Source organism: Lissotriton vulgaris, chromosome 3_1, assembly GCF_964263255.1.
Source record: "Lissotriton vulgaris chromosome 3_1, aLisVul1.2, whole genome shotgun sequence".
In the NCBI taxonomy this organism is placed as follows: domain Eukaryota; kingdom Metazoa; phylum Chordata; class Amphibia; order Caudata; family Salamandridae; genus Lissotriton; species Lissotriton vulgaris.
In genome coordinates, this window is record NC_141689.1 from 1169489543 (window position 1) to 1169561631 (window position 72089).

Sequence of the window (72089 nt, forward strand, 5' to 3'; positions counted from 1 at the left end):
GGGTTTCGGCTTGTTGTAGGTGAAGTGGACGCAGCTGTGGTCAGTCCAGAGGAGCTCCGTAGTGTGGTTGAAAGAGACATGGTTGCTAGAGGTGAAGATGGGGTCGAGTGTGTGACCTGCGATGTGGGTGGGGGAAGTGACCAGTTGTTTAAGTCCGAGGTTGGCGAGGTTGTCTAAGAGGGTGGCGGTGTTGCGGTCGTTGATCTTCTCAAGGTGGAAGTTGAGGTCTCCCAGGAGGATGTAGTCTTTGGAGGGGAGCGCGTGTGGGGTGATGAAGTCCGTGATGTCTTCACTGAATTTTGCGCGGGGTCCTGGTGGTCTGTAGAGGAGGGTGCCTCTGAGAGTGGTCTTGGGGTCGATGTGGATCTGGAAGTGAAGGTGTTCGGAGTTGGCGAGGTTGGCGTCAGAGCTGGTTGAGATGCGGATTGATTTCTTGTGGACGATAGCGATTCCTCCTCCTGTTTGGTCGGTGCGGTCTTTGCGTGTAATCTTATAGTCGTCAGGGATAGCGATGGCGATGTCAGGGGCGGAGGAGGCGTTCATCCATGTTTCCGTTAGGAAGGCGACGTCTGGAGAGATGGTGTCTAGTAGGTTCCAAAGGTCAATGGCGTGCCTGTGGACCGAGCGGGTGTTGAGAAGGATGCATTCTAGGTGGTTGGGGTCGGGAATCTGTGGTGTGGTCGGAGCGGAGATGTTGACGGTGCCGCTGAATTTGCAGGAGTAGCAAGAGAAAGGTCCATGGGTGTGGCCAGGGGCGGCTTGGACGCAGTTGGGGGCGCGGCCGGGGTTAAGGGCTAGGAGGGTGGCTACATCGTAGGTAATGCGGGGGTGGGCAGAGCGAGGGGCAGGGGGTCTGGCGCTGGGCGCGGTCCAGGCGCGGACGGGCGTAGACGGGCTTACCTTTGGCGCACCTTCGGCGTGGCCGAAGCGCGTGGACGCTGCGCGTGGAGGCATTGGCCATAAATGGAGGGTGGAGGGGGCGGAGCGTGGGAAGGTCAGCAGCTGGGAGGCGGTAGCGGGGAGGAGGGGCAGGGAAAACAACAACAGCAGACAAGATGGAGGTCAGAGGGGAGGCGAGGCAGGGGCAGTAGGTCGCCAGCGAATAAAATTACTTTAATAATGCACGTTGCTGCCAGGTGAAATGCAGTGCAGGGCGGGCGGCGCTATAGTCACAAGCGCTGATAGCAATGAGATTACACAAAACACTGCGCAAATGTGATAAAAGCAGGCGAGCCGATTTTAAAGATAGCAGCACAGGTCACAAGCGCTGATAGCAATGAGATTACACAAAACACTGCGCAAATGTGATAAAAGCAGGCGAGCCGATTTTAAACACGGCGCTATTTACTCTAATGCAGGCGATACCACTGAGATAAATAAATAATGCAGGCGATACCGTGCAAGTAGCAGTGCGATCCCCAGCAAGATAGCAGCACAGGGAGAGGAGCAAGGAAGGAGCAACCGGTCAGGAGCGAGTCCGGGCGGTCACAGGGGCTGTGAGGACGAGGTAGGCTCTGTGAACGTGGGTGGGAGGGTCAGCAGCTGGGAGGCGGTAGCGGGGAGGAGGGGCAGGGAAAACAACAACAGCAGACAAGATGGAGGTCAGAGGGGAGGCGAGGCAGGGGCAGTAGGTCGCCAGCGAATAAAATTACTTTAATAATGCACGTTGCTGCCAGGTGAAATGCAGTGCAGGGCGGGCGGCGCTATAGTCACAAGCGCTGATAGCAATGAGATTACACAAAACACTGCGCAAATGTGATAAAAGCAGGCGAGCCGATTTTAAAGATAGCAGCACAGGTCACAAGCGCTGATAGCAATGAGATTACACAAAACACTGCGCAAATGTGATAAAAGCAGGCGAGCCGATTTTAAACACGGCGCTATTTACTCTAATGCAGGCGATACCACTGAGATAAATAAATAATGCAGGCGATACCGTGCAAGTAGCAGTGCGATCCCCAGCAAGATAGCAGCACAGGGAGAGGAGCAAGGAAGGAGCAACCGGTCAGGAGCGAGTCCGGGCGGTCACAGGGGCTGTGAGGACGAGGTAGGCTCTGTGAACGTGGGTGGGAGGGTCAGCAGCTGGGAGGCGGTAGCGGGGAGGAGGGGCAGGGAAAACAACAACAGCAGACAAGATGGAGGTCAGAGGGGAGGCGAGGCAGGGGCAGTAGGTCGCCAGCGAATAAAATTACTTTAATAATGCACGTTGCTGCCAGGTGAAATGCAGTGCAGGGCGGGCGGCGCTATAGTCACAAGCGCTGATAGCAATGAGATTACACAAAACACTGCGCAAATGTGATAAAAGCAGGCGAGCCGATTTTAAAGATAGCAGCACAGGTCACAAGCGCTGATAGCAATGAGATTACACAAAACACTGCGCAAATGTGATAAAAGCAGGCGAGCCGATTTTAAACACGGCGCTATTTACTCTAATGCAGGCGATACCACTGAGATAAATAAATAATGCAGGCGATACCGTGCAAGTAGCAGTGCGATCCCCAGCAAGATAGCAGCACAGGGAGAGGAGCAAGGAAGGAGCAACCGGTCAGGAGCGAGTCCGGGCGGTCACAGGGGCTGTGAGGACGAGGTAGGCTCTGTGAACGTGGGTGGGAGGGTCAGCAGCTGGGAGGCGGTAGCGGGGAGGAGGGGCAGGGAAAACAACAACAGCAGACAAGATGGAGGTCAGAGGGGAGGCGAGGCAGGGGCAGTAGGTCGCCAGCGAATAAAATTACTTTAATAATGCACGTTGCTGCCAGGTGAAATGCAGTGCAGGGCGGGCGGCGCTATAGTCACAAGCGCTGATAGCAATGAGATTACACAAAACACTGCGCAAATGTGATAAAAGCAGGCGAGCCGATTTTAAAGATAGCAGCACAGGTCACAAGCGCTGATAGCAATGAGATTACACAAAACACTGCGCAAATGTGATAAAAGCAGGCGAGCCGATTTTAAACACGGCGCTATTTACTCTAATGCAGGCGATACCACTGAGATAAATAAATAATGCAGGCGATACCGTGCAAGTAGCAGTGCGATCCCCAGCAAGATAGCAGCACAGGGAGAGGAGCAAGGAAGGAGCAACCGGTCAGGAGCGAGTCCGGGCGGTCACAGGGGCTGTGAGGACGAGGTAGGCTCTGTGAACGTGGGTGGGAGGGTCAGCAGCTGGGAGGCGGTAGCGGGGAGGAGGGGCAGGGAAAACAACAACAGCAGACAAGATGGAGGTCAGAGGGGAGGCGAGGCAGGGGCAGTAGGTCGCCAGCGAATAAAATTACTTTAATAATGCACGTTGCTGCCAGGTGAAATGCAGTGCAGGGCGGGCGGCGCTATAGTCACAAGCGCTGATAGCAATGAGATTACACAAAACACTGCGCAAATGTGATAAAAGCAGGCGAGCCGATTTTAAAGATAGCAGCACAGGTCACAAGCGCTGATAGCAATGAGATTACACAAAACACTGCACAAATGTGATAAAAGCAGGCGAGCCGATTTTAAACACGGCGCTATTTACTCTAATGCAGGCGATACCACTGAGATAAATAAATAATGCAGGCGATACCGTGCAAGTAGCAGTGCGATCCCCAGTAAGATAGCAGCACAGGGAGAGGAGCAAGGAAGGAGCAACCGGTCAGGAGCGAGTCCGGGCGGTCACAGGGGCTGTGAGGACGAGGTAGGCTCTGTGAACGTGGGTGGGAGGGTCAGCAGCTGGGAGGCGGTAGCGGGGAGGAGGGGCAGGGAAAACAACAACAGCAGACAAGATGGAGGTCAGAGGGGAGGCGAGGCAGGGGCAGTAGGTCGCCAGCGAATAAAATTACTTTAATAATGCACGTTGCTGCCAGGTGAAATGCAGTGCAGGGCGGGCGGCGCTATAGTCACAAGCGCTGATAGCAATGAGATTACACAAAACACTGCGCAAATGTGATAAAAGCAGGCGAGCCGATTTTAAAGATAGCAGCACAGGTCACAAGCGCTGATAGCAATGAGATTACACAAAACACTGCGCAAATGTGATAAAAGCAGGCGAGCCGATTTTAAACACGGCGCTATTTACTCTAATGCAGGCGATACCACTGAGATAAATAAATAATGCAGGCGATACCGTGCAAGTAGCAGTGCGATCCCCAGCAAGATAGCAGCACAGGGAGAGGAGCAAGGAAGGAGCAACCGGTCAGGAGCGAGTCCGGGCGGTCACAGGGGCTGTGAGGACGAGGTAGGCTCTGTGAACGTGGGTGGGAGGGTCAGCAGCTGGGAGGCGGTAGCGGGGAGGAGGGGCAGGGAAAACAACAACAGCAGACAAGATGGAGGTCAGAGGGGAGGCGAGGTAGGGGCAGTAGGTCGCCAGCGAATAAAATTACTTTAATAATGCACGTTGCTGCCAGGTGAAATGCAGTGCAGGGCGGGCGGCGCTATAGTCACAAGCGCTGATAGCAATGAGATTACACAAAACACTGCGCAAATGTGATAAAAGCAGGCGAGCCGATTTTAAAGATAGCAGCACAGGTCACAAGCGCTGATAGCAATGAGATTACACAAAACACTGCGCAAATGTGATAAAAGCAGGCGAGCCGATTTTAAACACGGCGCTATTTACTCTAATGCAGGCGATACCACTGAGATAAATAAATAATGCAGGCGATACCGTGCAAGTAGCAGTGCGATCCCCAGCAAGATAGCAGCACAGGGAGAGGAGCAAGGAAGGAGCAACCGGTCAGGAGCGAGTCCGGGCGGTCACAGGGGCTGTGAGGACGAGGTAGGCTCTGTGAACGTGGGTGGGAGGGTCAGCAGCTGGGAGGCGGTAGCGGGGAGGAGGGGCAGGGAAAACAACAACAGCAGACAAGATGGAGGTCAGAGGGGAGGCGAGGCAGGGGCAGTAGGTCGCCAGCGAATAAAATTACTTTAATAATGCACGTTGCTGGCAGCCCTGCAGGCCGTGTTCTCTTTTCAATTGCTGCTGCTCCCGCGCGAGGAACCTGCTGATCCGAGACCTTCCTTCTCATGGTATTGTCAGTGCTCCCACAGGACATACTTGCAAGGTAACTTACCTGAATGGACCGTCCAGGGTGGTGGGGGTCCCAAGGAGTCTGCATAACAGTTTGAATACTGGAGAGAGTCAGTGAATGTAAACAATGGCCTCATGGTTGGGCAGAATCTCCTAGTCATTGACATAATCCATCATGTTTGCCATCTTATTTGATTTTACAGGAATCTTACCTAACCAATATGGAGGAAGTGCTTACTTTGGGTCTAATTCTATTTCCAGGTCATGTTTTACTTTATAAGCCTCCTAAGGTTTTTATGCTATGTGCCACAACGCTCCTGAATTAAGATCTGGTTATTGTCAACCAGTTTTCCTGCTGAGCCCTATCATTAATTCTGTGCTATTGCTGTTGACCTTTCTTCAATCCAAGAACTTACAAGCCAAAACAACGTTTTAAGCATTGATTGCTTGAAACAAGAATGAAGTCCTCAAGAACTATCAGTGAAATGTTTTAGAGCATAGTCAAGGCTAGTATTAAGGATGTCAATGTGGTATAGTGGTAATGTGTTTCATAGTTGGTCGACACAACTCAGAAGGTGGTTGGGGAATGAAGAAATGTTTTATAGAGAATTTCGTGAAGAAGAACAGGAGTGAAACCCATAGACCAAACTGGGACTGGGTATAAGGTATATGTAGAACACAGTGTCCCAATAGGTACCAGTAAATAAGGCAATTTAAAATATGCATGCACCAAGCATTACAGACGAAGGACAACAAGGAGGCTCAATTCAATTAGTGTAAGGTTTGTTATTCACCGTTTTTTCATATGGGAATAGTTGTAAAGCAGCACTGTACATGAAAGCATTCATGTGACAACCCAAATGGCACTTGGTGACAAGGTGATAAAAACAAGTGAAAGTGACGACGCAAGTGAACAGGGTGAACAGCGTGGATGGTGCAGAGTGACAAAAATATATACAGAGTAGGCTCAAGAATAAGTTCAAACTATTTCAAATTTCAAATAGGACACAGTTATGAGCCAAAAGTAGTGCGCCAGAGAATTGCGCTGCAGTGTCAAATAGAGAATTTCTGCCTTTTGGACGCAGTGAGCGCTGCCTGCCTGTTGCCCAGCCTCTCATCCCTGTTTCCAGCGCCTGTTAAAAACTCCACGCCTCGCGGCCCCCGCTCCGCGGGAGCCGCTCGAAGGCAAGACTTTTGCTGTCCAATCTGCTTAAAGGTCACCTCGGAGTGCACAGGAGCACCAAAGCGACTTCAGAAGAGTGAACATCAATCCTTCTCCTCGAGGCGGGACTGCGAGGACCAGCGTGCAGCGCGGCGCTGATCGGCCGCAGCTGGTCCTCTTCCCGCTCCCTCCACCGATAAAGATCAAGCGGTGTGTCAGGAGTGTGGGTTCTGCCTTTTGGACGCCGTGAGCGCTGCCTGCCTGTTGCCCAGCCTCTCATCCCTGTTTCCAGCGCCTGTTAAAAACTCCACGCCTCGCGGCCCCCGCTCCGCGGGTGCCGCTCGAAGGCAAGACTTTTGCTGTCCAATCTGCTTAAAGGTCACCTCGGAGTGCACAGGAGCACCAAAGCGACTTCAGAAGAGTGAACATCAATCCTTCTCCTCGAGGCGGGACTGCGAGGACCAGCGTGCAGTGCGGCGCTGATCGGCCGCAGCTGGTCCTCTACTCGCCCCCTCCACCTCACTTGCTCCTCCTATAAACTTTGTGCAGTCCTAACGCGCACGCGGGACGCGCGCGGGGCGGCCACCGGGGCGAAGACCGGGCAAAGAGCGGGCCGTTTAAGGCCGTTCAAGGACGGCAGAGGACGGCCCAGGCCTTGAATCCCTGTCCCATCGCCCTGAGACCACCAACCAGGTAGGCCGATTGTTACTTAGCCCTCCTTGAGGCCATAGCCACCCAATACCTGGTATAGCCTGTTCATTGTTAATGCCAATCATGCGGCACAAAACAAGAAGCTGTACCAAAAAAGCTGCGGAGGTAGCCCAAGTGACTGGCCCAATTGATCTTTTTATTTCACGGGTAACTGAGACAATCGACAAAAGCATTGTACTTCTAGAGAAAAGAGTCTCCCTGGACCTTATGAATGCCAAGCGCTCTTCCCTGGGCTCCCTTGCAAATGTAAATTCACCCTCCCTGCAAGTTTCGAACAATTGCTCCTTGCCCTTGCCCATGACCACTATGGGCACTGTTACAGTACCGAGTGCCGTCGACCTGTCAGTCACCTGTTCAGAATCGGACCCGTCCTTTGTGGATCTGGAGGCGACCCCAGATCTAGAAGCCTGTCGGACACCCGGAGAGACGGAGCCGGGCCTGGATGGGCTAACTGCCAAGTCGACCCCCTATGTGCCCAGTGATTCCAGGGGAAAGGCTACTTGTATCCCTACAAAAGTAGTAACTAGGCCCAAAACCAAGGAGTCTAAATGTAAGGAGAAGACTAAAGCCAAAGCTAGCAATCACAATCTGGTGACACCTACTCCACACACAACGCCTGGCATCCCATGCTGGGTTGAAAACATGGTCACGGACCTTAAGCATGATCTTGAAACTACAATAGTGGCCCAAATTAAACCCTTGATTTCCAAATTGGATAGACTAACATCGCTCATTAACACTAAATGGCCCAATAAGATCAATGAGCTTGGGCCTGTACAGAAACAAGGGTACAGAGAACCGCCAGTTAAGGTCACTAAATCTACAACTGACAAAGCAAAAATCTTTCAGCCTTCCAAAGAAATATCTGCATCACATCCTCCCCACTCAGCGAATAACCCTTCTCAACCACCACCAAAAGCGGCGAGCAATCCCTCACCCGTCCAGCAACCAGCTGCCGGATCAAAACCTACCACTTCTCAAGCCACGGACCCCAAAGGGAAACCTACGACCATCCCAGCCCCTCACTCTACCAATAACTCTGAAGCCCCCAAGCCAAGGCAGACTCGTTTTAAATCTATTAGTCTGCCACCAGAAGTTTCTCCTTTTGTGGTTGTGTTGACTGCTGTCCCCCCACTGAAGGAAGGAGCTAGAGAGACTTATGTAGAGTTAAGAAATAAATGTGCCCAGTGGCTTCAACTACATAGACCATTACCCAGTAGTATGAGTGGGGAAATTCTCACTGTGCGTAGAGGGGATTGGGTGGGTAGGAGTAAGAAAACAATATCAGGGGATGTAATTACTGTCAATTTTAGGGACGTGGGGGCTGCGACTTTTATTTGTAATGCACCAAATAGCGGTCCTGCCACCCAGATTAAACCCCTCCCCTTATCTTACTTCCTCCCCAATTCATCAAGACCCAACTTCCATCGGCCAAGTAATCAAGGGCCTGTACACACCCCTCATTATGCCTCTAACCATTGTCAGCAACCGCCTAACTTTCCATCTTTTGTACCGCATCATGCTGGTCCTCAGTGGCAACAACCTTTCCGCCCCTTACCTCCTTTTTTCCAACCTACCCAGCAGTGGCAACAACTTCCTCAGCCACCACTTATCAATCAGCAATGGCAGCAGCCATGGCAGGATCCGTCTCCATCTTTGTCCTTCAACCCTTCCTATACACAGTTTGCCCATCCAAATAGGTACTGTGTATTGGATGAGGTTGATTGACTTTCTCCTAAGGGAGGTTTAGATACTAACCTCCCTAGTGCTAACATCAGTACGATGGATCCAGTGCTGGGCACATCTCCCCCTACAAACTCAGAGGTGTTATCACCCACACTAATTAGGGACAGTGGTGACCCATCTAACCCCCAATGCACTGTGATCTCAGACGGAAACTTAGCACATGGCAAGCTAAAAATCCTTAGTTGGAACCTTGCTGGGATCTCAAGGAAATTATGCCTCCCGGAGTGGAATGCCCTGGTCGATGACCATACAATTTGTATATTCCAAGAGACATGGGCCATTGAACCATTACACCGGGTGGGGTTTGTCACCATCTTTACACCAGCAGTAAAATCTAAGGCAGGGAAGGGGCGGCCATCGGGGGGGCTTATTATTTGGATAAGTATCCTCCTTAATTGCAGGATAATCACTAAGAAGCCAAGAACCCCGGATATTCTTAGTGTCTCTTTATTGGGCCTACGGGGAAGCATGATTGTTGACCTCTATAATGTTTATATCAGGGGAACAAAAAACGGGTGTATTTCACCTACAATGATGGAGCTTGAGGCTAAGTTAGGAGAGCAGAGTGGACTTGGGCATATCCTAGTAGCAGGGGATTTTAACTGCACATATGAACCACTTCCCCTGGAAGGAGTACCAGACCTAGGAGAAGAGGATAACAGATGGGGTATCCCCACCCTCTCTATCCCACCCATCAAACGCTGGACTCGTAGTGCAATCCACCTAAATGCACTCACATTGGAGTTTGGCCTAAGAGCCGCAAACGGCCGCACTCGATCTGATCTCCAGGGTGCTCCCACATTCAACAGAGTTGGTCAATGCACACGGATTGACTATATTCTGCTGGATAGGGGCCTCTGGAGCCATGTTAACGACATGGTTATCACCAATACTATAGAGAGCGACCATAATCCACTCTCCCTATCGTTAAAAAATCCTTGGCCCACTGAAGTATTCCCAGTCTCTTTAAGCCGCCAACAGGGGATTACTGTTGCCACTTGTGGCAGGCGTCTAAAGTGGAGTAAGATTATGCTCAATACCGACAAACTATCTGCAATAGATGAAGTGGCCAAGGGCATGCAAGCCGAAATTGGCTCGATTGATCTAACTATAGCAGCAGACAAGGCCACTGCTACATTTGAAGCTGCTGTAAAAATCATAGGGGACCTCTTTTGGGTTCAATTGCCCTCAGGGAAACAAAAATCTCTATTAAAAACCAAAGGTAAACATGATTGGTACTCGGCAACGTGCAGGAAGGCCAAATCCCGCCTAATAGAGGCAGTTAAAGGGAAGTCCCCTCCACTAATCCAAATTGCTAGAAGAGACCATAAAAAGGCCCTACAGGTAGCTAAAAGGGAGTGGGAGGATGCCTACTGGCTAACCCTTAAGGAAGCCAGCACGAAAAAAGACTCTAAATCCTTCTGGAACACCATAAGGGCACGAAACAGACCGGATAGCGACCTCGTAACCTGCAATATTTCGGGGCAGGTATGGGAGGCCCATTTTGCAAAACTTTATTCCTGCCATAATGATTTGAACGGGAGAGGGTCTGTTCAATCCTCTCCTCACATTAATTATATTCTTCTCCCCAGTAATCCTGAATTCACCCAGAAGGAAGTAGAATATGCCATTAATTCCATCATTCCACAAAAAGCTGCAGGACCTGATGGTATCCCGGGGGACCTGTTAAAATCTGATGGTGTTACTTGGGGCAAATTAATCCACTCTCTCCTTCTTGCCATTTGTAGGGGTGCTCCCATTCCCGCATCATGGAAGGGGGCAGAGGTGGTTCCCATCCACAAGAAAGGCCCAAGGGATGATCCGTCCAATTATAGGCCGATCAGCCTGCTAGATGTAAGCCAAAAAGCCGTTGGTAAAGTTATTCTACTCAGGATACTTAACTGGGTAGATGAAAATAAAATACTTACCGATTTCCAGGCCGGTTTTAGGGTAGGCACTGGAACGATAGAACAGGCCTTTAGGCTTATGATGATCTACTGGAAGGTGGTAGTGATAGGCAAGGGCAGTCTTTATCTCGCATTTATCGACTTAAAGACTGCCTTTGACCTTGTCCCCCGGGACTTGTTATGGAAGGTCCTGGCCAACATGGGGCTCCCACAGTATCTACTATCCCTACTAGTTAGGCTCCATCAGGACAGCTTTGCCCAAATTAGGTGGGGCTCTGGAGGGGAGAAAACGGGCTGTATTCCGGTCGAGAGAGGGGTCCGCCAGGGATGTGCTCTGGCTCCCACCCTTTTCTCTTTGTACATCAATGGGGTGGTTGAGCACTTACTTAAATTTCCATCTGATGAACCATCCCTGGCGGGGGTTCGTATACCGACCCTCCTCTTCGCGGACGACACGCTCCTAATCTCTAAAACCCCTATGGGACTACAGAAACTCTTGGACAATTTCCAATCCTTTTGCACTGATCGGGGTTTGGTTATAAATACCAATAAAACAAAATACCTTGTCCTTAACCCCCCCAAACAGCAAGTGCGTCCCCCTATTTTAAACACTGAGTCCCTGGAAAGGGTGAAAGTATTTGACTATCTAGGGATATGCATTTCAGACAAAATGGATTGGTCTCCCCATTTAGATAAGATGCTGCTGAATCATAAAAGGATCACAGGTGCCCTATTGAGGGAGCAACGTTCCAGTTCGTTCAAACCAATAGGAACAGTCCTAGAGATCTATGCCGCCAAGGGCGTCAGCTCTGCACTATATGGAGCTGAACTTTGGGGCTTCGCATCTTCACAAGCTCTTCAAAAATCCGAGAATAACTTCTGCAGACAAATAATGTCCCTCCCTCAAAGTACCCCACTTCTACCTTTATTTATGGACTTTGGCTGTACTCAGATTGGCGAAATTGCGAAATTTCGTCCTCTCTTATTATGGGCCCGTATTTGGCGGGTAGAGGAACTTAGTGCCTACGCTAGAGGCCTGGAAGAAATAATGGCGTCACCACATTGGGCCAGAGTCAAATGGCTAACAGACATGAAATCCTTATTGTCGAACCTGGGCTTATTGGACTTTTGGTCAAGCAGAACCTCTCCACCAAAACAAGTACTTAAAAACCTTTATCGGGATTGGATTTGCTCCCAAAGGCATTCTAGCGCATCCATTGGCAGGCTTACTGAGGACTTTCTGAAGTTTAAAGACATTCCTAGGCGAGAACCCTACCTAGATATAATCGGGAAACCGTTTGCCCGGTCCTTGTATTTTAAATTCAGAACGGGTACCTTGCCATTGAACACTTTTACTAAAACATGGAAATCCTGTCCATACAAAACTGACCTGTGTCCTTCATGTCTAGTCCAACCATAGACATTAGCCCATTTCCTATTTGTCTGTAAAGAATATGCCAATCCAAGAAGGGCATGGCTGAAGAACTTGTGCCGACAACTGGGAACCAGGAGCCATGATGTGGCAATTAGGATACTTGTTTCGGACAGCTATGTACCCTATGTCTGTGCCTTAGCTAAATTTTTATTCTGGGCTTGGGCTATTCGAGCCAGAAAGCTTAAAAATTCTGTTTAATTTTTTCTTAAATTATATTAATTCTAGCAAATGTCATATTTGTTGCTATCAACTGGATATGTGTTATTAATTTTATCAACTACCAATTCTTTTTAACTTGCTTTTATGATAATGAAATTTTATCGAAATAAAGCTTTTTGACTGACTGACTGAATTTCAGCACCATTACAAGACTTTCTTAGAGCACAGTGGAAGGAGTGGTCTATGTAGAGTGGTGAAGGTATGTTCGTATCTTTTGACCAATTTAGATTTCAGAATTAGCTAATTCCAGAGGTAAGCCACACAACTATCTATGTGTACTGGAAATTACATCAGTGATTTTTGCCGGATTTACCACTTTCTACAGAACTCCTTGGATTTGCCATTTGCGCCCTGTCCCCAACCCTAAATCAGCAACTAATGCTCTCTGCAGCCAGTGAAGCAGGAGTTAATACCAGTATCTGAAACCCCTACTTTGTTGGTAATATTCTGCCCAGTTTATCTTACCAGTTGCTTAGTAAAGTGTCCTGAATTCTTGAGTCTGTTTTAAATGTTGACTTTCATCTAACAACCACTATGTGCAAAGACAAAAGAAGAGCTTAAGTTTGACTTCTCTGGTCTGAGTATTTTACCTTTTTCCATTAAGTGGCCATTGTCTGCATGGGAGGAGCTGCATTAGGGAACATATAGCCACTGCAGCATGGTGGAAATGGCATCACAAATGTGAGTACTGGGAATGATATCCCCCAAAAACTTCTGATGTTTCCACTCCATTTGTTATAAATATTTTGAGGATTTTTCACTTCAAGACTTCTACAGTTTACATTGTAGTCATGTATGGGAGGGATGCCACTAGGAATAGTAATGGAACAGCCACATAGACTGGGCAGAAGGCTCGGCACAATTGCTGATAAAATCATGGCCACAACAAGACAGTTCCATTCAGCAGAGCTAGTGGCATGTCTGCTATATGGAGCAAAATCTTCATCCATTATCCAAACGAGGAACGAGGATGACAGGTAGAATGTTCGCACCTATGTTCTTTTAAACTGTTTTACTAGGACAAAGCCATTTACATTGTCTCTAATCCAAGATATCAGAGACACTGTGCATTGAGTCCACAGAATAGAAAATCTGCAAGGCAAACAAAGCCTACAGGTACCAATGACATGGAGGTGATGCCCTGTGAGACCATTGTGGGAAAAGGGACATTTTGTGAAACTATCTGAAATTTGATTTAAAAAAATCGGGGAATGCGTTATTGTGACACTGAAACTTCAACTTTGGCAGCTTTACCGGCATTACCAGCACCTTTAGGGCATCAGCAGGAGGCACCTCCGTTTTACCGGCGGTAGCTTGGGGACTCCTAACAACCATCATCCCATGCACTGTGAGAGCACAAACACGTGCAGCCAGCACCAGGCGGCGCATAACAGCTGCTGATTGCTCCTGTGGGGCGGGAGCATGTTATTGTGACACTGACACTTGAACTTTGGCAGCTTTACCGGCATTACCAGCAAATTTAGGGCATCAGCGCGAGGCACCTATGTTTCACCGGCAGTGGCTGGGGGACTTCCAAAAACCATCGTCCCATGCGCTGTGAGAGCACCAACGCGTGCAGCCAGCGCCAGGCGGCGGATAAAAGCTGCTGTGGACTCCCGCAGCGTAGGACGTGTGCGGGCATGCCCGTGCCGTGCCCGGATAAAGCCCGAGCCAATGGTGGGCCCATCTGCACCCAAAGGAGGCCTGGCTGGGCCACACTATTTGGTTTGTGCACTGGGCAGGATTCATCCCTTTCACGTCATTGGCCCTTGCTGTGGAGACTAACACTCTGACAGAAACTTGAACTTTGGCAGCTTTACCGGCATTACCAGCACCTTAGGGCGGCAGCAGGAGGTACCTACATTTCACCGGCAGCGGCTTGGCGACTCCAACAACCATCGTCTCTTGCGCTGTGAGAGCGCCAACGCGTGCAGCCAGCGCCAGGTGGCGCAAAAAAGCTGCTGATTGCTTCTCTGGGGCGGGAGCGTGTTATTGTGACACTGATACTCGAATTTTGGCAGCTTTACCGGCATTACTAGCACCTTTAGGGCATCAGCAGGAGGAACCTACGTTTCACCGGCAGTGGCTTGGGGACTTCCAACAACTATCGTCCCATGCGCTGTGAGAGCACCAACGCGTGCAGCCAGCGCCAGGCGGCGCATAAAAGCGGCTGTGGACTCCCGAAGCGCAGGACGTGCACGGGCAAAGCCCGAGCCAATGGCGGGCCCATCTGCACCCGTCAGAGCCTGAAGGAGGCCTGGCTGGGCCACACTATTTGGTTTGTGCACTGGGCAGGATTCATCCATTTCATGTCATTGGCCCTTGCTGTGGAAACTAACACTCTGACTGAGACTTGCCATATAAAGTATTGAACGATCATGGATTTGTTTTGGGTGTAAAATTAGAAAAAGTAATATCACCTACATTATTATGGTGCAAAAATAATTAATCAAGAAGAAACCGCTAGTAGGCCAAGGGGTGGTAGGCACACTTGATTCTTTTCTTCAGAGGGCCGAATCAGTCCTCATCCATAAGAACACCCTCACAGAGTGCAGACTCTCTCTTGGGTCACAACAACCCCAACCGCAACTACCACATTTACAACCCAATATTTTTGGCTGTACAATCAGGGGTGTCCATCTCAAACCTGGACCCCTGCCAAGCCCCCATCACCCCCATTAACCCTTATTCTGCCCCTCCAGGTTCCTGCGCCGAGTGCTACCCCACTCACAAGTGAAATGTTTGTTAGATCTAAAGTTCAAACCAGAAGCTGAATAACTAAATCTGTAAAAGGAGGCAGCAGCCTACCACAGTCCAAAAAACGTAAAGGGCCAGGTCTTTGCAAACAACCATAACCAATATCTAAAAGAGGCCAGAGGCGCAGCAAGGGAAGTTGTTGATGAGTTGGAGGACATAGCTGGTTTGACCACGGCTAACACTCCCTTTTCTCCATCACTCTCACCCTTGCTGTTACCTATTGACGGTGAACGGTTTGGGGCTAAATTGGGCGATGTTATATCAGTCTAATTGAATCCTCAGATACGGAACCTGTCCAATTTGAAATCAACAAATTAACTAATGTTGTTTCCTTAGACACACAGAAACATTCATACCCTAAGAACACTCATTCTTTACAGTCAACACAAGATAGTTCTATCTGCCCTAAGCCTGTCCAGTACACGGGCCTACCAGTAGTTCCAAAAGTGACTCGACTACTGTTGGGTCAGGCCTGGGTACAGCTATCCCAGCAGCCGCTCCTAAAAGCAAGGATACCATTAGCACGGGGCACAACAATCAAGTGAGACAGACTTAACAAAGAGCCCAAGCACACAAGAACAACGCCAAAATACCCCAAAAACCACTTTCCCTCTTTTCTCAAACATGCCCGTATTGAGGAAATACAGTCTCAAAGGAACTTAGGTAATCTTAAAAAAACAAGAAGGGAACACATAGCATATTATGTACTTGATCTGTCCCCGGAAGCTACTCCGTATACGATAATATTAGCCAACGTTCATAAACTGTCACTGGAAACTTCGGAACACTGGTTTAATTTGAAAAATAAATCCTTATTTGAGCTAAACAGGAGTACAGGGTTAGGTAATCCTCTTTTTTCTAACTTTAAAATGGTGAGATGGGTTAGTTGGGTGGGAAACTTCAACAAGTCTAGAGAAGGTGACTGCGTTGTAGTCTCCTTTGGTTCACCTGACCTAGTCCAAGCAATTTTAGAAAGGGCAGGTAATTGGTCATTGGCACTTTCAGGGATTAGTGTATTACCCCTTGGATATTTCTACAAGCATCACTGCGTGACACGGGCACCTCTTGGGGAGTATTTAATGGGTGGGCAGAGGCAAGTTAGATACAGAATACCAGTCAATATTCAGTTTGATATTTTCAATCCTTTAGACGAAAACAATTGACTGATTCTTCTAATCCCATCAGATAGTGGTAGATTGGACTATTTGGTCATGGTACAATGTAAATTTCCCGAAGTAAACCATCATTTCAGTGTGGATTATACGAGGTGCATTGACTCTGGGAAATTAACAGGGGCCTCAAATATAAAATCTAAAATTGGGCTACCCCACCCCTGGAGTTTGTATATATCACTGATCTACACTCTGCAGTGTCACTCCGCAGTCTCTCTGAGTATTGACAGTGCTGTACCTCATGAGTCACAGGATGGTAACTCCTTTACGGGACAGGGAGCTAGAAACTTGCCAATTATGACCGCTGAGGATGGATGTGCACACACAGCTGAGGGTGCAGCAGATGTTGTTAAGGGTGTTCCTGTTGGTGGACACAGGACAAATAATAGTCTAACCTTATTATCATGGAACTTAGCAGGGATACACTCAAAGCTCCTTGACCCCGAATGGTTCATCAGCCTAGGAAATGCTGATATTTGTGTTTTCCAAGAAACCCGGGCAGTTGACAAGGTGCATATTAATGGCTACACCTCATACTGTGTGGACGCCCTACCGCCGAACATGTCAGGTGCGGCCTGTTAATTTTGGTTGGAATTACTTTAGCTTGTGAAGACAAGCAACTTTTGATAAACTCACTTGACATTATGGGTATCCAGCTTACATTTTCGTCTAGCTTAGTCCTGACTGTGCTCAATGTCTATGCTAGGACAGAACCTCCTAATAGAGAATCCATAGTAGTCTCTTTACTAGATGATCTAGTAGAGGGTTTTCAAGTAAATTCCTAAAGTATAGTTGCTGGGGTTTTCAAAGCTGTGTTTGAGCCTTCTGCTCTATTAAGCGCTTCTCTTGAAGAGGAGGACAAGTTATGGGGCATTCCTAATGTGGTAGCTGGTAAACATTGTAAACGCTACTCAAATGTTGCATTGCTGACATAGGACGGAAGGCTACCTTTAAGAGGGGTGCCTATGCAAGCACAATAGATATTTTTATTGATGTTAGAATCTGGCCACTAATAGAGGACATGATTATTGAATCAAGGTCAGATAGTGACTATAACTTGCTTTTAAAATTAAAGGGCAACGCTTTGGATAGGGATGTTCATCGCCATTTTTCTAAATCAACAGAGCCAACCCCAACTAATAATTGTAGAAGAGTTACTTGGCCAAAAATTGAAGCCAACCAGGACCTTTATGCTAGTATATACGAGTTCCTAGTGGCCTCTTTAGTCAACTTGTGTGACCACAGGGATAGCTTTGATCTAATTGATGCTCCATATGTTACTTTAGTACACACAGAGATTTGTAAGGCCCTAGAATCAGTTTTCTTAAAACAGAGTCGCATTGGAAGACCTGCCAGTTGAAGGGACCCTAATTGGTTTTACAATAATTGTGAGGAAGCCAAAAGGCACTACTAAAAGCAGTTAGAGAGTGTTCTCGAATGGATATAATTTCAGCTCGTAATAATTATAGACTAGCACCTGGCAAAGCGCAAACATGCTGATACAAACTGGAACGATCTGGTTTTAGCAGCCCAAACCAGAGATAGCCGCATGTTTTGGCTTATTGTGTGTAAGGGCAATGCGAAAAACCCTATTTCCAATAACCATCACATACAACACGAAGTTTGGGTGGAACATTTCTTCCGTATATATTCCGATGATGTGGCCATTACGGACTTCAAATCAAGTCAAAAGATCTTTATTCGGATTCAACATCCATAAAAGTACAGAAAATCTCAACATCATGGAATATCATACAGGAAGCCAAGTCCAGTGCACTTACATGAAGAATTATTAAAATCACATAATAAAATCAACAAGTTCAGCAGAGTGTGTATGAACAATTAACTTCAAAAATTAGAAATATCTATTTTTTAAGTTCATATTAAAAAGAACTACGATTGGCGACTCTACAAAAGATGATTCTATAATATGTGCAAAATGCAATTATTTGTGCAAAATAAGGCGATGTGCAAAATCAGCAATTCACAGTACAAAGCTTTTCAAGGCAAGTTCAATGACACTTGAGCGGACTGCAGATTTAAGAAAGCAACTGACTCTAAAAATTACTTCGTCACAGCTTAACGGTAATAAATCTTCAAAGGCTAATTCAAAGTCAAATTGGTCAGTATTACGAAAGTATGGCATTAAAAAATGTTTGGTATATTTGACATAAAAACCACAAAAAAGCGTAAAGTGCAAAAGGCTTTGTTTGCCACCTTGGCTACATGGACAATTTAGATGCTCCAAATTCCTATTAAATCCTATTGGGAAGCATAATAGGTTTTTAATGCTCCCGTCCCTGAACCGGAACAGCAAGCTCCTGTTCCATCTACTCATCTTTCTGCACAGGTAGCTTTCAGGTAAATTAGGAGGCCTGTCACCTGGTGACAAAAATGATAGATACCTTATGACGGCCGGTTTTGTAAGGTCTTTCTTTTCTCTCTCACAGTTATAGTGGCTATACAAGGCCCTTTTTACTAAGTTCTTATGTGAGGAGTCTATTATGTGGGGAGATGTGAATAAATGTCCCTGCTCCACACTAAGTAGGCTTTTCTCCACCGCCGCGAGCCACGGCATCTGGGTGGCCCGGTCACATTTCAAGCAGTCCTTAATGATGTCACGGGTCAGGGACGCGGCTTGATTCCTCCATATTTTCAGCCAAAACAGAGCAGGTCTGGCTTTTATAAAATCCTCTGTATATTTAATGCGCAGTTCTTGGTGGCACAAGTAAGTTGGGGCAGAGATGACCTCCCCCCAAGATCTTCCTGCAAAACCGGTTCTCCTCTGTTTGTATGTTGGTACAATTTGTATAGCCCCATACCTCAGCGCCGTAAGTTCCTGTGGGTAAGCATTGGGTCTCGTAAATATGTAACATTGATGCGATGACCTCAGCGCTTTGTGGTTGGCGGAGGAAGGTGACAGAGTTTATGGCTTTGCTCAGTTTATTTCTACCTTGTGCTACATGCGGTTGCCATGAACCAGAGTCAGCAAACAACAAGCCAAGGTAAGGAAAAGTGTTAGTGTATTTTAAAACATTATCCCCCATTGAAATACAATTAATCTTATGCTTTTTTGGACCACAACACATTATGAATGATTTGTTAAAATTTGTACAGAGCCCCAAATCTGCCATATAGGCAACAAATCCTGAAATAAAAATTCGTAGTGCATTGGGTGTGCGGGCCATAAGTACTGCGTCATCCGCATAGAGGATAGCTGCAAATGGTCTGCCATTCACTTGCGGGACATCAGATGTCAATTTACACACACAGTTACTTAATTCATTTATGTACAAGATAAAAAGCTGGGGGGCCAAGACACACCCCTGTCTGACCCCCCTGCCAATAAAAATATCGCTGGATACCTCGCCTAGGGTGTTCAAACGGACGTGGGCTCTAAGGTCACTGTGCAAATGAGCCAGGAAGTGAACTAAAGATTCATCTAAACCATATTTCAACAAAACTGTCCATAAACGGGAACGGTTAACAAAATCAAAGGCAGAACTTAAATCCATAAAACCCTAATAAAGGGGGGATTTTTTTGCAATTGTATACTTTGCCATTACTAAATTTAGGCATTGTTCCACGGTGCCCACGTGGCTTCTAAAGCCTAGCTGGCATGGATGTGAAATGGAATTTTCTTCTGCCCAAATTCTAATCCTGCTAAAAAGGACCCTGCCTAAGATCTTCAGAGTGTTATCGATCAAGGATATTGGTCGATAACAGGCAGGATCCAATCTATTGCCCTTTTTGAAAATAGGCACGATGGTGCTATTTGACCAAGTTACTGGCGGCGGTGTATGGGATAGATGATTGAAGATGTTACAGAGTAGTGGCGCCCAAAATTCTGGTTCCGATTTAATTTGGTCAGGGCCAGGAGCTTTGTTCCCTGCGCTAGCTGAGATGGCATCTTCTACCTCCATTAGAGTGATGTTAAGAGGGATTAAGGGAGGGACGGGTCCGTGATGTTTAGTGGGGCCTCATATATTTTCGAAAAATGTTTCACCCACTCATCCCCTGGTATATTGCAATTTATCGGGGTGATGTTAGTTCCCAGTGATCTTAAGCTCTTAAACTCACTCCAAAATCCAGTTACATCCCTCAATGTCACATAGCGCACAAGGGAGTCCCAGTGTTCTTGTAGTAGCTCCTCTGCCCTTCTTTTAAGTCCAGTTTTATAACTAGCCCTCAATCTCCTCACAGCAGACTGGTCACGTGGGACCGTTGCAAGAGCTCCCCTAAGATCGCGATTGGCTTTGGAGCATTGGGAATTGAACCACCGTGGTTGTTTATTATCGGTGGTTCGAGTTGGTTTCGAGATCTCATTTTTTATGGCCTTACAGAGGTCTATAAAGGCTTCTATAATCGTGTGTTCAGTACTGTCGATGGAAAGACAGGCTGACACTAGTTGGGGGTATGTCCTAATAATACGTGCCAAAACTCCCTTATTATCAACCCCCCTCCAAACCACCCTAAGTCTGTCTGTGGAGACTGCAAAATTTTGGGCGCCAATTTCTCTCATCATCCCCTGTTTTTTAATAGATTTTAAGCTTATTAGTATCGGGTAAAGATCACTGTATGGGGCATCAACCACCTTGGCCTTTAGTAGGAGATCTCCTAAAATCGAGGATAGAAATACATAATCTATGGTGGTTGAGCACCCTTGCCCTACATAAGTGGCCTGTGGTTCTTCAGTCCCTTTGCTTTTCACCTCATCCATAATGTTAACTAAGTCGCTTGAGGTTATGTGGTCAAGTAGTTCCATGCCTCTTTTACAGCTAGAGGTTCTTGAGTGGATGTGGGCATTAAAATCACCCCCTATACAGATACCATCATAGTTGCCATATTTATCTCCTTCCACAATTTCATCTATAAAATCAAATAATCTTATGAAATTCGGGTTAGGATGAGTTACAAAATCATTGTTATAAAAATTGATTATACATAACTTTATCTTACTAGTATATGCCAACACCTGAAAGCTCTTATCATTAACAGGTAATAATTCAGTTTTAACTCCTGCCGTGATTTTAGCCCAGATAGCAAGTCCCCCGGTTGGTCGGCCCATGGCTGAAGGGAATGCATTCTGATTGTAACAACTGTACCCTTCCAGAAATAGGGGGCTAGTACACCACGTCTCTTGCAACATCAGGACATCAAAATTAGTGACCCACTCTGTCCACTCTTTAATTTGTGTTTTGGCGTATAGACCAGCGATGTTCCAACTCAGAATGGTCAGGTTGTCAGTGGGTGGTAGAGTGTACGTGCCCTGGGCAGATGTTAAGGTTGTGGTTGGTAGGGCCGATGTTTCTGGTTCATTGGACGCCAATGGTTTGTTACGACATGGTATTTCAACAGTAGAAACGGTTACGAGTGGTTGGTCAATTTGTGTTGTTTCCAAAGGGGCTGTAGGTGGTGGTCATTCAAAGCTACTCATGTCCGATAGGACACTAAATCTGTTGAACAACGGGTAAGTTGATGGTGCTTGGTAAAATGATCTCTGGGGGGCCTATAGAAATAGCCTAATGGGAGTGAAGTTATGACAGTTGATGGACCTGGGTAAATAATATTGTTATTCAGGATATATTTTGCTGTCCCAGGGTGGCGAAAATTGAGCACAATACAGTCACCATTGATGTTCTTAAAGAAGGGAACAACCCAACTTACCCGGCGGGCTGACAAGATTTAATTTGAAATGTCATGGCCCACCCCTTTGTGTTTACGCAACCAGTCTATACATTTATTGTTTTGCTGGACCCAAGGCTCACCTTGCCCTTCTTTTAGTGGTGGAACGCCGGCTAGGACTAAGACATACGGGCATGCATCTGGTGGTAAATGCAGGGTAGGCCCCATAGTCTTCGCAGACCTTGGTGTGGCAGCGGGCCCTTTATCAGGGGCAGTAGAGGTTATTGCCCCTGGTTTAGGGACCACAGGGGTGGGAATATCCTTCGGGGGTCCGCTAGACGTACTAGTAACGCTAGTAGAGCTAAGGGGTACAGCTGTCATGACTATAGTTTGCTGTGATTTCTTGGTAGATGGAGTTTTAGCAGTGGTATCGGTATTGTTTTTTGAAGTTGCAGCGGGTGCAGATGTTGGTGTAAGTGTGCTATTGCTGACAGTGTGTGGCCCTTTACTCAAATTGACCTTACAAATAGACTCAATGTCTTTCAATAGACGATCTCCCCTCAGTAGATCAAGGCTAATTTGTCCCTTCCTTTTTACGTCATCTTTCTTTACAAGATTTTCCAGCCTATCTAAACGTTTAAAAATAGTATTAAATTGCTTGATCATTTGACTTTCCATTTGTTTAAAAATAGTGTCTACAATAGTTTCAATCAAGTTCCCATTGGTTTTTGGTTGGCTGATGCTATCAAGTAGTGACTCTGTCTGCGTACAGACACAGGTATGATCTTCATTTACCAGAGTTGTTGGCGGTACAACTAGAATCTCGTCATCAGGCGGTATAGACTCGCTTGTGTCAGTGCCACCCCTTGAAGATTCTTTATTTCCTTTAGACCACATACTCTGAGGTGTTGGCTGGCTCTTATTGCGAGGGGGTTGCTTCCTCTTATTTCCCGTTGGTTTGGGGACCCCTCTTTTCCTTTTTTCACCTCCCGGTTTATTAGTCGAGGTCATGGGGGAGGCTGAGTCTAGTGGGAATTCCGTTGTAGCAGTAGAGGTGCTCCCACCTAACAATGGTTCTAGAGTGCTAGCTGGTAATGGTTGTTTCCAGATAGTGATCGTGGGAGAAAGTGTGGGGGCATAATTAGCATTTTGCAGAGATGTCTCAGAGAGTGTAGTTGCTAAGCCCATTGACATCCTCCTCTCAGTGTTGGCAATCTCATTAGATACCATGATAAAGGCATTCTCCAGCATACTTTCTAGGGAACCTTGGGTCACAAAAGATCCTTCGGTAGCTGGTACCACATTAGCAGTATTTCTTTTCCCCATTACAAAGGTTGCTCGATCGGACTCACCTAATACAGTAGCTTAGGGGGGTGGCCCAGCCCAGCCTCCTCTGGCCTCTGAGGGCCTAAGAGGGCCCGCCCTTTGCCCGGGCTTAGCCCGGCTACGCTCCCGCGTCACGGGGTTGGGCTGCTATTTCATGCTCTTGCTGGGGGCATAGGTGACGTGGCGGCTTTGCTCCGATGTTGGAGCACTGGGGAGCCTGGGCAATGTAGTGCTGTAATCCCCTCCTCGCCAGCCGCAGTGGTGGTAGAATGCAGTGGCGGGGGGACCAGCAGTGCAGGGAAGAAGTGTCTGTCTGCCTGGTAGGACCCTTGCTCACTCAGAACCCAAAGTGATTTTGCCGGTAGGAGCCATTACGGACTGACACACTGATCAGTATGCCCCATTTGTAGACAACACTGTTATTGACAAAACCGTAAATAACCCTTTAGTAGTTTTAAGTTTAAAGGATACTATGTCTGCAGTCAGCAAATTAAAAGTTGGTAAAGCCCCAGGACTTAACCTGATACCGGGTGATCTGTACAAATCCGAACCAATGATATGGGGACCATACATAAAAACAGTATATTGGCTGGTGGGGATATTACGGAAACATGGAGGGGAGCGGAGGTAATAACTATCCTTAAAAAGGAAGATCCTGCTATCCTCGCCAATTATAGACCCATCAGTCTAATTGACAATCTTCAGAAGATTTTTGCTAGGCAGGCAGATTTTTGCTAGGCAGGTTTTAGATAAACTCAAAGAATGGATAGATGCCAATAAGGTGTTGTCCCCTGCCCAAGCGGGCTTCCATTCTCAAATTAGCACGTGCGATCAAGCCTTCAGTTTTTCCCTGTTGGAATGGAAATGCGTGCTACTCAGGAAACAGCGGCTCTATGTAGAATTTGGGGATCTGCGAGCCACTTTTGATTTGGTTCTGCGTAATCTATTGTGGAAGACCATGCCTGAACAAGGGGCCCGGAAAATCTGTTGTCCATAATAGCCCGATTGCATAGGGACAATTATTCCAAGATCAGGTGGGGGAAAAACGAGCAATTGACAGAGAGGATTACGATCCAATGGGGGGTGCATCAAGGGTGTGTTCCTCCCCCACACTGTTTCCTTGTTTATCAATAATGTGGCTAGTTGTTTAATGGGTTGTAAGAACGATGTCCCTTCGATGAACAATGCAAAAGTCCCTATCCTGCTCTTTGCAAATGACCCTTTATTATTATCTACAACTCCTATGGGTCTATAGGCACTACTGGATGCATTTCTGATCTTTTGCAATGAGAAGAAATTGGAATTGAACACCACTAAAACTAAATTTATGGTGCTCGGAAAAATACGGGGAGGGGTAAGAGAAGTTAATATTTTACTTGAACCATTGGAGCGGCAAATAAGTTATGATTACTAGGGCATAGGTTTATATGAGACACTTAGCTGGGAATATCAGTTGAGGAAGAGTTCCCTGATACTATGCCAAAGATCTAAATCAGTACTAAGATTCTTAAAACGTTCATATACCCAACCTCTATCGCCGGCTTTTGAAATTTATCGAGCAAAAGCCAAGAGTGGTGCCTTATACGGAGCAGAGATATGGCAATTTATCTCGCTACCTATCACAAAACCACTTACCCCACTTTTTTATGATCTTGGGATAAAAAGAATAGGCGATTTAGCCGCCCTGAGATAGTTAACTTATTGGCTGCACCATTGGACATTCCCACAACTACTTGGTTACCATAGTTCCTTATGGAAGGTCCTAGCACTAAATGGGGATAGGGGGCTATATTCCAATAATCAAAGAAGTGAACAGTTAACATCTAGCTTTTTAAATGTTGAATCAAGTTTTCTGTTTGAACCCTTCCTTGATTTTATTTCCCCCCCCCTTGCCAAGAGCTTGTATATTAGATTTAGATATGGTAACCTGCGACTGAAATTTCTGGGGAAAGAGGTGACTGGGCTGGTTTTAGATCTTTGTCCTGCTTGCCGTGAAGCTGACGAATCTGAAGAATACAGCTTGTTTTTTTGTACAAGTATAGGCAGTTGTGCAGGATATGAATTAGACCACCATGTCTCAATCTGGGAGCTAGGCAGCACCAGATTGCATTTCAGGATCTTAAAATCTGATACATCAGGGCCAATAGCTTTTGCTCTTAGTCGTTTTCTATTTTCCTTCTGGCTGATCCGTAAAAAGATCTTATCATAGTAACAAAGTCATTTTTAATCCCTTTTCTCCCTACGTTGTATATGTATCTTAAAAATCAAGTTGGTATACATGGTCCAGTATTCTAAATGATTGGAAGACTGTATAGCACTCTCTTTTTTAGCTTGATTATGTAGAATGAATTTTTATATGTTGTTTTATCCTGTTTTGGGATGTCATCTGTACTCGTGCTCCAAACGGTTTAATGCTATTTTAATTGTACTTATATTTGTGTTTTTATCTCTTGTTTACTTTGATGGTATTTTGTACAAATGACCGAATAAAGTAATATGATGATGATGATTTTAAAAAAAATCATACTATTCTGACTATGACTAATGATGTTACCAATGTGTTGAATTACTCAATTTAAAGTGATAACCAAACAGTAGAGCTGTGCCTATTTAGAGCATGAGAGATCAGATTTTAGAATCTTTTTTTTCTCTTTGTGACATCTCTACTGATGGTGAGTGAAATGAAAAAAACTTGGTTGTGTCAATATTCAAAAATTGGCATGAAAATATTTACAGGTACATAAACTTATATTTTCTTATGTGAAAATTCAATGCATGGGCATACATCGCATTCAGAAGTTAAACACGATAAAAGGAGACTGCTCCACTGTTACAAATATCTTTTGGCCTCAGCTGTACTATTCTTTCAATGCATTTTCTTCTCACTCCAGTCTCCAAAAGGAGAAAATGCTGAAAAATGTTTAACCCATAAAATCTTGCGAAGTTTTGATAATGCAAAACTAACGAGTTTTCTGAGATGTTCACCCATGTAAACACCCTAGTCTCAAGTAAAAAAAAGTTTATATCTAGAATATTGATGATTTCTTGGAGGGCGTACACTATCTCTATCTGCAATGACAATATGAATGTCATAGGTGTATTCTGTCACTCATTTTGAGTGAGAAAAGGAAACGAATTTTAAACTGTCTTCTTGTAAAATAATACCAATCTTAATGCAATATAAGCATTAACCTGAAGGAGGGTGTTGTGCTTGAACCCTCAAGAGAAGCAAAACATGTACAACTAGTAGCTGAACTAAATTGCACATTGTGGAACCAGAAAACATGGGATGCCTCCCAGTTTCCCTATTTGACCAAATTGCATGACCCTGGGCAACTGTTAAATTTTAATTTCCTTCCTTTTTCTTCATTAGCACATATTAGAAGACCACAAAATATATGAATTCAGGAAACGTGCTGCAAAAAACCTTCTTCTGTGTTTTGATGTAATCACTATTGGCAATGTTATCAGGATGGGGGGGGAGTATGAACGTAGGAACGTTTCTAAGTGCATGTTTGAAAACTTCACTTAAAAACAAGCTGCTGAATGCAGTACTATAATCTGATTTACAAAGGGGAAAAGGTCTTGCAAGTTAATTAAATAAATGTTTTGAATTTTGAAGAGACTATAATTTTTACCCGTTTGCTGTCTTTAAGTTAAGGGGCGGAGTTCACCCTAGTTACTTACTTTCTTTAACTGCAATTAACCTTTAAAGAAATGCTTGCTGTTCATTTAACCGCTTTGGTGCGGCGGACATTTCCCCGGGGTGCGGCTGAATCCGACGCGTGCGCAGATCGGATGGCCCCCGGCCATCCGACACACACGCCCACCGTGACGTTGGACGACCAGGGGCCGGTTGACGAATCGAAAAGGTTAAAAAAAATGTAATGCTAGTGCTGAATGAAGTAAGCAGCAGTGCTGCTGTTAACCAGGGGGCCATATGTAAAGCTCAGTAGGACCAAACCCGGCTGCACTTTGGAGTACCACTGATCTCTCCAATTCTAATTCTGGCCCTTAACTAGCAAGAAAAGGTAGATTTACCAAAAAGTTATGCAACTCAGCATTGGTAGTCTGTAGAACTCTTGCTGCTGGCTGGTCTTCCCATGCCAATATATCAATGGGTTGTGACTTCTTTTGGGTCATCCAGATTCTCCTGGAACCTCCTGTGAATGGTAATTGGTACTGCCATTTGCTCAACCACTTTGCCTTAGCATCTGCACTGGACTTAAGCCCTGTCATCTGAAACCAAGGTCAGAAGTTGTAGATGAATCTTGTGTTCCTGTTGTTGTTACCGCTGGTATTCTTGTTGCTCGTGTTTGCTGCTGTGGGACAGCAGGATTGCCCTCTCTGGAAGTTGAAGGCGGCACCCGAAACTGCAAAGGGGAACACTAAGTTCCAGCTGCTCTTTTTCCAGGTCTCTGACTTGCTCAACAACTCATTTTTTGTATTTTGAAACATCCACTTCAGAAAAAGGAATGAGAGCAGGCAAACTTTTTTGTACGGTGGATCAAGTAGTGTGGCAAAGATGTACTTTTTGGGCAAGATGATATTATTTTGCAGCCTTACATTACAAGCCCAGCGAAAAATTAAGGGCCAGATATAGGTAATCCTGAAATGCTGAGTCCTTAATAGCGAACTTTACCAATTCATTATTAAGAACTCGGTATTCCAGATGTACGTAATAAATCTGTAAAAAATTACGGATTTGGTCATAATCGCTAAAAAATAGCGATTCGGAATGAATCGGTAAAAATAAATACCAAATCCTCATTGCCGAATCGTTATCACGAATCCTTAATACTGATTCAATAATTAGCGATTCAGTAATGTTAGATCTGGGGTCTCTAGTTGGCAATGGTATTCACCTTTGTCCAAATAGGGACCATTACTTCTAAGTCAGGATAAGGGGATTACACTCCTTAATAACCCTTGCTCACCCCCGGCTTGGCACGAGCAGACAGGCTTATCTCAGAGGCAGTGTGTTAAGCATTTGTGAGTATACACAGTAATACAGTGAAAACACTTCAGATGGACACAACACAGGTTTCATAAAAATAAGTATTCTTTATATAGACTTAGCACAAGACACAAACAACAAAAATCCACTACTTAAGATTACTTAAAAGATGATTAAAGTCTCTTATTTCAAGTTGATGATAAAGGCGACAAAGTTCTCAACAAAGTACCTGGATGCGTAACGCAAAGTAAACAAAAGGCTCGCAAAAGGGGAGATGCAATGCGAGAAGATGGCGCCCTTGATACGGCGATGCGATGACACCCTGGCAGCCTTGCGATGACCCTGTACTTTGGAGCCGTGACAGGCCCTGCGACATGCTTCTCCGGTGATGCGATGGCGACTCTCTCAATGGCTTCACGCTTCTCCGGTGATGCAATAGCAGGCAGCTTTGATGAACACACGCTTCCAGGGAGATGCGACGAAGGCTCGCTTCTCCGGCGTTTCGATGATTTCAGCTGCGGCGGCGACACACTTCTTCTCGATGTGCCACGCTTCCAGCTCCCAGCGGCACGCAAGTGACTGGAGTCAGAATTCCCAGCAAGGAAATTCAGGAGGGAGCTGGAGGTGAAGGCTTTTGGCCCTGAGACTTCAGCAAGAGGCCAGCAGAGTTCAAGCCCTTGCAGAATATTCTGTAGATTATTGAAAGTCCTTAAAAGTTCCTTCTCCTTTCCCTTGGCAATGAAGCAACCACTGCAGGCCAACCCAGCAAACAGCACACTGGCAGAGGGGCAGTCCAAACTCCTTGGTTCTCCTCCTTGGCAGAAAGGTTTCTTGTTCCAGAAGTGATCTAAAGTCTTTGGGACTGGGTCCCAATATTTATACCCCAAAGTCCTTTGTTCTCTGAAGGCAGAGAGGCCTCTGCCTAGTTCAAACCAGTTCCTGAGCACTTTGCTTACATGACTCTCCTCTTCCTTTCACTGTGCTGGGCAGAGATATTAGCGACCCCACAGGAGGTGGAGCCAGCACAGGGGAGGAAAGATGCAGCTCTGGAGCACTCTGTTGACATGATCCCTTCTCTTCTTTCATATTGCAGGGCAGAGACATCAGACAAGCCACAGGGGGTGGAGCCAGCATTGTAGACGGAAGGTCCAGCCCTATTCCGGGCTCAGGCGTACTTCTCTCTCCCATCTGGATGCTAATCTCCCTAATCACCACTGGGCTGCCCCAGCCTGTCTCCTGGAATCCCCCAGCCCTGTCACACACAATCCCAGACAAGGAATGCACAACTCAGCAGAGGCAGGCTCAAATGGTTAGGCAAGCAAATACCTACTTTCTAAAAGTGGTATTTGCAAAGACAGGATATTAAAATAAACTTCACTAAAAGATATATTTTATTATTCTGAGTTCAGACATACTAAATTCGAATTTCTACCATGTTTTCTGAGTCAGTTAGGATTATAAGAATGTAATAATCGACCTGCCCATTTTGGCCTATGAGAACAGGTAGCCTTTATAAGTGAAAAACAAAAATGGGTGCAATTCACTATTAGAACATGCTACACACATCAGAGCATGTCCTACCTTATACTTACAATGCATCCTGCCCTTGGGCCTACCACAGGGGTGTCTAATATGAAGCAAAGGGAAGGTTTAGGGACTGGCAAGGGGGTGCACTTGGCCAAGTCGACATGGTAGTCACAGACTACCCACAGGCCTTGCAATGGCAGGCCTGAGACACACTTTACAAGCTGCTTCTGTGGGTGGCACAACCAGTGCTGCAAGCCCACCGGCAGCATTTGACCTACAAGCCCTTGGCACACCTGCTGCACTGTACTAGGGGCTGACAGTAAATCAAATAACCCAATCATGGAATAACCAATTAGTACATCAATTTACCATAGGGAGCACTTGCACTGTGGCTCTGATTAGCAGTGGCACAGTGCCCACAACATATAACCAGCAAAATGACATCAAAAACAGAGGAGGCAATCCGTCAAAAATGGAAGGGAGACTCACGCCAATGATGTCAGGTCTAACAGGTAAGTAAAAAAATCGGCAATTGGCGAATCAGCCAATCCTGTGCATCCTCATTACCTCCCAACCAGGAAGTGGCCACACCCATGCAGCTGCACTGAACCTGGAGCTGATTGTGAGGCAGGGAGCAGAGCAGAGAAGCCAGAAGCAACTCAGCTGAGTTTTGCAAACAAAACTGAGCAAAATGGACAACCAGGAGAGGGAGAAGGAGGCAGGTGAAAGAAAAAGGAAGCACAGATTCAGGGAGAGGGAGCTGGAGGTTCTTATTGAGGATGAGACCAAGGACCACAACAAATTATTTGGCAAACAGTACAAGCATGTGCCTGATTCACAGAAAAGGCAGATTTGGCTTGCAATTCAAGAGAATCCCCCAGCGCTCCATTGAGGACCTAAAAAAACGCTGGTTTGATCTGAGGTAGTCTGCTAAGTTGAGGCTGGCAAAGAGGCAGAAGCAAGCCAACCATACAGGTGAAGGGAGGAACACAGCACCTGCACCAACTGCCCTGGATCTCCTGGTCGTGTCCATCCTCCAGCCGGAGAGTATGAGTGGGATTGGGGATGCAGACAGCTCAGCCAGAGCTGCCAACAAACAAGGTAAGATGCATTCACAGCATGCTGTGGCCCCCACTCCCTACCCCCAATCCCCAAAGAGGCATAGGGACTCCCACTCCAGTACATGTTTTACTTAAAACCTGCAATGCATTAATGGAGATGTAGTCAGAAGTAACACATGTCAGAACAGTCAGTCCACTGAACCCAAAGGCATGTGACACCAATTAGCAATTAGCAAGCAGAGGACAGTCAGTGTGATCAGCAGGCATGACATTTATTACAATGCAAATGCTGCCAGATAACTGAGCAAATGTACATTCTGTCTTCACAGGCAAGCCATCTCACAGGGCAGCAGAAGGGAGCAAAGCAAAGGCACCCAGGACAGAGAAGAAACACGAGGAAGAGGTCCAATCACCTGCAGGGCACACCACCCCACCACCACCACCGCTACCATCACCAACACCACCACCATCACAATAACCACCATCATCACCATCACCACCACCACCATCAACGCCACCAGCACCGAGAGGCAGGAGGCATGCAGTGGCCACCCTCCAGCAGATGGAGATGTCCGAGGAGGATAGCACAGGAGGACAACAGTCCATGGTGGCTGAAGATGCCAACGTGGCAGGCTCACAGTCCCACACAGAGTGCGTCAACACACTTTCCAGATGCTGCAGCGCAAAGGTGAGAGTGTGTTCGCTGGCCTTGAGGGGAACATGTTGAAGATCCAGCGCCTGCAAGAAAAAGCCTTTAGGTCAGTGCAGCGGCAGATGGCACAGATAAATGACAACATGCAACGTATTGAGAAGGGCATCTGCTACTGTGGCTGTGGGCATGAGGGACGTGTCCGAGGCAGTGAGGCTGCAGTGCAGCAAATCAGATGAGGACCATTTGCCAAGGAGTAGGGAGAGGCCAAAACTTGACAATTACACCAAGGCGGTGAACCGCCTCTCCACTGCGAACTTCTCTGCTCTGCAGGTGCTCATGGCCATGCAGGAAGAGATGGCCTACTGCAGCCGTGATGTGGCAGAGGGGCTGGTCACAGCGACCAGTGCACTAGAAGAGCTACAAACCGACAAGGTAGCCACTACAGGAGATGTGGGTGAAACTGAAGAGGCTACTAGCCGCAGTAGCATCACACCCCCTCCCATAGAGTCCAGGAGGCTCAGTGAATGGCACAGCGCTGCCACAGGACAGACTGGCAGTGAGGACAGTGAGGCCAAGGAACGCAGCAGTGCAGCGCGTGGGCGCAGGAAGTAGAGCCAGCCATAAAACGGTTTTCATCAAATGGGTGATGTAACCAATTTTTTGTATGGACACTGCATTTGATTTAGGCCTAACCTGTGACGTACTTTAAGTTGTGGTGGTGTGCTATGATCGTTAAACACCATCACTCACATACAGTAACTGGCTATGTTTCCTTAACTACTCAGAAATAGTTGCATGTTATCTCAGCCCGTCTGTGTCTCCCATCCGGTGCTGTTGCCACACCTGCTGTGCTGTGCTCTGGCTGTGGACAGTCCTCACCCTCGTCCTCAGATTAAGTTAGTTCCACTGCTGTTCTTTTCTCTGTGGCAAGTTTATGCAGCATTGCACATGTTGCTATTATTTTGCAGCAGATGATGGGGCGGTACTGACCTGCACCTCAACTTTTGTGGTGGCAACGGAACCTGCTTTTTAGTAGTCCAAAGGTGCGCCCCACAACGTTGCGCGTGCTTTTATATGCCACATTGTATCTTCTCTCTCGGGGTGGAAGGTTTGAGGTATGGAGTTAGGATAAATGACTGCACGCCATATGTGCTGTCACCTGAATGGGAAAGGAAGTGCCATTAATTGGAGTCAACAATACATTCATCCAAGGTATACATCAGGGTGTGTCACATTGATTTGCCTAGCAGGTATCCTTCTCCAAATTCACCACCAGCCAGACGTGTGTAGATCCCACTGTTCCTGAATATGTAGGAGTAATTGATACTCCCTGGAAATTTGGCCATAATGTCCGTGATAATGTTGTCTGCATCACATATCACCTGCATGTTGATGGAATGAGTGGATTTGCGGTTGTGGTATATGTATTATGTAGCAGCAGGTGGGCAGATTGGTATGTGGGTCTCATCAATGCACCGTATTTCATGTGGGAACTGTGCCTTTTGGTAGAAATCAAGCTTTGTCTACTGCAGTTCCGCCTGTGTGCTGGGGAAGCCTATGTAGCGATGCATTCTCAGCATCATGGCATCCAAGAAGGAGTTGAAGAAACGGGACTGGCAACTCTGTGACATACCAACTACTACAGCTATCACACCCTGGTAACTACTTGATGCAAGTAGGTGCAGGCTTTAGAGCACCTGCACATGTGTTGGTATGGCGTGCGCCCTTGGTATCTGATGCTCCAGGAATTGGTGCAGGTCCTGTATCAGGTCTGTATACACACTCCTCCCGTCTCCAGACCCTCAGTCCTGTTGCTCGCAAACGTACCTGCCTTGCTATAACGTTGATGGCCGCCATTGTGTTCACACTGTGCATTTTGGGGCTGTTTATATGCAGTGCACTTGATTACCACCTGTTCGGAGTCAGAGGTAATTACGGATTCTTAAATACCGATTTTTTGCAAATTTGGTATTACCGATTTTTGGTACATCGCATTTGCGATTATTTACCGATTTCTTATTAACAAATTCGGTATTTTAGTGTTTCGTGTCTTCCAATCGCTAAATAAGGAATCAGTAACTGGTTTCCCTTATTTTTACAGATTCCTTATTAGCGATGGTGTTCAGTAATACCTACATTGCACATGGGTAAATATCGGTCCGTAACGATGGAATTTAACAAATTTTGAAGTTTCTGACCAGAATTTGCTTTTGGGTTTTCTTTGACACATGTGAGTGTGAATCTTTCAGATACCTTCTTTAGTTGGTCATGTAGCAGATGTAACAGAGGGATAGCTTAGCCTATCGTACTGTCCCCTTGCTAACTTCCTATTTGAAAACCTCAAAAGGGAGTAGCATCTGTTTCAGTCATTTGACTAGGCCCCATTTGTCTGCATTCATGGTCATAGCTTTCCCAATTGCACCCACTCCTCTTTGAATGGCATAGCGATTGATTGGTCTGTACGGCTCAAACAGATGTTGCAACAAGAGATAGGTTGAAATCCAATGTGCTGACACCTCCTTTATAAGGGCTTTAACTGGTAATCTATTAGCATGCTGAATAATCTGCAACTTAAAAAAATGGCTAAAATGTGTGCAGATTCATCTGCTGATGGTCAGTATGTTGCTGACTATGTCTTCTTTTTTTAGATTGTCTTGCCCAACCAGGTTGATGTAACCCTTACAAACACACGACCCTGAAATAGCCACCATCTGCCATGGCCTTGATTATGTTACTGCTAGTGTGCATGACAACAAATCCAATTCTGAGACCTCTGGGTTTCAGCCTTTCAGACACCTTGCTGTTAAATTTGTCCAAGATGTTTGCAGTTGTATGTGAATTTGCCATGGAGGCATGGATACTGTTGCATGCCACAGAACACTCTTAAAACTTTCTTCAGGGCCAAGAGTAGACAGCTTTTACTTTACCCCACTCAAAATAGGTCCACTGTGCTGTCGTCAGGTGGATAGTGAGAACAAAACTTTGCCGCAAAGCTTGTCCAAGCAATTGCAGCACATCCTGATGCAGCACTGAAACAGGAACTCTGGCAAAATAGGCCCAGCTTGGAACCTTCAATTTTAGGGAGATGGCTGCCACAAATTATAAGAGTCCCACTCTGTTCACAAAAGAAAAAGGGAGGAGGTCCAACACTATAATTTTTTGCCAGCTACCCACTGTACAAACATGCTGTTGGGTGGTTGCAGATGTAGGGCCCCTCCGGCCCATTTAAGTAGTCTGGATTTTCGTATTTTTTGGGGCCACTGACACAGGTGACTTTTCAGAAGTAGGTGGTGGCAGACTCAGTGTGCATCATGGTGGGGCAGTCACTGTATGCTGTGTTGTTTCCATACAACTCTGAGTTATCTTGTGCCAATGTGAAGTCGCTTATGTGGGTTATTTTACAGATGTATTGGTGGGACATGGCTGCTTTAAGAGAGGATATCACCCTCTTTTTCCTAATAACCTTCCACTATGATTGGACTTGTAGCTGATGTTTCTTACCTCTCCTTACCTTCACCACCATGACCATGTTCAGCAGTTTTTTCAAGGTGCTCCTCCCACTGGATTGCATGATATTTTTCATGTGGGTCGTTTGGCATGCAGTACCATAATACAAACAAGCTTACGATGACAAAGCCCTTGTGTGGCAAAGGATGCACATTTCAATGTTCTCCTTCTGTCTGCTAATCGTAAAAAAGTCCCAAACTAGGGAGAAGTACTTTATTACTGTGCCACTGCCAATGCCTGAAGAAGAGCTAGAGGTAGGTGTGTGTTGTCAGTGCCTCTCTTCAGTGCATACATCTACTGTGGTAGGGGTGGGTGCAGGTCTCAGGTGGGGCTTTAGACATTTGCGAGCTGGTGGTGCTACCTGTGCCACATCCTGCAGAGCAGGTTGAATAGTGATGTTGGACTCCTCTGTGCCAGGTTCCACAATGACTATCTAATAGTCATCATCCTAATCATCATCCCTTTCCATACTTCTAAGGCTTTCATAAGCTTTTCTTTTCCCTGGCCTCTCCTGGTGCCTCTTAACCTCTGCCAGGATCCACTTCTTGTCCCTATCATCATCACTAAAAGTGGTGCTTGGTGAAGGTGGTGCAGTAGTGCCCTTCTTTTTCCTTCCTGGATACCTGGTAGCAAATGATTCTTAAACAGGAGGCTCTTGCTCGGCAGGAAGCTTGAACACCTGGTCTGCTCCAACTTCAGGTATAGCTACTATTGCTAGTTATAGCTGCTGTCTACTTTGTTCTGTTTCCTGAAACAATTGGGTACAACTTTGCAAAAGGGACAAATCAATTTCAGCATCACCATGATTACAGTGGCTGCCTCACTGACAGACCTGGTCTTGGTCTTAGTTTGGGGTGGTGCTGTTGATGTGGGAGTGGTGCTCCCAGGTTCCTTTCCGGAGGCCAGTCTGGCAGGCACGCAGCTGTCAAAAATGGTGTGGTTAGCATGCCGCTGATGGAAAGCTGCTTTTTCTCAGTAACCACTTTCTTTTGAACAACTTTATCTGGGACACCTTAAAGCTCTCAGTTGGCAGTTGCACTAAGTTGCACAAACGGAAGAGATTGAAGGACTGGCATAACTGTACAGGCCTCTGTTTGGCAGTACTGCTGGTAATGTTGTTGCACCTAAAAGAAAACAAACAAAAACAACTTTTAGTGAAATATGTCATTGCTGTAGTAATTTGTGCAGACAAAGGCAATACTAGTGTGATTGGTTAATTATGTAATATTAAATCAACCACTTTAAAAGCCAAACCACACCACCATACCATAACATTTAATTTCCAATCAGGATAACACATCACACAGATAAAGCTCTTTGATTTATGTCCATCTACTCTAAAGGAGACACCCATGGCACTCAGGGAAGTGCATGGGTAAATGGAATTATATATATTTTTTAATGAAGGTTTGTATGCTCCTATGTCAGGCAATATGGTCCAGGGGAAAATGAATAATCATTAAAAGAATGAATGATGCTGATTTGTTTGCAGTTCACCGCAGCCAGGGTGTCCAAGAGGAAATGGAATTATACCTAAAAATGGAATGCGAACAAGGAGGCATGGGTAACAAAGAACACATGCAAACTTATTGCAAGAGCACACTGGCTGGATGCGGAAAATGACCATCAGCCACATTGTCAAAAACCAACAGCGAACAAGGAGGAATGGGAAACAAAGAACACATGCAAGCTTATGGCAAAACCACACTGGCTGGATGCACAAAATGGCCAGCACCCACATGGTCAAACAACAACTGTGAGAAAGTAGGCATGAGGAACAAAGAACACATGAAAGCCTATGGCAAAACAAACTAGATGGATGCACAAAATGACTGCCAGCCACATGGTCAAATAACAACAGCTATCAAGGAAGCATGGTGAACAAACAATACATGCAATCCTATGGCAAGGGCACACTGGCGGAATGCAAAAAATGACCACCAGCCACATGGTCAAAAACCAACAGCGAACAAGGAGGCATGGGTTACAAAGAACACATATCCCCCTATCTTGGTTTGTGGGACCAGGGAAGATAAGTAGAGAAACACAGGGGTGTCCCAAAATAACACAAATGTAATATCCTATCAACTACTGCAAAGCTTAATGTAATCAAACAAAGAAAGAAATAAAGAATTAAGAAATAGCTCAACAACTCCAGTACATGACTGAGTCTAATACATCGCCCCTGTTTTTAACATTGAGGTACGTACCATATTGGAATTATGGTGAACACATTAGAATAAATAGTGGCTTGTACAGATGGAAGATCTAAGTCTTTCTCAAGTATAAAGTTAGAGAGAGAGAGGCATTAAAAGGTATTGAACAAAATGTATGTTGTTGTTAAAGGAACACGAAGGAGCATAACTGTAGCATTAAATCAAGAAAAGAAAATTGCCCCTCGCAATTATTACTTAATAGATTAGGCATATTGTATTGTTTTTTTAAAAAAAGAAAAGGAATCTCTGTGACCAATTATGGTTTGGTAATTTTGTGTTTTTTTTAACAATGCAGAATCTGTCCTGTAGAAGGTGTTTTATTCACAAAAAGCCGAAACGCCGCGTCGACACTTGTTTGTTCCTGATTCTTTTTTATCTTTTTTTATACAATTATGTACTCTATGTAATTATGGATTATGTCATTGATTATTAAATTTTGTGATTTGTATATACTCATGTTGATTAGCATATGTTTTTAAATACATTACAAATTGCAAACTGTTTCCAGACAGCTATATGTAATACATATTCACAATATTTCTTACTACATTGACAATAGACTGTTTATTAATTCTGGAGCTAATGTGTTGGTCTGATGCAGATGATTACTATACTAAACTTGTAACAATATACCTTTAGTTCTACCTTGCCTGTCTCATAATCGGTATCTCATGTTTTTGTGATTAACTAAGTTGCACTTTGTTGCATTAAGCTTTGCAGTAGTTGATAGGATATTATAACGCAAGATAGAACCGCTTCATCTACTTTCACTAGAGGCACGATACAGCCCGATAAAAAAGAGGGGTCAACTGTAACATTTATTTTTGTCCTGAAGATGGTCTTTTTCTTTTATGATTCATTTTTAACTAATATTTTGAAGAAAGGTGTTCCTTAATGTCACAGTGAGGTTACCTGAGTAATAGTGTCACCTATCTGTTTCATTTGTGTAATTGTTTATATTTGTACCCTGAAATTTATTTGACCGAGATAAAATCTTCTATTTTTCTATATACACCCTCTCAGTTCCTTTTTTTTATGACTTCCTTGATAGCATGTGTAAGTGTACTTAATACATTGTTGTAGGAAACTAAATGATATACATTTAGACGCTACCAAAGATTTTATGGTGCCAAATTTAGGCAGAAAAAATACGAATCATTTCTAAAAAATAAAGGTGTCCATTCATTTGACACTTATAAGTTGAAACTGCCTGAGAAGAGATAAAATATTGTGAAATAAATCCCTTGGAGGCATTCATACCTGATCATTTACTTTGCCCAAGCCCTCAAGGGTTGTTTGGGTTGCCCATTTTTCTTTGAGATCACTGTAAAGCACACATACTAGGTGGGAAAATGTTTGAACTTGGCTAGGCAAATTATTTTGTACAAAACCTATGCTAGACTCAGGCATGCACCTTAGCGCTATGGTACTAAGGTGTGAGCCTAGTTCACAGCAGCTGAAATATGTGTCGGCACTAGGGAAAGGGGAGGAGAGAGCAATATCTCTGTAGATATAGCGCTCTCCTGCTCCCTTCTTGTCACGTAACGCTGTGTTGCCTCTTTGGGGGCTTTGCTGAGTTGTGTGCCTTTTTTGAAAAACTGGCCCACAGTCTTTGTACACAATGTACACAAGAAGCTTTGAGAGCAGTGACTTTAAAAGTAGCCTTGAGATATCCTCACAGAGCATCACAAAGTGAATGAGCAGATTATTTTAGAGACTTTAGAAACTGTCTGGAGAAATTCTTCAATCTCAGGGTCTTGCCCCTCTTTGGTGTCTTTTTCCTTTGCTCCTTCTAGCCCCATTTTAGTTACTGTTTCTCAATCTAGGAAAATCCTACCTTTTTCTTTTAAACCCAGTGAAGACCTTTGGCATTAGAGCTTGGAGAGCTGGGTACAGAAAATCTGGTTGTCACCGCAGTGACATGCCACTACTGATCAGGAGTCTGGCCAATTGGGTTGGGGTTTAGTTTGCTGATATCTGTGAAAAGGGGGATGTAAATATTTTCCTCATATTAAGGCAAGCATTTGTGTTAGGAGTACCATTTGTTTAGGCAAAAGAATGTTTACAAAGGGTGACACTGTATTTACCAAGGGGTGTGTGAAATTCACAAAATTAGCGTGTGCCTAATTATGGGAAATATTCGAAAATTACACTCAATTTTGCATAATTATACAAAATGGAAAACTGGCATTTGGTTAAGCATGGGCGGAAAATCCGTTACGCTCGCGGATTTTGCGGATTTTCGGTAAATTCGCAATCCGCGAGATTCGCGAATTTCCCGCAAAATCCGCAAATCCGCGAGCAGCGGATTTTATTGCTTGCTCGCACTATTCGCGTGAGTTCGCGGTTTCCCAGTTCAACTTCGCGGCCTGCGAATAAGCGCTAAATTGCAGAAATACGATCTTAGCAAAACTGAAACTACTTACCAGGTTCAAAAGTTCAAGCTCATCATTAGTAGCCATTTCCTGTAGTGCTTCCTGAGGGGCCCCTCCAGAGTTCAGTTGCCTACTTGCAACTATTATGTGACCCTGCTCTGACCCTCAGAATAGTTACACAAAGGTCCTGAATTACAGCTAAGGCAGACAAGCAGGAGCCAGGCTGGAAGTTCAAATCCAGTGACACATTAATCAGCCCCTAATTCATTATTGTCAGTTGGGGCAGGGCAGGTGTTGTAACTAATTTTGCAACAATGAAAGCACTTAGCAAGTGCAAAAGATCACTAATCAGAAAGCACTAAGGAAGCAGGTGCCAGCTAAAAAAATATTCTGTGACACATTAATCAGCCCCAAATTAATTCAGGTCACTTGAGGCAGGGAAGGTGTGCTTTGCCACAATAATGTACACTGGACAACCAGAGGGTGCTGTGATGAAACAGAGGGTGGCATGGGTGGGCCAGAGGGTGGCATGAGTAGTCAGAGAGTGGCAGTGGTGACAGAGAGTGGCAGTGATGAAGAAGAGTGTCCCAAACAGGCTGGACACGTAGAAATAACAAGTTCGCAAAACTTGCGACCCGACAGGTAAGTTCGATTTTGCGAAATTGTACAAAACCCTCGCGAACTGGCAGAAACCCGTGCGAACACAAAAAAAAAAATCCGCAAATTCGCGAGAATTCGCGGATTTTGCGGATTGCGAGTTCGCAAATCCGCAAAATTCGCGAACGCGAGATTCGCAAAATTCGCCCATGCTTACATTTGGTGCTGTATTTTAATGTGAAATGCATATTTTAGTCAATTTTGGAAGTAAGGATGCATTTCATGCAAAAAAACTGCAATAAAATAAAAGCAGTATGAATGTAAGACAATTATTTTTTGTTCTTTACATTGGTCTAAGGCATTTGTGGTAAGATTTTATGGGGAAAGACTTGTTCACAGATGGTCTTTATGATGCGTGGTGAGTAATTACAGGATGTGACATATCAGCACAATTTCAGGAATTTCACTTATCCAGAGTAGCATAAAAATAATGAAACTATGCAGAATTACATTGCTGTAATGAACATTTTGCCTTTTATCTTGCCTCTGTGGGAATATTGTATTAAAATAAAGCATACAGAGTATTGACTCTGAAAGCATCCCCACTGTGTACTTTTAGAAAGCATTTGGGGCCCATCTAATCTTGACAATAAATATTAGTAAGGGTCACAAAATCGCCTTCTTCTATATATAAGGAGTGATCCAGAAGCAAAATGGTAATTTGGCTAAAGTGCTGAAAAAGCCATGGATGATTCCTGCCTACTTTAAAAGGACATTCAAATGTGGTTTTTAGAAGCCACATGGCTGGTTTTAGTTTTTAAGTTTATTTTTATTTGTATAGTTTACTTAAAACCTTTACAATAAAGAGCAGCAACCTGTGTTAAATTTTTTGTAAAAGTAAGATCTTTCTCATAAATTTCAGTAAAATATTTATAATTTAAAAATATCCAATACAATGTTCTTAAAGGAGTTTTGAGTTTGTTGTACTAAAGTAAAATGGAAATAATGGTGTTCCGGAAGGGTAAGTGCTGTGTGCAAATGCAAAACAGAGAGATGATGTGATCTGGTTTAGAGACAACAAAAAATTGGTTTGACGACAACTAAAAATGGAGGAGGAACCAGGAACCCTTTCCCGATTATGATCCAGGACCCATATACAAAGGTGCAAGAGATTATAAAAGTGCTTTCTACAGAATAACCAAAGAATACAACAGAATACTCTTGAGGAGGAAGTGTGGGAAAACTGGAGGAGCTAATTACAGAAAGCCAGTTCATAGCTTTTAGAGAGTGCTGTACACCCAGAATGGTGGCTGTCAGACCAATGCCCACAATTCCAGCTCCAAGCAGGAGCTTGGACACTCTACAGCATGTAATGTCCTTTGGCATTATTCATTCCACCAGCAGTTCTTCATAGGTGCATTTTGTTCTCAGTGTCATTTCCACACAAACGGACGGTCTTTGGTGTAGTTTCTCGCAGACAGTGGGGAAGATGAGTTATGCAGGGTAGCAGCCCCAGGTCATATTCCAGAAATACCACCTTGGTGTTTCTAGGCAAGCCTAAGCTGAAGTACTTCTGGGGTGCAGGGGCAGTGTAGGTGTTTATTGTCATCCATGCATGCGATCTGGCTGAGAAAAATGCCTTGTTTTCTACCAAAGAGAGAAGTTTGATCAATTGCCACCCAGTTTTTTTGAACACCTAATAAGTGATTGGTGTCTCCTAGAGTTGGGTCAGTCCTGTCTTGGCCAGGGATTCCTTCAGATATGCTCTAGCATGCGATGAATCCCTCTGCTGGAGCTCCTGCCATAAGTAGTGTTTAAGAGTGCAGGGAGCAGCTTTCCTGATTTTGTTTTAGAGATTGATGAAAGCTCCTCGCCTTGCTAAGGTCTGATTCTGAAGACCAAACTCCAGCCTGATTTGTGCTGGCGGGGTGTACTTGAGTAGACTGAAGATGATTCTGTGGGTCTTTACTTGGGTGCTTTCCAAAGTTTTTGCAACTCTGCCTCTTTGGAGCTCACTGCGGTATGTTATTGTTGGCATGATTTTGGAAAGCATTATCCGGAGGAGAGGGGAAAAAGAAGGCTTATTTAATTTTAATCCTAGGCTCTTAAGTGACACTGTGAGCGCTAGGCCTTTCATTTTCATGGGGTCCCTTTGCTGTGCAAAGTTGTCTGTCTTGTCACCAAGTACTCCTAGGTATTTTTAAGCAGGGTCTAATTTTACCATACAGTGCCCCTAGCCCATTCTCCCAACATCTGAAGCATGAGAATCTTAAATGTCTCTGCCATCCCATAGACAGGGTTGTACTAAAATTGTTCACACTGTCTTGAGCGTCTACAGAGGCAGAAGGCCTCACACCCTTCTGTAACCTCCGATGTATCTCTCCTATGAAGGCCAATAACCCCAAGTCACTGTCTTTCTGATGGACAAGTCTTCGAGTCCCTGTCCTCTAGGTGTACATCTTTCTGAACTTCAGGAAGATGTAGCAATAACATGATGCATCTGTCATCTAGAAGACAAGATGGGCTAAGAGTAGGATTGGGGGCCAACTGGGACTTTCCGCAGCTTTAGAAACTAAAATAGTGACAGGGCTTAAAATAATCAATAGCCTTATACGGAGCCTCCGAGAGGTGATGCAAAGTGTTTTGGATAAAAAGTTCAAACTTTTGTTACGTTCTGCAATCAAGCACCTACCGAAATTAGATATTGCAGTCAACGGTTGCTCATTTCAAATTTATAAATGAGCTACTTATCTGCCCATTTGTTGACTACCTCGTGAAGTGTATTTTTTCCTACAACTATGGTGTTCCTGGTTATCGCTTTTATTTAGCATTTTGAGTGAGGTTGTAATGCTTCATTGTACTATGATATTCATTTTTTCTCTCTCTTTTTCTTTGAATTGCAGGGATTTTAAACTTAGTAGTTGCATGTTTTTGCTCATGATCTGAGATGTGTCCTTGACACTTGTAATTTACTATATTGCATAGTGATAGTTTTGATTAATGATGTATCCTTGAAATTTGTGTCTAATTTTTTTGAATAAATAGTTCTACTCTTGACTCAGTTCCTGTATTTTTCATGTGTGTCTTGTTATTTTAGATAGTACATTTCTGTGCTAAATTATGTGGTAAAGACCACCCTCTAACAATTTGTAGTCTGCAGTTGCTTGAATTTGTATATTTCTTCAGAAGCATGCAGATTAGTTTATCCTTTTGTTGCCAATTCTCATAGTGCAAGTTTGTTAAAATTGGTCAATTTTCATCAGAGTATTTTCGTAGTGTGTAAATAAGGTGTTTTTTAATGACGTTTCTTTGACTGACTAGCACTACATCATCGACGTTCATGAGACTCGACAGAGCCAGCCCCCCTAACTTCAGGGCATAGGAGTTGCACACGTTTGGTGCCTGGATCAGGTCAGACAAAAAAAGAATTAAATAGGGTGGGTGCCAGAAGGAATCCATGCTTTAGCCCTTTGTTTGTTGGAATTCGCCTTGAGTGGGGGGGGCCTTCTTCCAGCTTCACCTGCACCCATGTGTCTGTATGAAGGGCCAACAGCAAGGCCAGGAGAATCCGAGGAAAGGCCCAGCAAGCTAGTTTGCTCCAGAGCTGGTCCTGTCCATGTTATTAAAGTGACATTGTGTTGTTCACTACTGGAGGAGCACAGTGATAGAGGATTGGCAGCTTATCATTTAAGAGAGAGATAACTTTTGTGTGAATATCTAAAATATGAATGTATTCATCTATGTGGTATTTGTATAGAGTGAACCCTGCCAACAAACACAGTTTAGTGCTGTTCAGGGTCAAAGGCATGCATACAGATGGCGAGTGAGAGGACAGGTAGCTTGCTATTGGATTGTTTTGGCATTGTGGTGCAGTGTTCTTTAACCCCTTCCATGCGGCTGCGATTCTGCGCCTGTGCTGCAGATTCGCGAGTGGGCGGGTTTATGACGGCCACCAGCCGTCATCAGCACTCGAGCACCGTAGTGCATGACGGCTGGGGGCCGTCATCAGCAGGGAAGGGGGGTTTGTTTTCAAATATTTCCTTAAATTGGGGCAGTGTAGGGGTGGTCCATATGTATTCAGGTTTGTAGTTCAAGATCCTGAGTGCATAAATAGAAAAGGCATGCCGCCTTTTTTTTCAACACTCCTTAGTCACCACTATGACAGTGCCCTGGCTGCGGGTGAGCCAAGAACACCCCGAAATGATAATTTGGTCAGATAAGCAAGGGTGTTGGTCATGATAGCTATGTACATGCAATAGCTTGTTTTGAAGGTGGTGAGGGCCAATAGGGAGAGCAAATGGAGTTCCTTTACTAAAAAAGGGTGATGTGATTATATTTTCTTAGGCACTGGATGAGATTTGCCGTGGTGTGTTAAGACTTGTCAGGAGTAGTAATACATTGGAATGAGTTCCTAGCTAAAGGAATTGTTTAGCAGTTTAGTTGTCTCACTTCTAACTGCACCTGTTGATGGGGATCACAGAAGGTCCTTGTATATCTTCAAGCTTGATGTGCTCATGTGATAACACCACTCTGTATCATAGTATTTTTCTTTTACATTAATTTTTTCTCATGCAGAGATTGCAGGCAAAACAGGACGGTATATCCACTGGAAATGACACCCCATGAAGTGGATGTCCTGGTTTAGTCCCATTGTGGAGTCTGGGAGGATATCTGATAGACTTGTTTTGTTTTAGTGGGTTTCTCCAGACTTTCTGCTTTTTGGCCCTCTGTTTTTGTTGACTTTAGGACTCTGGGCACTTTACCACCGCTATTAAGGGTTAAAGTGCATATGCTCTCCATGTAAATTGCGTTTATGGATTAGTGCTTCCATGTTTGGCTATTTGATTTACTACTAAGTCCATAGTATAGTGCACTATGTGTGCCTTTGGCCTGTAAATAAAATGCTGCTAGTGGGCCTGCAGCACTGATTGTGCCATCCATGCAAGCAGCCTTTCAAAGGTGTCTCAGACCTGCCAATGCAGTCTCTCCCCGCAGTTTTAGACTGCCCTGTCGACCTGGCAAGTGCACCAACTTGCCAGCCCAAACTTTCCCTTTTCTTACATATAAGACACCCCTAAGGTAGGCTCAAGACTTCTCATTGCCGTTCTGGTATCCCCAACAACACCGATCCACGCGGGCATCAATGCCTCTGCTTGAACCGTGGTTTGAGCGTGCCACTCGTATGTTACACGATGCACCATCTTCATCCCACACCGCAGCCTTGGCCTGCCGACACCAATCGACTCCAGTACATCAGTCATCTACAACGCTTCAGCAACGACAACCGTGCTGCTTGCACTGAGACCTGCTAGCACCGCAACAAGCAATGCCCAACTTCGCACCGAAGCTCTCGTCTCACTAATGCTGCTGAATGCTGTCACTGAGCTGCTGCCTGCGCCGGGACCTGAGGGCATCACACTCGGCACCACTGCACTTTGCACCACAGCCCCAACAGCGGTGCTGCTGACTTCAACCACCAGGAGTTAGGTTTGCAACAAGTATGACTTCAAGGGTCCGATGGCCCTGGCACCACTCTCCAGAATTTGGATCTTAACGAGAGATCACTGACACCCTGCATTTCTAAAGGTATTGTTATCCGGGTCTTCCTGACACTGTAGCTAGCCTGCGAGGCCACGGGCAGTCAAACCTGTTTAAATGTGTTATTCACAACACCGTTTTAGCCACGGATGGAGCTATTGACTTCTAGGAACTGTATTTCAAGTCTATTTTTGCTTATTGATATTTCTTTCTGAGAACTTTATGCTTTAATTTGTATCATTTTTGGTCTTGTTTTGCATAGATAAGATTTTTAATATTTTTCTAAAACTGGTGTGGTGTCCTTTTGTAGTGTTTCTACTGTATTACTGTTGGTCATGTGCAAATGCTTCACACATTGCCTCTGAGATAAGCCTGATTGCTTTTACCAAGGTACCAAGGGAGTGAGCAGGGGTTAATTTAGAAGTGTAACCCCCTTCCCCCTAACTTGGAAGAAGGGTCCTTACTTGTACAGGGTAACAACCTGCCAACTAGTGATACCCATTTCTAACACTATGAAGCAGGGTATTATCATTATCCAGATGCAAGAGTGCAAGTACAATAGCTTGAACAGTCTTTCTGAAGTTGCTTTCTAGGAGAGAGCTGATGCCAGGTCAATGTATTCTTGACAAGGAAGTCTCTTACGCATGTGTAACTCTCTAGGCGCCGCACATTTTTCATTTTAACAGTCTTGTTAAATTCATGCTTCTCATTTGAAGTACCACCCCAGCAGTCAGTCAGTCAGTCAGTAGGTACTTTATTCGGTTAAGATTATGAACCATAAAAGCGTACAAAATACAAAATTCTTTTACATTAAAATAACAATAACATTTAAGGTAAAAAAATACATCAGTTTTCCTTACAATCAAACAAAACAAAGTTGGTAGGAGTGATGTCCTTGTTCTATCAGAGTAACATGTCTGGGCCAAGGGGTACATTCTAGTAATTATAGGGGGGTAACTGCTGGTAACTAGTTGGTACAGGACCCCTCCTGCCCCCCCGGTGGTATCCCTCTACGCTCCACCTAGTGCTTGGCGAATATGCAGTTCTTGGGTAAAAATCGCACAATTCAAGTGTTTATATAGGCCCATCTCCTATTTGTGGCTCCCAGCTTTGTAGATAAGGGACAACCAAGTTGTCCCGGAAGTTGACAATGACCAGGTCTCCCGCTATGTTCTTGGGACGGGAGCCTATCCACCCCACCCTTTTGACATTTAGGATTGTCCCGGTAATGTTGGATGGAAGCGGTCTATTTGGACTTTGTTTTTGAGGTCCTGGTGACCTTCAATCTTCCAGGTAGCGAGCGCAGGCACTCCCGAGAGGACACATATGTAGGGTGCTGCCTCTGGTGGTAAATTTATGGACCTATTACTCATGGCTTGCCCCTCAGAACATTTGCCTACTTTCGACCACCCAGCTCTGGGAACGGAACTATGGGCCATTGTCAGTTCATTGGCTGCCTCCTTGTTTTTAATAACTGATAGTACAGGATCAGATGGATTAATCTGGGCAATTTTGCTTTGTGCAGTCGTGTCAGACATTTTTGAGGCAGCAATTCTCAGAGATTGCTTGTTTGACTTAGTTGGCTTGGTATTGTTGTCTATTGTTGAGAGCTTTTCCCCAATTATCTCCAAACTTTCGATAAGCGGGGATAATTGGGTTTTTACCAATTCTTTAAAGTGGGCCAACAAAATAGATGGTAAAAGGGATATAGGGGTTTCCAGTATTTGACTTGCTTTGGGTATCTCGGGGGTGGTGGTGGCAGTAACCAAAGAGGGGTTTAAGGTTGTTTTTCGGCATTTCGATGGTTTCCCCTTATATTTCATACCATTACGTTTTATGCTCTGGGTGAGAACCTGAGGATGTGCTAACCCCTGAGTGGTAATTTTATCTGTTATTATGACTGGGATTTCCAGTGTGCTTTTATTAAGTTGATGCGAATTCCTAAACTGAGGTCTTCCAATACCCGTAGGGCATGTTGTGGAACTGGATTGTTCAATTCCCTGTTCAATGGGGATATACCTAGTTTTGCAAATGGTGTTTAATACCCTCTGTAATAAAGAGTTTGGCGAGTCAATTAAAATTGGAGGGGATCGTTTGCTACCTATGGTGTCTTTAGGGGGGCTATGTTCTATTGACTCAAAAGCTGATGTTACCCTAGTTAAATATATGTCCAGTGTCCCCTTAAGTCACCCTCCTTGAGAGGCAGATTGTTTGGCTGACCCTTTAGAGGTCATGATACAACAGGCTAATGACCCAACTGCACACACCTTGTGTGAGACCAATGGATATCTAGGAAGACTAAGGAAGACTAAGGGGCTACGGAAAAAGTAAACAGGAACATTCGTCGGTAGGCTCTGGATGGTTGGTCTCTAAATAGGCATACCTTAGTTCATGTCTTTAGTCCCAAGAGACCAACCAAGAGGAGTGCCCCGACCCGACCTACTCTGGCCTCTGAGGGCCACAGAGGGCCCGCCCTTTGCCCGGGCTTAGCCCGGCGCACGCCCGCACGCGTCCCGTGCTGCGTGAGGCGCCGTGCGCTGATTTAGCCTGGCGTCGCCGGTAATTGACGCTATCAATGTGCACCCGAGGTGATTCTGGGGGCTGTAGTACCTGTGGATGTCCGTGACGCTTTCAAGCTGTTTCCCTCACGGCGCGCTAGTGTAATGTTCCCCCTGCCATGGGGAGCACAGGTGCAGGGACAATGAGTTGGACCGTTCCCCTCACGGTCGGTAAGCAGCCTCTCCTGGTTAATTGCGCGTCTCCTAGCAGTCAGTTCACGTGCATTTCTGAAATTGCACCTCTCAGATGTAGAAATGAAGTGTCAGGGTCAAATTCGCAAAACATGGTAAATCTACCCCAATACACATACTCCTACTCATGTGTTTAGCGTACAGTTTTGGGGAATTCACAAACATTTACAGTAGTACTCTTGAAAATCAGTTTGAGTTCCCGTTTTCACAGGAATACTACTGAGAATGCTTTCTGATCATTTCTATTTTCCCCATTTGGATTTCTGCACAAAATACAACTCTGTATTAAGATGGTCTGCTGGGCTAAATCCAGTTTATTTTCAGTTTTTTTACTACAGGATAAACATTTTACCCCATGGAGAACTCATTTCCCTCTGACCAGACCATTTTCTGGGTAGCAAGGGTTCAGAGAGGAGTCTGTGAATGTCAACAACATCACAAGTTTGTGTGAGCTAGCCTGCTCTCAAGGCAGATCATTTCTTGATCTGATTACTCTTCGGTACATATTCTCAGGGACTTATCGCCGGGTAGAGTGCACTTTATCACAGCCAAAGTGGTGATACACTTATCGCCCCACTCACAAGCTGGTGCTAACAACTGATATCACCAGTTCCCCTGCGTTAGCAGCCGCAAAAAACATCCCCACAGATGCCCCCTGAAACTAACGCTAATAATATGCAGAGTAGACATTCCCGTGCAAAACGCCGCAAAAACACCACGTCGCAACATTCTCAATGACCAGCTGGATCTGCAAAAAGATCCCAAAACAATAAGGCGTGTTAGCAGCAGGGATTTAGCACCTGCTCTTACCTGGTGAAAAGTCGGACGACAACCTGCACCATAAAAGGAAGCCCAGCCCCCAGCTACATCTGCAGTCCAACAGATGCCATGGAGCCAACAATCATGCAGCACAGACACCCAAGAGGGCCACAACACCCAGCGCCACCACCCCCAGGCTCCCCCCCCCCCCCTGGACCAAGATATTGCACATCAACTTCACAAAATCATGAACTAAATCATTTGCCTGTTGTCGCACAATTACAACAATTAACTTCCATATGTGGTCAGAAAAAGGAGAATAATCCATTCACCATTGAAAGTCCAAACAAAATATCACAATCAAATTTGACTCTTAAAAACTATTTGGAAGAGTCATGGTGACTCATCCCTGGAGAATCTGCAAGTCACAGCCTCCAAGACAAAATTCAAAATAAGAAGGTCATGCACTCACCAAAGGACAGAGAGGGAGAGAGAGAGAGGGGGAGAGGGAGAGAGAGGGAGTGACAGGGAGAGAGAGGGAGAGGGAGAGAGGGAGAGAGAGGGAGAGAGAGAAAGAGAGACAAAAAGAGAGGGAGAGAAAGAGAGATATTGTACAAGGAGCGCAAGGCTAATCGGGCTTTTGGGTCATGCCTGCCAACTGTTGTGTGTGTATCGCTATTGGTGCACAATAAGTCTAAGGCCTGGCATCTATTGCAACGCAAAGGCCACAGCACATATAAAAAATGCAAGCAGTAGTCAAACTAACATTAGGTATGAAAGCTCCTTTGTCTCAATACATAAGGTGGAAGGACATTGGAACCTCCGACCTTGGTCTTGAATGCGGCTGGCAACCCCTGAGAGAGCTACATGCCACACCAGATTTTGATGACTCCCTCACCACGCACTGCGCTAATGAATGACCAACGTGTCCACACCCTACACACAGTGGTCCCTGCTTGAGGTACTGCTGCCTGGGATGCCCCTGACACATAAGTAAAAAACAACCAATACGTCCAAACATTGCACACACATACGACTCATTGCTCCGAGCTGTGGCATATCATCCACATAACTGCGCATCTGTTGAATGCCAGTTCTACAAAACCAACAAACCCAATGGCAAGGCACCCTGGGCACATGCACAACACCTCTCACGTGGAACTGTACCGTGCGTGTATGCTGCATCTGATAGGCTCACTGCCACTGGCAGTGTTGCACATCAGTTACCGTCTGAGCTTCCGTCACCTGCGTCCAGCCCTGGTTCCAATGTTGACCATGCACATTCGAGTGGCTCATGGATGTCTGCCTATCCAACTCAATGGTACCTGAACTGGATTATGACTTGTGTGTGTGCCCAAAAGTCAAAAGATTTTATTTTTGTTACGGTACTCTATTGAGGACCACAAAATTGATAAAATACATACTTTTAGCATTCCATTCAAGTTAATACAATTTCAATGAAATTTTCAAAAACTTAAAAATTCTGTAACAAACGTATTCGTTAGGTGGGTTTTTACATAATGATAAAAAGTCTTTTGTGTTAACAATCCTACAGGACCGATAGATTGGCTCAAGACATGTTAACCTTGCATTTACAATTTTAGTGTTTGGACATATTAAAAGAAGGTGTTCCAGATTCTGTTTACCCCCCTGACAAATAGTGCAAAGCGCAGAGCTGTCTGACCTCCAGGAAGAACTATAGGTTAATACAGGAAGTATTCCCAGGCGCAACATCATGATTGCTCGCCTTGCGCCGTGTACAAGAGTATATTCTAAATACGGCTGGTTTTGCTTATATTCCTGGGAGTCTGCATACATCTTATACACGGGTAATTTATCACAATGTAGGTGGTCAAGCTCGTAGCTCAGTTTGGGGGTAAAGTTTTTTAGGAAAAGTTTGAGTTGCGCAGGTGACCACATTGACAAAATTTCCAAACTGATTTTTGCAAGCTGAAAAGCCTCTCTCATATTTTTAGAAAAGGTAAGGTGGGTGGAATCTTCATTGAGTGTCTCGACTTTTAACAGACTTCGTAGAGTGCCTTCTTTTGAGTGGAGAAGGTTATAAGCCCACCTAATGATACTTGCAACTGCTGTGGCATATGCACTCGTGATGGTACATTCCAGTCTCAACGCCTGTACTGGTGTAGATGTAGAAACTTTCAATAGTTTTTTTAATATTTTACCTTCATTTAAGTCCATATAGGTCCATTGTTTAAAAAAAATATATTCCGAGGCGTAGGACAAAACCGGTGGGATCTTGGCTCGATAGACTTGAATTAGTGCAGAGAAATGCCTATATCTAGTGGCCGTGTATAGGCGTGACAGGGCCCCAGCATGTAGGTCACCTTTCCTTTTTAGGTGATTGATTTGTTTGATGTTACTCATATTGTGTGAGAAAATTCTGCCAAGATATGTATATTCCTTTACCTGCTCTAGCTTCTCACCTCTCAGCTTCCATTCGTACCTCACACTTTTCTTCTTTTTCGAAAATGCAACCACTTTAGTTTTGTTTATATTCGGGATTAGAAAATTTCTCCTAGAATACTGGTATAAAATATCTAAAAGATTTTGAAGTCCAAAGGGTGTTAGGTCAAACATGACTATATCGTCGGCATACAGCAGGGAGTAAATGCACTGAGTGGCTATTTTTGGAGGTGTGCACAACCCTTGTTGTAACTGGGATGGTAAGTCACTTAAATACAGTGAAAATAAAATTGGAGCCAAGAGGCACTCTTGTTTTAGGCCGTTAGATGTTCGTATTATCTTCGACAGACCTTTTTCTCTCCCCATTTGAACACGGCACCAGGTGTTGCTATGTAGATCCACTATCAGTTGGAGTAGTTGTTCCGGAATACCCATCTTTCTTAATTTTGACCACAGGGTCGGTCTATCCACTCGGTCGAAGGCCGTGGAGTAGTCGATGAACGCTGCATATATGGATTGTTTTTTCCCTGATACGTATTTATCTAAAATTGTCTGGTAGATTGCTACGTTGTCTGTGACTGAGTGGTTCGGGCGAAATCCAGACTGGAACATAGGAATAAGACCCAACGTAAATGCCCTGGTTTTCAGCCTGTCCAAAATTTCGGCTGCAAAAATCTTCCCGGCAGCGCCCATGAGGGCAATTTGCCTATAGTTTCCTGGTATGCTTCTTTTTCCTTTATTATAAATCGGGATTATTATACTTCCCTTCCAGGAGTTTGGTATTTTGCCAGAGTCAAATATATAGTTAAATAGTGGCGAGAGCAGCAGTCCCCACTCTTTATGGTCGGCTTGATAAACCTTAATGGGAATCTGATCGGGGCCAGATGCACCCGTGCTTCTAGCCTTTCTGATATTCATAGCAATTGACACTGCCGAAGTCTTGTTGATTTTAATATCTTTTGTTTCCATAGCTCGTTCATCAGCCTCCCCTTTTCTAGTGATCTTGTTCAGTTTGTATAGCTCACTGAGGTAAATATCCCAGTCTTTCTCTGAAACGGGAGTTGCTTCCAGCTTTTTTTTGGATCTAGTCATTTTCGCAATCAGAGACCAGTATTTGCGCTGGTTATATTGCTTGACTGCTTGTTGGATATCGATCCAGTTAGAGTCCTGCTTCAGTTTTTTCTGTTTGATTTTTTCTCGTCGTATTTGGTTCTTTAATCTATTAATTTCTGTTTTATTATCTGACGAGAAACTCAGATACTGGGCTCGAATCAACTTATTGAGTTGTTTTACAACGGGTTGATTCCAGTTTTTATTCTTTCTGCTGCTTTTCTTTTTTACTGATCTGTTGTATTCTAACTTACTTTGTAAAGCATGCTTGAGCTTATAGATTAAATGTTCGAAATTCGTTATAGGGTCGACTGAGTATATAGTAGTCAACAAATTGGTATGAGAGATTAATAGCCTCAAGTGGTCCAGATTTTCTGTCCCCCAATAAATGCGACACCTGCGATTAATAGCCTCAAGTGGTCCAGATTTTCTGTCCCCCAATAAATGCGACACCTCGTTGTGTTTACTTCTATTTTGGTTTTATGGAATATTGGCTGATTCTGAAAAGAAGACTGTGCACTCCAAAGAGTTGTTAGATACAGAAGTGCATGATCACTTTCCTCGTTAAATATAATTGAAAGTTGAGTGATTTGATCTTTTTCTTTGGTCCCACATATAAAATAATGAAGAATAGAGGGGGATCCATTTCCCTGCCTAGTGAATGATGCCGGTTTATCTCCGATGGTATTACCATTTAATATTGTCCCATTTATACTGGGGAGAAATGATAATAATGCGCGACCTCTCTTATCTGATTTAACTCCTTTTGGGAGTTCAGGTAGTGATATTTCCAGAGATTCCTCTTTGAATAGAAGAGCCCATTTCTTGATTTCGCAGTTTGAAATTTTGGCATTTAGATCTCCCATTATAATATATGGCAAGTAAAGTTGATCCTCGATGATGTGAGTGATAATCTCCATTAGGCGGTCAAACAACAAATCACAATTATTACTGGGAGGTGCGTAGATGTTGAAGAGTAATACTTTTTCATGTGTAGCTGATGTTAGAGTTTTGAGTGACACTTTTAGACATTGCAGATTATCTGTGTTTGTATCGATTATTTCTTGTGACCAAGAGTGTTCTTCTTTTAATAAAATTGCTAGACCTCCCTTGGCATGTCCCCTTTTGGATTTTTTTGCCAGAGTTTCATATACAAAGTATCCTTTTTGAATAAAGGGGGTAGTTAACCATGTTTCCTGGAGGGCAATGATATCTGGGGCATCTTTAGTTGCAATTTTCATGTTTTTGGCAGATTTCCCAGCCAGATTCCAAGACAGTAACGTCAAACCTTTGCTAAACCTGTTGTTGTTGGGGGTTATTCATCTTTTTGCTGTTTAAAGTCTCTGATAGCCATGCCCAAGATTTTATTGAATTCTCAGTATTACTAAAACATGGGTCCCGGGACCATACTGACCTCTCACCATGCGTTACTTGTATTTTAAGTGAATCTTTTCTCATAGTATTTGTTACTGATTCTCCCCATTTTGAGCTGAAATTATCATTACTTCTGTGAATTTGTCCTAACATACCTTTGTTTTGTATATTGATTTTAGGTTCAGATACTGAAATTACATCGTAGCCATTCTTGTGTAGGATTTCCTTCTCTCTAATTATTATTCCAGGAAAAACTGGGGAAAAGAAAGATACCTGTACTAATTTATCATTTTCTTTTTTTGGAAAAAGTACTAGGTCAATTTCTTTACTTGTAAGAGAGTTCAAGGATGGTATTTCTTGTAGAAGATTAGTTATTCTACCACGATTGAATGGCATCTTATCTGTGGGAAATAGTTCTTCAATAATTATATGTTTTGATGGAATTCCTTCCCACGGTTGGAATTTCTTATCAAGTAGTTCGTTTGTATCCGTGGAGTTTCGCGCTGTTGTTCTGTTTTCTAACGGCGGACAGTATTCTTCTGCTTTTGGATTCAAGGGTTTCGCCAGAGGTGTTTTTTGAATTGCTGGAGAGTTCACCAAGTTTAAGGAAGTAGATTTTTGAAATTTAAGTTTGTTCCCTTTTTTCTTCTGTATTCTTCTCAAAGGCTTTCTTCTCTTTTTCTTCCCCCTTGCTTTTTCCCAGTCGTTACTTTTTTCTGTCTTTTCTGGCTGACTGGGTTCCTGTTCGGCGGTAACTCCTGGTGACTCTACTTTATTATCCCGGATAATCAGATCTGGGTTGTTGTTAGTTACTTTATTCAAAAAAATGGGATAGTGTTTAGTATTATTTTCGATGATGTTTTCCGGTTCTTCTCTGAACAATTTTTTGAGTGAATACGTGATAGGAGATTTTTTCTTATTTCTTGATTCCTTAGTTTTAATCTCAGTTATTACCACGTCGATCGTTTGAGAGCTTGCTTCCTGTTGTTTTGGAGTCTTTATTACATTTTTTTGACAATCTTCAGTTTGAGACGTTTTAACTGTTTCGTGTTTTTTTGGTGTAGCTTTAATTAGATCTTTTTTCTTTTTTTCTTCAACCAGGAATTTAAGTATTCCTATTTGCACGTCTAGAGTGTCATCAGAGTTAGCTAGAATTTGACCGAGGTGTGTGAGTACTGATTCCAGGATTTCCTGCAACGAAAAAAGTGCTTTTGACAGGGGAGAGACCGTGTTTCCAGGATTTAAATTTGTGAAATTGGGGTCAGTGAGATTGGCATGATTAGAGTAAAGGTTAGGTGATTTTTCTGGTGAACTGGTTAGTGGCTGTTTTTGACTTGATAGTATTTCTGATTTTTCTTGTTCTGTTTTCATGGTGTTTCTTACAGACACCTCAAAAGGTATTTCATTGTCCTGGTGTTTTATAGGTGTTATAGATATTATTTGAGACGTATCTAGGAACGATTTTTGACGCTCTTCAGAAAAGGAGATCTTTGCCAGATTACTTTCTATTATTAATGATCCTTGTTTATAAGATCTTTGATCCGACGAAGATAATGAATCATGTTCAACCTTGCTTATAGAAGAATCCAGCTTATTTTTATCTTCAGGTATATAAGGAGAAGAATATTTTTTCGTAGTGAGGGTGGAAAAATAGTTGCTTATAGCTGGAGTACAAGATAATTGACCAGGTTTCAATGATTTGTCTGCGGATTTTCTGACAGCTGCGTCAGTGCCCATGCGCCTCATATATATTGTTCGTGAGCGTAGTTTTTTTAATGCCCTCATATTGAGGCCGGTGATCTATTTATTGATTAGAGTAGTCTCAGCTAGTTTATATGATTGTAGAGAGTTTATGGCAGTGTCTAAGATAAGGAATGGTCAATAAAGATTGAGATGTTGTTTCCAAATATATAACAGGGTGTGGCTAGGTGAGTTCCTCTTAGACTAAATGAAAATGGGGTGGCCCGTCCTGTCCTCGGTCGTCCCCGGACGGCCACAGACAGCCCGCCCTTTGCCCGGGCTTAGCTCCGCGCTAGGTCCCGCGTGCGTCCCGCTTCGCGGTGACCCGGATGTTATTTTTATGTATATCGCCGATGGGCGTGTCGCCTGGGGGAAGAGGAACCAGCTGGTGCAAGCAAGGGTTGCTGGTCCTCGCAGTCCCCCGGGCTGGATGCGCTGCTCCGCCCGGCCTCGACCCTGTGGACTCTAGCTGGGAGCGTGTGACAGAGCGTGCCGATTGCAGCTCTCGCTCACACCAGCGAGTCCCCGGGGAGGCGGCAGCACGGAGTTCAGAACAATGGCAAATTGCGCAAGACCAGCAGCGCTGACGATGAAAAGTGGGGATTTGTCTGTTCACACAAATGAGGCAAGCAACAGCAAGTCCAGGTGAGTCCCCTGTTGGCCCAAGACCAGGAGTGCCACTGTGATACCCGTGCATGGTATGCTTTGATATTTCGCTATGTGCTGGCAGTTGGGGATGGGAGATTGCACAAGTCATCATGTGCAGTGACCACATTGAGGCGCTCCCCTATTGGGCTGTGTAGTGGATTGGTGAAACAGCGTGGATGGAGCACATCTGTCCAGACCAGTTAATGGATTGGCTCTCACTCTTGTTCGTTGAACTCGAAAACAACGTAATCATGGAACTGATTGCCCATGAAGCTGCGCTTGCATTCATGGACGAGTAAATACGTTCCTGCAGCCACAACAGATTGTAACCCAGGGCACAGGTCCCAACACCTTGTTGGATCTTGGAGGAATGGTCACATAGCCCACCACAACAGTGGGCATGTCTGCATTCACCTGGACTCAGAATTCATGTGTGTGCACCTACGCCTATTGACACACACCTGTGCAAAGTGATGCAGTCCCATGGGCGGAGCAGCACAGCGTCGTTTGGCAACATTCCTAAATCTGATATACTGCTGGAGGGAGAGTACACACATGGCAATGTAGCACGGACATGTGAACTTGTTGGACCCTTTCACCTGCTCACTGTCAGAAGAGCACACAGTCGGTGCAGCCCGGTGGTACAGCACTATACAGATCCCTTGGGCTGTGAGTCGTATCCCCTGACACAGGGCAATGATTAGACGCCAAACATCACATGTCTCGTCCAGCAAGGCAAGGTGTGCTGAGCGTTTTGCCATCCGTAATGATTTGTGTTCATTTTTGCCTCCCCATTACTTGCACCTCAACATGTTCCTATACTGCCTGTAATTGTCTTAAGCATTGGTCAGCATTATGTGGCCCTTGTCTTGCCCGTACTGACACGCACATGTTAATAAAGACTAGGGAACTTCACTAGTGTTCCACTGTGATGAGTGTTGATTAGAATGACAAATTGTGTGCCTCCAAGAGCATTCTCCGTACACATGGAGGGACTGACTGACACATTTCACTTGGGGGTAAGTCCATATTGACAGCTACTCCTCTGGGAGCCAGACATTGTGGTTTGGATAGTTGCTGCTAGGCCTATGCTCTTACGTGTCTTCAGCAATGTGAGTATGGTGTCCATCTTCTTGCCATGTGGATCAATGTGCTCCATCAAAACAGGTTGTGTCCACACTGATGTGTGTGAGTAGGTATGCAAAGAGATCTTCTGTTGTTACATGTGATGGGGACACTACTTCAGGCCTGCTACCGAATTTGATATTTATAAATGCAGCCCTATTTAATACATGGACGTGGGGCTATGGTGGAGCGTTGCAAGATTGTTGTTCATGTGCAATGAGGCCACAGCTAGTTCACACCTTCACAGTAATCTAATTGGCCATGTGGGTCAGGGTCAAACATGTGCATTGATGTCATTTACCAGGGTGTACCTTTTAGTGCAATCAATGTCCCTACATTCATCCATACTTATATACTTGATTGAACATAGCATAACACATCTGTGTGATTTGGAATGTTTTATTCACATTCTGTGGAGTGTCGGAGTTGGAGCAGTACATGGCCATGGTATGCCTACATTACATGGTTGCCGAGAGGAGGGCCAACCAGAGTCCTTGGGGGAATGAAAAGTAAATCGGAAGAGGAAGAATACAGTGTGCAGCCGGATTGCTGTGTAATTGGTAACCAGAGCAGATATGGCAGTCGATGTTGGGGTCCAAGTGAATGCCGCAGAGTGTTTTGAGGGACAGTGGGAGGTGTTGGTCCAGGGTGTGATGCATAGAGCTAAACCAGGCAGGGACAGGCCAAATGGCAGGGATGGATGCTACTACCTCCTTCCTCACACAGTCATTACCATCCACATCTTACACCTCTGATGGGAAACATCCTTTACAACGCAGCTTTTACTACGCAGTGCCTTTAAATCGCAACTTTTACAACGCAAACCATTACAACGCATTGCGCTGGGGGGCGCTCTAGGATAGGGAATAGATTTAATTTACTATCTAATACCTTCCCTACTATCCACGGGGACTGGAGTTGGAATAGTAAATTAAACTATTCTCTATCCAGCACCCCTCAACACTATGTGTTGTAAAGGCATGCATTGTAAAACTTGCGATGTAAAAGCATGCGTGGTAAAAGCATGCGTTGAATTTGACATACATCCCCTCTGATATGTCTTCTGTGTCCCGTGTGTCAGGTGTGTGTGGTGGTGTTATGGCTGCATCACTGTGTGCCACTGACACATCAGTGGGCGAAGGTGGTAGGGCTGCATCACTGTGTGACGATGACACATCAGGGGACGGAGATGTGTGTGTCGAAGATCCTGCAGCAGTCATCTGGGACAGGCTCTATGGCAGCAAGGGCAAGATGAGGAACTGCAGAGCATGTACCATCCCAGCTATATCTCGCTGATGTTCAGCCATGGCAGCCATACTTCCAAAATGTCCAAACAGTCCCTCCTAGCTATTTAAAATATCGCAATTCACATTCATTTTGTAAAAAAAACAAAAGAAACCTAACATGTTTCTAAACCATAATACCTTACAGAGATATAAACATAGATGTGAAACTAATATCTTATGTATTTCTTGTTTTGTATGTATATTTTGTTTTATGTGGACCTCATATAGAGTTCCTTATCATAAATAAATAAACTTGAAACTTGACTAGATGTGAAACTTAATAAGGATGTAGCGCTAGAATAGCTTTATTGATGTTTGCTATACAAATTACTATTGCAGACCCTTTAATGCAGAAAAGAAGTGGTCCCGACACAGAGTGGTCCCCGAAAATTTACCAAATGTATGCTATCCTAAGCATACAACAGAAGATCTAAAGACTAATAAGACTGGACATTAAGCATCATATTTGAAGTAAGAAAGATATAAGAAATCACATTTTTTGATTTTGACTAAAGTACATTGAGATTCGTTGGTCAGTTCACCATTGTACGGATGCATATTCAAAATAGCGTTTGTTATTTTTTATTTAGTAAACAAGGAAACGACCAAAATCAATTATTGATGGTGGCTAACTTGCGTACAGCATATACATTGTTCTTGATTGCTATCTAGCAGGTATGTGACACTAGGTATTACACATACGGTGTAATTACTAAATATGTATAGTACGTCTAGTAGTGTTTACCAACACAAGAAGTTTTTTTGTGTTTTTCAATAGGCTGTTTTTATTCAGTTCCGTCAGGAACCGGCAACATTGCAAATTGCAAAGCTGATTTGTTGCATTGTTTTAATTTAAATGCTCACTTCTAGTCTACATATAAAGACTATAGGTATGTGGTGTATTTTTATGTCCCATTGAGGTCACAAATATTTGGTAATAGACTTACAGCATGTCAATAGGAATGATTAACAAAAAAAGCATTTTTTGATCATCCATAAAGAATGAACTTATGTCTTATGAGATTCATGTTTGAGGTATAGTTTTTTTGTTATACAATGTCATGTAGGAAACATTTTTATCTGGTTTTAATAAACAGTGTGTAATTGTAAAGATGAAAGAATAAAGAGTTGTACGTCAGTAAATTGTAGAGCTTGCAAATAATTTGTATAATTTCCTTTGCATAGAAAACCATCCTGAAGAAGGTGTCATATGGAAATAACACTGAAATGCTGTGTCAACTGTTTGGTTTTCCTGCATATGTATTGTAGTAGTAGTAGTATAATCTTTATTCAGTAACAAATTTCACCATAAAAGAATACATTTCCAGCAATTATACATTACATTCCAATAAAAGATAAGAATATTAGATAAAACCTAGCACAATAAAATTCCTGGTTTAAAATGAAACCTTACATATTTACTGTACATTGGATGTTTACTACGGGCCCAGTTCCAACTTTCTCAACAATACATTGTTGTCTAAGTGATGAAATAACAACAAGCTATACTAACTCAGCTTTACATAGGGCCAGTGGCCAGTGGGTGCCGACTATCTGTTTGACAGGGGCGGGGTTTGCTGCTTTAACCTCCTAATACGGGTCAGCCATGCACTGCCCAGAAATTTGGCCACCCCGCAAACCATGACAGTTGAAGTTGAGTCAGTGGTGAGGACTCGTAAAGCCATTCTATGGCACCTCAAACCCAGCCCCTTGCATACTGGTTTCAACCATACCTTCCTAGCAGTTTTATATGCGGGGCAGGCAAACAATCAGTGCGCCACAGACTCCTTCGGGGCTACGCACCCAGGGCATGGGCGCGATGGGCCATCGGCATTAGACCACCCAGAGGTAAACTCATGTACCGGATGGGTCCCATACCTCAACTTTAAGTAAAGGGCTCTGTCTAAAGGCTTAGTTATAAGGTCGAGGAAAGGTTCCAACTCTCTGGTCCACTTAACCTTTAAAAACCGTTCAGTAAGTGGACCCCCAGCCCCACTGCGTATTGACTCTGCCTGTACCCAATCCCAGTATATCTTCTTAATCACTGGTTTGGGAGGTGGCATTTGGCTCTCCCACGCATCCCTTAGACCCAATTGCATCACCAGCTGCCTCACATTGTACAGCCACCTGATCTTATTACCGGTGTCTAACAATATTAATTCATCCAATACGGCAGCATAGTTAGCGAGCTCCTCGGTCCTTCGCAGCCTCACCCTGAACAGTAAGGGGCAAAGCCGCACTAGCTCTTTAATGGATCTCCTGCCTAGGTCAAGCCGCAGGGGGATTAACGGAGTGGAAACGGGAAGAGCCACCAAATCCCTAAAAAACTTGTTTTCCGCTGCTACTAGCTCTGGCACATTTTTAAACCCCCACAGCTCGGAGCCATATAGTGCCGACGGGAGTATCTGGCCTTCATAAATCGCCATAACTGGAGCCACGGGTTTGCTTGTTGATTCCCGATACTCCCTCAGAGTCACCCCTGACACTCTTTTATGGCTAAGTAACATTTTAGCCAAGTGGTCCTTCCAATTCATCCGGCTATTTACCCTTACCCCCAAATAGTCGAATGATTCTACCAGCTCAAAGGGTGCCCCATTAAGTGTGAGATTGTTTCTGAATCTTTTAGAGGGTGAGAAGGCCATGAGCTTAGTTTTCGAGGTATTGATGGTGAGTCCTCTATCTTTACAGAAGGTGCTGAAGCGATTTAAAAGCCTTTGGAGTGCCACCGGGGATTTGGAGATCAATAAGGTGTCATCCGCGAAGAGTAGAGTGGGGATTCGTTCCCCCGCCAGGGATGGTGCGTCCACCTCTTCCCCTCTCAGATGATCCACCACCCCATTCACAAACAGGGAGAAGAGGGTCGGTGCCATGACACATCCCTGGCGCACTCCCCTCCTCACCGGCACCGTTTCAGTTAACTGGCCCTGAGAGCCCCATCTGATCCTCGCGTAATATCCCTCGTGGAGCCTTACGATGAAACTCAAAAGGGGCCCTGGGAAACCCATCTTCTCTAATGTCTCCCATAGCCTTACTCGAGGGACCAGGTCGAAAGCCATCCTGAGATCTATGAAAGCCATATAGAGGCTACCTCTATTGATGGTAACTGACTTCCAATAGATCCCAAAAAAGCGAAAGACCTGGTCCATCGTCCCCACCCTCTGACGAAAACCTGCTTGAAGGTGGGAGAGGATGTGTTCCTCTTCCATCCAGGCTCCGACCTTTGAGATGATGACCCTGCCAACCACTTTCTGAATCACATCTATCAGACTGATAGGTCTGTAATTGGCAGGATCCTCTCTTGCCCCTTTTTTAAACACCGTAACCACCTCAGCGCCCTTCCAAGAGTCGGGCACGGGGTGCCCCCTCGCGATGTAATTCATTATGAGGGCGATTAATTCTGCCCACGCCTTGGGTTCCTTTATCAGAAGGTCCCCCGGTATCCCATCTGGGCCTGCCGCCTTCTTCGGGGTCAGATGTCTAATTGCCGCTAGTACTTCCAAGGGCAGAAATGGATCCTCGAGCTCCCTTGTGTATCCCCCTTCTCCACCCGTGTCTACCATTAGAGAAAGGTCAGCTTCATTTCCGCCATATACTGCAGAGAAGTGGTCAACCCATTGCTGACTTGTTATATGGGTGGCTTGTGGTTGTGTACTCTGTTGCCTAGCTTTATTAATTAGGTCCCAGAATAGCCTTGAGTTTCCCATGCAGACAGCACCATTTAGATCCTGCCAATATTTTTCTTCCCACTCTCGTTTGGCAGCTGCTACAACCCTCGAATAATCCCTCCTAGCCGCTCTAACTAGTGAGGGATCTTTTTTGAGCAGGGCAGCTGTTAACTCTTTCCTTTTACCCTTGCACTGGGCATTGTACCAGGGATTAGAGGAGATGGGAGGTGTATTATTAGCTTTAAAGCTATTCCCTTTAAATAAAAAATATTGGCTCACCTGCTCTATTGTATTCTTATAGGCTGTATCTAAGGCGATTGGTAACTCTGGTACGCTTCTCAGTCCCTGTTCCCATGCTGTTAGGTCCAAGGTCAGATCTTCCACAAGGGATTTTATACTCCCCAGTTGATCTTCCTTTAATTGGGCCTTGTCCCATTTCAGCTTACGATTACTATTATAGGGGACAACCTCTTTGGTCAACCTCAAGTGAGCACACGACACCACACACATATGTATTGCATATTGTGATATTTTTTAACAAATCTGTGAGGGCAAATCCCTCTTTTTAATATAATAAAAAGTATATGATTTTTAAGAATGTCTGACATAATATCGACAGACAGAATATCGACATGCAAAAATATCGGAACAAAAATATGGACAGCAACAATATCGGAATCCTATCTTCATTAAGGTAAGTACAAAAATATCGAAAAAATAATATCGAAGTACAAAAATATCGGAATCAAAAATATCGTTTTTTTAAATGTATTAATAATAATGTAAAAATAATATTTAAATACATATAATTTTACAAGTATTAAATAAAAATATTAAAACAAAATTAAAACTAATACATATACATTTAAAATAAATAAAATACTTAAAAATTTAAAGTAATTTTAATTTTTTTCATCTAATTTATTTAATGTAATGTAATATTTTTTTGTTTTTACCCTGTACGCCTGTACCCCAAAAACCCAAAACTGACCCTGAACCCTAAAAATATCCCTGTACCCCAAAAACCCAAAACTGACCCTAAACCCTAAAAATACCCCTTTACCCAAAAACTGAAAACTGACCCTGAACCCTAAAAATACCCCTTTACCAAAAAACTGAAAACTGACCCTAAACCCTAAAAATACCCCTTTACCCAAAAACTGAAAACTGACCCTAAACCTTAAAAATACCCCTTTACCCAAAAACTGAAAACTGACCCTGAACCCTAAAAATACCCCTTTACCCATGAACTGAAAACTGACCCTGAACCCTAAAAATACCCCTTTACCCAAAAACTGAAAACTGACCCTGAACCCTAAAAATACCCCTTTACCCATGAACTGAAAACTGACCCTGAACCCTAAAAATACCCCTGTACCCATGAACTGAAAGCTGACCCTGAACCCTAAAAATACCCCTGTACCCAAAATTAATTAATATTATGTATTTACCAATTAATTATTAATTAACAATAACAATAAAGTAAATATATTAGCACATTTGCTGAAATTAATTTAATTTAATAATTAATATTATTTTGCCCAATTAATTAATTAAGAATAACAATAAATTATATAAAAAAATTACTATAATTAATGTAATAAAATAATGAATAATAATTAATTACCAACTAATTAATAATTATAAATATGTAAAAAATGTAAATAATTAATTAACTAATTATTAGAAATTAATTACCAATTAATTAATAATTAAAATATGTACAAACATATATCAATTAATTAATTATTATTAAATTACGTCCCACCCTATTCCCCTATAAACCCATAACCCGCTACAGAACATATTTATGAATTAATCAATTAATTAAAAATAATTAAAAATTAATTCTCAATTAATTAATTAATAATTCCTACTAATTAATAATTAATTTAACATAATTAAATTACTTCCCATCCTATTCCCCTATAAACCCACAACCCGCTACAGTAGTAAAAGACAATATTTAATTAAATTACATTAAAAATAAATAATAAAACATAATAAATACAATACAATATACACTAAATGTATTTAAAAATTGATATTAGTAACATAAAAGTTATTAATTTCGATATTGTTAACATCGATATTTACAACTTCGATATTACTGATATCATACCAATATCGATATTTAGACTGTCGATATTACTTACCTTCGATATTTTTGTATATCGATATTTAAACTTCGATATTTTGGTATATCGATATTTAAAACTCGATATTTTGTCTGTGTACCGATTTTTAAGTATCTTTATTAATCTGTTTGTTTTTTTGTGAGCTCTAATGACATACTCATAATAATTTTACAATAGCATTATGGTTTAGAAACATGTTAGGTTTCTTTTTGTTTTTTTACAAAATAAATGTGAATTGCGATATTTTAAATTGCTAGGAGGGACTGTTTGGACATTTTGTAACCCATCACCCTGTCCCCATTGGATTCAAGGGTACCTCCCTTTGTTTTGTGAGCCATACTTCCAGCCTGCATCGGTTCCATGGTCTCCATTGTCCTCCGCATCTGTGCCAACTCTGTGCTGTCACCCCTGGAGCCTATCTGACTAGACAGTTCTTGTATCTGAGTAATGGCCCCAGCGATATCAGCTAAGGATTGTTGGAGAGCAAGGAGCGGACAGCGGGTGTCCATTAGGGACTGTAAGTGGTCCCTGATGGGTCTTAGACACCCACGTATGGCATCTAGTTTGGCTGCCATGAGATCGAACCCCACCCACAGCTGATCAGCTATCTTTTCTTGGCACCCTAACACAAGGCATTGGAATGCCATGTGTTTGTCGTAGGGGTCTTGTGCGCCAGCGTGGTGGTGTGTGCTTCCAGTTGTGTGGTCTGTGCGGGGGGTGGTGTCACCTTGATGCAGCTGGGCTGACCTGCTCCTGGAGGTGGGGTGCAGTGGTTGTCTACGAGCCGTTGGAGGGTGTTGGAGCAGATGGCCAAGGGGCCCTCTTCATCATCACTGAAGAGAAGTCTGGTCTGCTCTGCAGGAGGTGTTGATTGTCCCTCTGCAATGTAAAGGGGAGATGCAGGTTAACAGTGTGTTCTATGTATGTTGACACATTGTACATGTTTCCAGACAGACAGCCTGACAAGGTACACTGTGACTGTTTTGGAGGAGCTGGGTATGTGATGGTAGACAGTGGACCTTTTGACTACATGAAGGATGTGAGTTTGTACTCTCACGCTATCATCTCACAGTTTCCTGCAATCCCAGATGTGATTTGCCAGTTTCTATGCACAAGCGGCACCAGTTGTGTGTTCTGTCTTGTAGTCTAAGTGTTGCACTTTGTACCACATGTCAATGTTGATGTGCTGTGATTGCTATGTGTGTGTGCTGCATTGTGGGATAGTCAACCCTGCACCACTGATTTATCAGCCCCTTATCCCTATGAGGCGGTGTGCCTTTGACTTGTGTGCTTTTCGGGTATTGAGATGTTGGAGACTTGGGTCATTTGTGCTCTTGGACTTTTTTTGTACTCTTGTGCATTGTTTGTCTGCAGATGTGTTGTTGACGTCAGAGGTTGTATGTGCATGTGGATGTGTTAGAGCGTGACCTGCTACTTTTAGGATGTGATCCACACTGGGCCACCTCAGTTTCGTGTTGTGCACCATGTCATGTATTTTGGCTGCAGCCATGCTATCGGCCATGCAGTGTCACTTGCATTGTAAGTGTGGCTCACAGAGCGGCTGCTTTGCTTGATTCAGCACATGTGCATGGGTAGATTGTGGGATTGGTGATAGGAGGGGAGCCCCTTTGTGCACATAGTAGATGGGGGCCTACTTGGTGTTTCTATGTGTGCTGCAGTGTGCCAAGGGTATCAGGGACATGTTCCACAATCACTGTGAGTGTGCAGTGTGCTGCACACGATTGTGCATATCTGCCATTGTGCCCATCTCCCTCCGTCCCCCAGTTACTGGCCGTTAGTCACCCTGTTGCTATTGGGTCAGGCCATATCAAACTGTGTCTGGGCTCCCAACTCTGTGCACTGTCTCCACACTGATGACTATGGCCACCATTTCCTCCAGCTCCTCCTGTGGTGCAGGACTCCCACCTCCAGTCGCCTTTGCTGCCTTCCTGTTGGCAGCGAGATTTTCTGTTTCGTTTGGCATTACACACCCTGTCAGCGCCTTTTGACCTCCTCCATTGACCTCCTAAGCACTCCGACTGCATTCACGTTGTTCACAATGGACTGCCATGTTTCCGTTTGTGTTGCCAATGACGCAGTGGAGGTGACGGACAGTTGTTGGTAGTGTTCTATCACCTCTGTGACGATGATCCGGTCTTCCTGCGGACTGAACCCCATCTTCCTCTTTCTCTTTTCCTTGCCCTTCCCTGAACACGTGGTTCCTGGCTGATCCTCTGTGGGGCTTGTGGGGTTTGGGTTGTCCTCTGCACTTGGTCCGGTGCATCCATTGTGCTATGCATTTTGATTTAATTTTGGTGTGGGTTTCTTGTTGCTGATCTTTATATCGCAATTTGGGGCAACGCAACTTTTTTCGCGTTAGTGTTTCGCATTTATTCGGTGTCGTATTGATTTTTACGAGGTCATTTGGCGTGTTATCCTGATACTATTGCTATTGCATGGTTCCGCCAGGTTGGGAATACAACATTAACACAGTGTTATTTTGTCACGATAGACTGCGATGTGAAAAGCTGTGTTCAGCTAATTTTGCGATAATTATCACACGTTCTTGAGAATATTCCCCTCCATTTTTTTACTTTGGTGTTACTATACACAGTTGTGTCATACTACTACACAATAGTGAAACTGCTATGGCTGCCTGACATCCTTTTATTGAAACCTTATTTGTGCAAATGGATGCATTTTCAGCCATAAATGGAGGTTTAGAGCCATCAATTCCAGGGCAAATTGGCCCTCAGTGTGCTGACATCAACTTCCCCTTCATGTGACAAGGAAAGAACATGCTAGAATGGAATACCTGCTAATGAGAGATCGCACAAACCACTAGATCAAGGCACAGGAGAAGTCACATTTTAACACATCTTTGTAATGGGATTGCACAAGACATATTTGTAATTAGTGTCCAAATAGGATGAGCTCCTAGTGCTTAGCTGTAGAAATATGTGACAGGAATTTAGCCACGATGTCTTAAATGTGCCTCCTAATTTGCGGTCTAAGCGAAGCTCCTTCGGGTGTAATGACGCCACTTTATATTTAGGTGACATTTACGGGCACTTTATTAATTTTTTATTCATGGTTAATGGATGATCCGGCAAGGTATACTTATGTCCTAATAAGCATCTGCTAAATATTTAATTGTAATTGTTATAATTGATAAAATTGTCTTCCTAATGCAGTCTTTTGGTAATAGTCTTTTCTGTTTCCCATGTAAAAGAAAGCTAGTGGAGTGCTCAGCAAGAGGCATTTGCATATGGGCATCTGTGACAGGTTTAAGCCTGATTTAAAATGTACTTTCTTTTTTGCTGTGGGAGAGAATGCTTTGCTTTTGGGAATGGAAAATCGCTTAATCAAAAACGGAAATCTGTTCACTTCAAAGACAAGCCTAAGCGGCGTAACATTTTTTTAAAGAACCGAATACGTCTCAGGACTGCCATAATTCAGGCCACAACAGGGTATACCGTCAACACATGGCTGACAATGTACTGACAAATATTTAAATACTGGAGCGCAAGTGTAAATCTTAATCAGTTTAACGATCTATTTTAATTCTTTGTTTACATCACATTTTCATTGCATAGTGTCCCCTAAGGATATGTTCTGGGGGCTTACTACATAAAATGCGCATACATTTGAATGCACACGGTGTGTGAAATATGCTCTGCGGCCCAGCAGATAAATAATAATACGCTGCTGTTTGCTACAGCAGTGTCAGCACAGTCCTGTCCATTAAAAAAATATAGGGGCATATTAGCAAGGGATTTATCTCCGCTTTTTTGGCTTTAAAAGCCAAGAAAGCGGAGATAAAATTATCTCCCTATTACCTAGCTGTCGCTAACACCAGTTAGCGACAGCTAGTAGGAGATAGCGACCATCTTGGGCCCCGCTTTGCATGTCAGAAAAATGTATCACTAATGACATGCAAAGTGGGCGTGCCAAGATGTTAGCGACTGGAAACAGTCGCTAACATCGCTATCTCCTATTACCAACTTGTGGAGATAATCGCGCTAAGCGCGAATATCTCCAAAAGCTAAAACCTGCCCAGGAGCAGTTCTTAGACATGTTATCCAATGGGAGGTGGATAACATGGCTAAAAGCATTAGCTCAGTAATGCCTGAATATCGCTGATTTTTAGCGATATTCATGCCTTATTGCCGATTTTTATCGCATTTGCAATAAACCTTGGTAATACCAAGGTTTATCTGCGATAAAAATCGCCGCAGCTTGGCGATAATTTTTTATCGCTAACCAAGCAATAGCGATAATTATCGCTATTGCTTGGTAATATGCCCCATAACCCTTTATATTGCAGTGATAAGTCAACCAGTCATTGAAGGTGGTCACAGACACATTCACTCACTGTGGTCGATGCGGGTGTGGTAAAAGAAGAAAGGGTCCCTCTGAACCTTGAGGCCTGCTGGCCCCCCACCCCTAAAATCAGAGTAAGTATATGCCCCCTTAGTGTAGCCTTAACAGTTGTGAAATGTCAGATGGCACTGAATGCAAGGGCCTGTTAGGTAATCCTGCATGGATTAAATTTGCCATTTTTGCCATCCAATTTAAATGATATTTAGAGGTTCTACACATGTTTACAGGATCCAGCTCTTTATCAATATGGGGCCCGATTCACAGAAGTAATCTGAGACGAAAGTGTAACTTGACGACTTTCAGTATTCACAAAGGGCATTTACGAGTAGTAAAGTTAGACTTTTGGTCTAAACTTAGGCCAAAAGTCTAACTTTAGCAGTAGTAACGTTAGACTTTGGTCTAAGTTAGACTTTTGGTCTCAACTTAAACCAAAAGTCTAATTTTACTACCCGTAAATGCCCTTTGTGAATACCTAAATTCGTAAAGTTAGACTTCTGTCTTAGATTACTTCTGTGAAATGGGCTCTTGGACTGTGCACCATGGTTGCCATCAAGATTTTCATTTTGATTATGCTTGGTAAACTGCCCTTCAGTCAATGGTATCGATGTGCTGGTAACGTATGATAAATACAGCGGAGGCAAGTGGCTGAATCCACACTAAAATCGTTGGGTGAAAGTGTAGATTGTGTAGATCAGGGACTTCACTCTGGGACCAGCAGACACTGCAGTGCAGAAGGCCCCCAACCCCACATTCAATCTAAAAGCAAAGACTATCTGTGGAATATAGGAGACTCATGGACTCCTCATTAAATTCTGCAGGGGCCCCATCATTTTGCGTTACCCACTGTTGTCTTTTGTTAGCAAATTGATGAATGAAATGGAAAATAAATCTTCCGAATTTCAAAAGGAGCAGAATTTTAGAGAGAAGCAGGGACAGAAAATTACTATGTCCAAAACATCGATTTCTGGAAACAGGGACTTCTCAGCAAAGTTTTATTTGAGTAGCACACTGCAGTAGATGGAAATTATCGGTAATTGGGTAGAAATGTTAGGTAATTTGTCACAAAACTGTGTGATGGGCAATATACAGTATCTTGAATGCAGTGAAGCGGTTGCCAGTGTAATTGATTTAAAATAAGGGAGGACCAACTGAAGCAAGGTGAGAGTTGAGTTTATATGATCTGAAGGTGAGGGAGAACAGGTTTTTTTGCTCTCTAAGTAGATGACCTCACTGTAGCCCAGAGGTGATCTGATGACGGCAGATTATCCTCCATTATAAATTAGACATGGAAGGATTCTGCCTTCTTTACACATCTTTGAGGTACAGAAGCAGAGTACTGCTAACACATGAGCAAGAAGCTGGGTGTCTGAGGCTATTTTAACTACTCGACCTATAACCATGAGGAAGGAAAGAAATTATACATTTGTACTTTTTTTGGACAAGGCGAGTGCTTTCAGATGTCCGCAGTTCCACCAGTACAAGAAACTTTGGGGCATATTTACAAAAGAAGTGACGGAGCACAGCGTTAACCTTGTTAGCTTAACGCTGCGCCCAGCCACTTCTGAAACGCAGGGCTGCACCATATGTACAAGAATGCATGCAGCCCTGCATTTCTCCATGTGCTGGCGCTAAATGTAGCAGCCTAGTGGCAACGCAGGCAACCTTGCCAATAGTGCAAGGGTGTCTGCATTGAGGGGAAGGATTGTTTATGTGCAGGAAGGTTTCCCTTCCTGCACATAAACAATCATTAATGTCGTTTTGTAACTTCTATGTGTGCTGCATTTTGCAGCACACATAGAAGTTTCATAACATCGTTTTTTTATTGATTTTCCTGCACATAAACAATCAATGGCATTTCGCTGTTTCTATGTGTGCTGCACAACACAGCACAAATAGAAATAGCAAAAATGATGAGAAATAAAGCATTTTTCCTCGTTTTGCCAGGGTAAAACCAGGTTTTTCCTAGTCTTAGTTCTGGCACTGCCCAATATTTTCATCAACCTTGTAAATATGGGGCAGTGTCAAACTCAATGGGTGTTGCAGTGGAACGTCCACCTCAACACCCATTGCCCTCCCCTTTCACGCTAAGTATAGCTTGAAAGGGGGCCTTGTTTACAAGGCAGCATTTAACACAGCCTTATCAATACTTTGAAGTCCCTATCACCGCATCAAAGTCACTAGGGCTTGTATATATTCCCCACAGTGCGGAAGATGGGGGTCCAGATGTCCATCAGCTAAGCAGAAATGCAGTGTTAAAAGCAAATACATACAACCATGATTGCATATGAGAGAGGCCACACTTTGTTTATGAGTACAACAATGTATATAAACCTAACTATGTCCCACTGGGTCAGTGTCTCTAAAAGCCTTGTAAGGCTGAAACAGTCATTCATATGGTGGGGCATATTAATAGGATGGTTGAATACTCTGACGTGTGTACATATACATCTAATTCCTTAACTTCGATTTGGAGAAGTAAGAAGGGCTGACCTTTCCCCTGGAAGAAGATGGCTTGAAAACAGGTTCTAGCACCTGTAGAAGTGTGTTCACTTTACAAAAAAGACCTTTGTCAGAGGATGTGGAAATGGAGATGACCTTTAGGAACCAACAGTCTTTGACTACAGAGAATTTTGATGGTTGTGTGGGATCACAACACATGAGTAATTAACTTTAGTGCTTTAAAGTTTGATAGATTCACAGTCTTGGTCTATTAATATTGGCACTCTTTTTTCCTTGTGTCATCCTGGCTCCACTCCCCTTCTCACATCACCTGCATATGTGCATAATATTGGAGGCTCACAGGGCTTTTTACTAGCATACCATATTTTTCTCATGAAAACATTTCTGACAGGTGTGATCTATACATAACCAGGGAGGAAAATGGGGAATAATGTAGGCTTGTGGATGTCTTCAGGCTATAGCACTTGTAAATCCTCTATCAGCCCTCTATTGCAGAAAATGGTGTGGCACAGGGCTACCTTGCACAGTTCTACAGTTTAATATTGCACTTTGGTTTAAGTCAGTGTGGTACACAGTCAAAATATCGAGTTTTAAATTTCGACCTAATGAAATATCGTGTTTGAAATTTCAAAGGTGCAGAATATCGATGTCAAGAATATCGTTGGACAGAATATCGACCCTAAGGTAAGTAATATCGAAATTCTTTATATCGATGTAAGTAATATCAAATTTAGTAATATC